This window comes from Centroberyx gerrardi, chromosome 4 (assembly GCF_048128805.1).
Source record: "Centroberyx gerrardi isolate f3 chromosome 4, fCenGer3.hap1.cur.20231027, whole genome shotgun sequence".
NCBI classification, from domain to species: Eukaryota; Metazoa; Chordata; class Actinopteri; order Beryciformes; family Berycidae; genus Centroberyx; species Centroberyx gerrardi.
Genome location: NC_136000.1, coordinates 20396594 through 20449770, shown reverse-complemented (window position 1 = coordinate 20449770; position 53177 = coordinate 20396594). Strand labels below are relative to the sequence as shown.

The 53177-nt window shown below is 41.4% G+C and overlaps 1 protein-coding gene across 1 annotated transcript; it reads right to left on the bottom strand.

Moving 5' to 3' along the window:
• Positions 1-7681: 7681 nt before the first annotated feature.
• Positions 7682-50046, bottom strand: pdhx (pyruvate dehydrogenase complex component X). The gene is made up of 11 exons (XM_071895110.2): positions 49906-50046; positions 45268-45351; positions 42465-42565; positions 32602-32810; positions 31743-31841; positions 21761-21926; positions 17201-17348; positions 14793-14851; positions 12642-12800; positions 9689-9753; positions 7682-8726 (listed from the first exon to the last, which is right to left on the bottom strand). Exons 1-11 carry the CDS (start codon positions 50039-50041, stop codon positions 8471-8473), a joined length of 1482 nt encoding a protein of 493 aa, XP_071751211.2. The 5' UTR covers positions 50042-50046; the 3' UTR covers positions 7682-8470.
• Positions 50047-53177: the final 3131 nt, after the last annotated feature.

Sequence of the window (53177 nt, the reverse complement as noted above, 5' to 3'; positions counted from 1 at the left end):
CTGGTCTTTTGTTCAGTCCTCACTCCATTTTCAATTCATCTGATGTTCTTGTCTCCGCTCTCTCGCTCTCTCCCTCGCTCTCTCTCTTTCTCTCTCGCTGTATGTCTCAGTGTGATACTATGCCACCAATTGAAAGAGGTCACTTCCATTTCACAGAAACACACTTCGTCTTCAAGGTTCTACCCCAAAATCCGAGACATTGTTCGTAAGATGTGAAATGTTGTGATCAGTTCTCGGTGTTTCACTTCTGTTTTGCACCTGCTTTGATTTTCTCATTGCCCTGATGGTCAACATACTGTATATTCACAGGGAAAATATGCTGAAGATAGAAAAGCCAATGCCAGTAAATGTGACTTATTCACACCTCTCTCTCCATGTCTACTGTACAGGCATGACATAATGATGGCCATGACAATTTGTCCCAGCTCCCAAATATAGCAGCATGCTCGATGGTATCTGCAGGATGTGACACAACTGCAGTGGTTTGTTGTCCATTTTCATCATGAGAAATCTGCCCTTTCTCTCTAAACCTCAGGTGGAACATTTCACTAAAGTAGGTGGAGGGACAGAGTCATCTCAGGTTTCTGAAATCCCCCTGACTAGCTACATATCTTATGCTGCCTGCATGTGATTGCAAAATATCTGAAATAAATATGTGTGATGGAAAACCATGACTGTTAGTCTGCAGTGCTTTGGCTACCCTAACAAACATCCATAAAGAATGCTCTAATGGCTCAGCATGAAAACAACACTCTGGCCAGCAGCTCCATAGTCATGGGAAAAGCGCTCAAGGACACACATAGGAAACAAGCTGATGCAATCTGGACCCTCCGGCTGAATACAGTGATTATTACAATCGAAACCGCACAGCAGCTCATACGCAGCATTTTCAGCTATTTTATATCTGGATGGCACAAAAAGGGAGGGAGACACATTGGGGGGTAATGGGTGCTCTAAACACAGTTGTACAACAGAATAGAAAGCCAGCAGGGCGCTGTGTGTAACTCTGAGGGAATCGAGTGAAAAAAAGAATGCGGGCAGTGTTATGCCATACAGATAAATGATTACAGCTCAGATAATAGCTGCGATTTTCACCTCTGTTGGTGGAGATCTGCTTTGATTTTAACCATATTCATGACAAATCTTGAGGGATAGCCTTGAGTCATGCATGCAAAGTGAAAATCCATAGAAAATACTGTAAAATGAGTAACTAACCACAATCAATAGGCACATTAACTGGCTGTGATATTCTTGTTATTCTCAGACTCTCACTGGCAGACCTGTTGCTGCACCTGAAGCTCCTGCTGCTCGCTCCAGCAGTGAAACACAGCTAGCATAAATGGCAGAAATAACAGTATAGAGCTAAAGACAAAAGACTCACATCATATCCCCAGCTGTACAGCAATTTAATGACCTATAAATAAACATGCAGTAATAGGAATAAGTCGTAAACAGTGCTGAAGACAATGTAGTCCCAATGGATCACTATACAGTAGGAGAACCCCTCGACTTCCCTCTCCTCTGCCCTCTGCTAACTTCCGGTGCGGGACATATAGCTGATTACAAGGTCAAGTGGTTTCTCAAGTGGTTGTGAAAGCTAGAGAGACAGAAGGCCTTTGGACAAGTGTGAACTGCGACAAAAAGCGAGAAGAGAATACATGTTAAATCAAGAATGGCTTTGATTTGACGTTTAGATTAGAATCAGAGAGAGTATAAATCAGCTGGTCCTGAATTTAGGCAAATTTATTGTTGAGATGGTTTCAGTTATGTACACTCTCATTCTAGAAAGCTCTGTGAAACACATCCGTCTTTTCTGATGACAGCATTCACACTGACACACAATGAAAGTCACAGGGAGGAAGATGAAGAAGTAACCATGAAGAAAAAAAAAACCCCACTGCAAAATAATCACACCTTGTTTCATTTGCTTACTTCCTGTTTTAGCTGTTGCCATGGCAACATTTGTTTGTTTTGCCTCTGAGGTGATAAGAAGAGATGAAGCAAATGCAAATGCAGACTCCAAAACAAACACATTCACACTCCGACTTCGGCTGAAAAAACACATATAAGGTTAATTTGTTATTTCGGTGTGTTTGAAAAGTATTCAGAGATAGAGAGACTAATGCAAACAATGGTTAAAATTACAGTGATTTATAGGTCAATCTAAAAATTGAATAAAGTAGAAATGAAAGAAAACAAAAAGACAGCAACATCAAGACTGAAAGATGATGAAATGGAGAGAGAGAGAGAGAGAGAGAGAGAGACTCTGAAGACAAGTGATTATCCAGCCTGAGTTCAGTTTCCATCACTGAACAATGCCTGTCCTAGTTTCTCTCTCTGAGGAAACAACTGACACAAAACGCAAAGACGATCCATTCCTTTATTGAATAGCTGGGTCAGTGTGTAATATTTGCTGTGATTGATAAATGTCCTTTTAAACACTTGAACCACACACATGGTCACATGCAGGCCGGGCCGCATCAAGAAGGCCAACTTAGTCAACACTGCAGTACAATGCAATGCACATACTTCTCAATCACTGTCATTCTACACAAGTAAAATAAACGTGTTTACCTTAGTTGAACTCAAGTATTCATGCTTAAACTTGTGTGAATGTAACCTACGAATGAGTGGGCCATATTCTTCCAAAAGGGGTCAGTTTGACTTCATTTAGGTGTGGGGAGAAGGGATCAAATTTCCATTCTTAGGATTCAAACTTTTAAAGCAGATGGAAAAAAACTTCTGTTTAGCCTGATTTTTTTTTTTTTTTTAAAGAATGACAAACGAAAGTAAAAGGGAAGAGAAAGTCTGTGCGGCCGGACCAGCCTGAGCATCGGTTTGAAAAATAACCAAACAGTTAACCGAGGCTCAGTATATTCTGGCTATCTGTGCCGTATGACGTTAGCGTAGCACAGAGGAACACCAGAGACGAACAGCTGTATACCGGGCATGACTGAACCCCCAAATTACACATTAGACTGCTGAGTCAGCCGATACGCATCCAGTAAAAATTTCCACGACTCTTACTCAGTGAGGACACACACATACACTCCCATCAGACGTCCTTGCGGTCGGGAATCCTTGTGGTAATGGCCTGGCTCGACTAATGGCACTTCCCCCAGCATTCCTGTTAAGCGACGTGCCTTTTTCCCCTCTGACCAGCACAGCGACTGGAATGTGACCAGACGCAATCTCAAGATGTCCATATACGCACAGAGCAGCGAGAAAGACCCAATCCACCAGTCACTGTCAAAACATCCAGTGAAAGGCGAGAGATGTGAGCACAGATGTTTCATTCAAAAATGTAGACCAATGCACACTGTTTATACGACGCTGTCAAAATGCTGTGAGAAAGCGTACTGACGAGAACTACATGCTGCTGTAGGCCAGTGATTCTCAACCTTTTTCATATCAAGGACCCCTGATGTAGTCCACATTAGGGCCACGGACCCCCAGTCGATGAGATTTTGTCTCTCGGACCCAAATCTGAGAATATTTTTATTGCTAGATATGATTTTGTCCAGAATTCCATGACTATCTGGATCGTAGGTAGAGAGATAGCAGTGAAACTATGATCAAAATAATCATTCTTCTACATTCTCTAACTGTGTTCTTGTAAATGAAATAATGGTGAAGTTTAATAATTCATGAATTTGCTGGGGACCCCCTGGAACCCCCTCAAGGACCCCTGGTGGTCCCCGGACCCCACGTTGAGAACCACTGCTGTAGGCTTTCTTAAAAAAGAAAAACAGTGTGTAATGTCTATGTATAGATATAATTTGCAGATATTATAGCATGGAATCTGCATATGTTCTGATTTCAGTCACTTAGGTAGAAGCTGTGAACTATGGGAGTTACTGGAAGGATATTGATTTGCTTCTGCATGCATCAATTCGGCTTCCTGTTGTGTTTCTTTGGTTAACCTATCTACGACAACCGAAACTACCGAGGGCGTTCAGATGGTCTGATATATCTGTGTTGATGCTTCTGCTGGAGGCCGGGGAGAGGAGAGGGGGGCTTTGACAGGACTGCGTGCTTGTTGTGTATTTACGGCTGACAGTTCAGCCGTGCCTCACCCCGCACTCTAGTTGATGCAGCAGCGTCTCAGGCAGAATGAGCTACGTCGGCATCATGGGAGCATGACTGGGCCGCTTCAAAAGGCCGGGCTTTGTGCAACGACAACAAGGCGAGGGCCTCGCTTGTGTTTGGGTGCTGGGACGGCAGAGCGGGCGTGTTTGGACAGTGAGTGTCACAGACTACTGTATAGCCAACTGGAATGTCCTGTGTCATCCCCCATCTGGGTCGTACTCACAGTCAGCGTGGCAGCGATAAGCCTCAGTAATCTCGCAGGTGAAGCGTTTGCAGATGCCCCCTGGTTCCTGGCACCTTGACTAATTCAAATGTGCTTCCTTCCGGTAGAACTGAAAATGGGTGAAGCAAGGTGAGTCGCAAAGGAGGCTTTTGAAAGAAGCGATTTTACGGTGGGCTTTGTAAACAAACTCGGTGCATCCCCTTTTAAAAGGGATGATTCAATAGAGAAGCGCTGGTAGTAAGGGAAAATGGGGAGAGCAGAGGAAATCCTGTCAACAATGGTTGAACAAACTTGAGCGTGAGACAGTGTGGATGAGAACAAGCCTCTCACCAAGCCTGGTGATCATTCACAAAGCCTGTTCACACAGGGAAATATGCGTCTATGTGTGTATGTGTGTGGGATCAGAGAAAGAGAGAGACAGAGAGAGGGAGAGATTCCTGAGCAGCAAGCAGACTAAGCAGACTAAAATGGCCAATTATTGAATGATAAAACCATGAACTTTTTTTTATGTAAAAAATGATTCATCACTGATCCACATTTTAGACTCCAAAAGACCCGTGTCCTTCAAACGTCTGAGAAATCCATTTCAAAATATGTATAAATCCAGCTGGGGCTTCCTTTGAAAGCCTTAGGCCTGTTAATACATGTATGGTGCTGAGCTTTGATGAAGCCCAGGAGGAGGTGGAGTGTTGGTTGGAGGTTCAGGGAAAGGGTGGGGTGCAGGGTGCCCACCCCCCAACCCCCCACCCCCGCCCTCCCCATGTCAGGAGGTGCTGCCTGCCCCTCATTGGTTGTGTAGTCAAAACTCCCGAGAAACACAACTCAGCCACTTAGATCTCTCACTGTACGAGGAAAACCAAGGCTGCAGCCTGCGTTTTGACCAACACATTCATCAGATGATGTATCTGAAGGACATCCAAAAATCGGCACAACAGAAACGCACACTCGCCCACTTTGGTCTCCATGGCAACTGCCTCCATCACGCCGCACCACGCTGCGTGTCCATGAGTCTGACCTACACGCCTGCCCGAGCCCCCGCGCTATCTTCAAGACCCTGCACTCAGTTCATCAAAACCTCCGCAGGAACAAATCTGATTCCCTCTCCCCGGCGGCTCTCTTATCCAGCTGTTACGCATAACAAGATTGCTGGGCGTAGATTGGCAGGCAGCAGTCAGAGGAGTAAATGTCAGCCCGTGACAGAAAAGCCAAGGAAATGTCAGAATCTGTTTTGCTGCATTTGCAGAGCTGATATTTGGAAGGGCATTGTTCAACTCCTCTGTTACACAGTTCCAGCGGCTGTCAGGTTGATAGCAAGCTGTGATATGGGAAGGTCTTAAACGACTGAATACAGGAACATGATGATTTTCACTATCATGACACACCAAAACTTGAGGTAAACCAAACACCGCAAATAAGATAATGTGAATATTTGCCACAACAACTAATATTCTGCTCCTGTAAACATTAAGTCTATAGTGTAGGATATTGTACATTGATGAGATGAGTAGGCTTTGTCCCAACCTAAGGTAAAACATCTCATAAGACTTGGAGGTATGGTTGTACAAGAACAGGAGAAACCTAATGTACATTTACAAGAAGGCCATTTACATGCAGTTACCACTGTCTGAGCATGTTCAACACTGCTTTCTTCTTCTGTCAGTTGCCAGGGTTTCATGGTCTTTAGCCACACATCCGGCATCTAAACTATGGGTGCTAAAAGGGTATATATACTGTATATTCACACGCATACACACACACATCCACACCCTATCCTCTTTTGCCATGTGAGTCAACATCCCATCCGTTTCTGTTCCTCATGTGGTTGTGTTGATCTGTGCATTTGACTAGATCTAAGGTTTATTCTCCGACCCGCTGTATCTCCTCCCAGCAGCCGGTATAAGTCCTGTACACAGATAAATACCCATGCAATACACTGGTTGGATTATGGGGATGGCACACCGAGCAGTAACACAGACTGGATTCAATTTTCGATAAATGGGAGATAACTAGAGATGAAGAAAGAGATTAGTTTGGCTGAGGCTGATAGGAGGGTGTGGAGTGATAGAATATGGCCTCCCATATAACAACCCAGGTATAAGTTAATACACTGAATGATTCACTTCAGGTACTGGTCACACAAAAAATGGGGATGAATGACAGAAAAGGTGGCATTTAATGCTTATTGTGACATAAACATTGAGAAGGACATAATTGGAACAGAAAAACTGCAAGTGAACATCAATGACACAAAGCTTTTTCTCCACATTGTTCTACGGTGGTTATGACTCAAGCTTAAATGTCATGGGACACAGTATTTGTCCCTTTCTCTTGCTTTTTATTTGTTGAGTTGTACCTTCCATCGCCGTGGTAACTCGGAGACAGTGGAAGGTGTATGTGTGTGTGTGTGTGTAAATGGGTAGCAGAACAGTGGGCATACTGTAGAAAGCAGCTGTGCCGTGCCAATTGCCTGCATGCCCCCTGCCCCTGCCTATCCCCCCCCCCGCCCCCCCCAAACACAGAATGCACACATCTCTATCTGCTGCCACAGCAACCGCTCCAACCTTCTAAAGAACAAAATGTTCTCTCAGCACAGTGATTGAAATGTGGTTGTCTAGTGTGTACAGGGTCGAACTAAGAAGTTGAATAGCAGCGGGAAAAAAAGCTTATAAAAGGCAGTTATCAGAGATGCTATGAGGCAATGATCGTCACTTTGGCCCTGGCCAGCTGCGCAAAAAAAAGGTTAATGTACTTCCTGTTCTTTGTATGTATGTTTTGTGCCACCGCTCACCTTAGGCAATTCATATTTCTATCTAAAAACGCAGACAAGCTACTCTTAAGCTGTCTTGTAAAGCCATGGATTCATAAGATTCTTCAGAGTAGGGTTTTCACCTTGTCAAACTGCATTAGCTGCAACCATTTCCTGATTGTAAAAGATGGGACCTTCGTTGCAATAGAAGTGCAGTACAGACATTTCAGTTGGAGACCGGAGAAATTGTGAGATTTCTCTTGATCCCCCTTTTAAAGAAATCACACCCTCCCCCGCTTCAGTATCTTCTTTCTATGCCATCTCTAAAAGAAACAATACCAAATATACATAATATAAAAATACATAACGCTTATGTAGGATTTGGTTTCCCGACTAGTGCTGACACACATGTAAACAGCTGTTCTGCACATGCTTAGAGCGCTGATACACATCTGTCAGCAGGGGCTGACCTGTACAATCTGCCCAGCAAATTAACCTAATTGGTTTCAATGAAATAAACATTATGTAATCTCTTTAGATTCTAATTAAATACAAACAGGCACAGACACATCTGTGTTTTCACTGGTAGTGGGGAGATTTCAATAAGGCACACAGACATTGAACAGAGAGGATGTGTTTTATTGGCATCTAAAGACACCAAAAACTCATTTATTGTATTTCTTTTTTTGTACACATGAACTTGCGAGATTAGCTTTGAAGGATGTCACAATGTTTCCATTTTAAATAAGTTAGGACACATTAACGTGTACAATGAATTAGTTCTTGAGTTCTGTTGGACTTTTTGTAACGTAGCAGATGGACTCTACAGTCACAAGGCATTACAGTGTCAGTGCAGGTATACCCTGATTGGATGTGTTGATGTCCGGCTGACGTCCAGTAATAAATATCTCAGACAAATGTACAAAAACAAAAGGTCTTTACAGCATCATTTGTTACATGAGGTGACATGAACTCATTGTGACAGAGCAGATGCGCTGGGACTGGAATAACTACTTTGTATATACAAACATTGGTGTGGTAGAACAGCCGCCACTGCAAATAGACATCTCCCACTATGTGGGATGCACCCTGCTATGCCACTTCTCTCTTAGTAATATTTGGCACCGCTGCCAGAAGCCTCTCCCACTCTAGCAGCAGCCCGGTTTAACTCTTCCATCACAAAGCCTGGTGATTATCTGTCAAAAGCAAGCCACAGCAGAGGAAATAGACCTAGAGAGTATACATTATGTACAAGATACCACTAGCTCGCAAGCTTTGATCCAAGCAATGGTAAGGGTGATAGTTACATGAACTGGAATCAACTGTCTAAGACCTCTGCTTGTGTATGCATGAAATAGGCTTTATCATGCAGGAGTTTCTCACTCTCTCTCTCCACTTTCTCTATTCATCTTTCAGGCCAGGGCCATGCGTTGCGGTTGTTCCAGATTGGCGCGGAATTTATCGAGGAAGCGTGAGGCCAATTCGTCATCCACTAGCCGTCCGTCGCTGGACAGGGTGACGGTCATTAGCTGCTGGGTGCGCAGGGTCTGGTTATCCTCAGACAGTCGCAGCTCGGCCCTGGAGGTCCCCACGGCGAGGATACACGCCTGAGGAGGGTTGATCACCGCGCTGAAGCCGCTGATGCCAAACATCCCCAGGTTAGATATACTGCCACCCGGAGAAATGGTAGAGGAGGGAGGGAGGACGAGAGAGTATGGGAAGAGAGAAGAGACAGTACACATCACGTCATTAGTCAAGCTCAGCGGGGAGGAAAATGCATAAAATTAACCAAGGGGAAATAATGGTGGTGCTATAACCAGCTCCCTGATACAGATTCATGGACAAAGAACATTACCAATTACAGAGAGTGAATAAAGTATAAAAAGGTGAATTAAGTGTATAAATATAATGAGCTACAGACATCTTCCCCATTTTATACAGTATATAGAAGATAATGGAGCGCTGATGACTGAGGATTAACACAGCTTCAACAGCTTCCAAATCTCTGTGTATTGTGAGTAATACTGACCTGGGGGCAGTTTGCTGTTTGCCTTAATGAGAATTTTAGCTCGGGGGGATGGAAAAACGGATGGAGGAAGGGCGTACACATATATCCTCAAGAGGACAAAGAGAGAGCTGCGTCTCCATAGGAATTCATCGTCCCTACCTGACACAGAAACCCCATTTATGTCTAAATGACACCATTAATTCTAATGAGTTAAAAAGCCTCCCTTCCACTCTTTTGCAATTGATGGCACAGTAATTGATGGTCCTTGTCGCCCAAGAACACATTCAGTTCATGTCTGCATGAAATGTAGAATATGCATAATATACTGACTATCTGCGAAACCGGATTTATAACACATAATAGCGGAAATTTATGACTGCTATCTTATCAGGAGGCCGCTGAGCCACAAAGGAAATTACATGCTTAGCGTGTGATACAGAATTTAAAACGTTACAGATAAAGAGCCGACAATTCTCCCACATACGGAAATGTGTTTATTTAATGGAGCAAATTGACAATTTTGAAGATGAAATATTGGCAAGCAACATTAAGTTTTATATTTACATGACCTCCCATTCTCTTCCTCCTTTCCCCCCAGAGAAGATGTGTGTCTGAAGTTTACCTGAATGAGCCTCCCTGGTACTCCTCAGGTAGAAGCTTCCCATCTCGAGCCTTCTGGGCCAATGTCTGTGGAGGAGAGATTACATTGGTAAGTTCATTAGTTCATTACCACACATGAAGAAAGGATCCAACCAGATCTTTGGACAGGCTACCGACATGGAACATGAACAAAATAGTGTAAATGCAATCTGATGGAATATATCATAAAGTTTTTAGTGAACACAAAACAAATCCCCAAGTCAATAGAAAGACACCTGAGATATTGCTCCTGGCGGTTCCATTTAAATGCAGGTGTAACCACACACAGTACTAAAGTGCTGCTCAATACCACTCGCTGAACCTTATCGGGGGAACACTGTGCTTTTTTATTTACTCCATAAAAGTTTAATAACCCAACCAAGGAGTAAAACACTGTGAGCTATTGTTTTTAATGAAAAATCACTACTAGTGAGAATCTACAATAACCACAGAGAAATACTATCCTATATCAAGAATGTGATAAAAAAAAAAACTATCTTGTCAACAACAAATGGGCATGTGCTGTACAAACAATACCAAATCTGGTATATCCAAACCAGCAGGAATTACATTTTAGACCATTGCTCTTATCCAGAGCAACTTGGACGGCTGTCAGTCAGTTTGACGGTTCAGATTGTTGCATAGAGAAAGAGGCAAGAGGAGTCTGTTTTCAAATAGCATGTTCAAGAAGATAATTACACGTCAAATACCAAGTACTGACATAAATGGAAACAATCGGACTGTGCATTGCTTAAATGACGAAAGGGAACTGACGCGACGCAGAGGGGAAGATGAGTTTTCTGATGTAATGGTTCTTTAAGGAGGAAAACTAACACCACTAGACTCGATCAGTCAGTTTATGTGAATCAATACTGCTGCTACTGGAGCATGGATGGAAAAAACAAGCTTGGAGGCAATGCAACTTGGTTATCTGTGGAAATCGGAAGAAAGTGTGTGTTGTTGGTGTTGTGTCTTGTGTAAGTGTGTGTGCATACATGTCTGTGTATGTGTTCCATTTAACTGACCACTCTAGCTATGCTGTGAGTTATTCCTATGATTGCCTAAACATACAAACACACCTGCAGCACAGACAGATCCAATATTAACTTTTCAATCAAACTGACAGACCCTACTGAAAATAAAGCCTAGGCTATATCAAATGTCTAGATTCCATATAATGCACCTTTCAACTTATCTTTCTTCTTTCTCTCTCTCATATACAAAAGCCTCAATTGATTTGAAATTGCTGGATGTACCACCACGGCCCTAGTCTGTGGTTCAGCATGACATTTATTTGAATGGTTAATGCAGGGATACAACCATTATAGATAACAGAGTATGTCAAAAGAACAGGAGGCAACAGCTAGGCACATTTGAGATAAGGGCACCGAGTAGAAAACCAATCAGCGAGCGTTCCATGCTTCATTCATACCACGTTGATTTCAATTTGAGGCTGATATGGGCTTGGAAATTTAGCTTTAACTCAAGGCAGCAGCATAACTACATCATGGCAGTGGGCGGCAAGGCACTTTTTGAAGGCTCAAGTGGGTAGAAATGTCCGCGCAGGGTTACAGCCAAAGTCTCGGTGTTGTTGTTGAGTTGTGCATGTGTGTGCATGTGCGCACGTCCTTCAAGACATCATATCTTGACAGAGGAGCAATGGACAGAAATCTGGGCCCTGAACATTTCTGTAATATTACACAGGGTCACTGCTGGTGACAGACATTAGGCTAATTACTCTTCTCCTGAGACACTAGTCTATTTGATGTGTGTGTGTGTGTGTGTGTGTGTGTGTGTGTTTAACGAGGAAGAGAGTGAGACCTTAATCACCAAGTGTGTGTCTGTACATGCTCATCAGGTTGTGAGTACGTGTGCATGCGTTTGCGTATGAATGCGTGTCCCCAGCTGCTGACAGTGACCAGGGAAAAGGGCTGACTACTGCTGCTTTGCACTCCATCTGCGGCCTGTGGCAGCTGAGACCTGCACCAGCCCTAAACCCAACTAGCCCAAATCCACTCTGATCTATCAGGTTGATCTGAAACTGCCATATCCACTCTACCTGCTCGGATGGGATGAGAAAAGAAGCACAGATCCTGTACAGACCCACGGCGCGTGTGTACATTAGCAGCATTACGACACGGTTATCGGTTAAATAATTCCACTAACGTCACTTAAATACCACAGGTAATAATGTTACCTGACGTTAAAGTTTATAGGGCAATGAAAGACGTGGATGTATGTAAATTAATGGCACAGAGTGGGAGTCAGTGGGTGAGCAGCAATGCTCGGCTAGCGCGACACATTCATCGGGTAAATTACCTATTGCACCAACATCATAATGTGACCTACCGTTAAGGTTTGCAGGACAGCAGAAGATGTGGATGTCTGTAAATTGACGGCGAAGAGTGTGGCTCAATTCAGAGTGTGATTCAATATGGCATTATCAGTATGGGAGTCAATGTGGCTCTTAGTCAAAGACGCCCTCTAGAGGCCATCTCTCGAAGCGACATCTCACTAAGCGTTACTTGACTGACTGACTGACTGACTGACTGACCTGAATTTGCCTCGTGATGCCCTTGGCTGCGCCGTGGGAAAAAGACTCCACAGTTGCCTAGAGATTGTTTGTTTTACAATACAGTTAGGCTGCAGTCAACTGCCTTTCCTGTTCTCTCATACAAATCTTTCCCCATGCAAATCTCCATGTGTTTACCTTCAGCGATTCACTGCACACCCCCACAACTAGTAATTCTAATCTACCAACTGCAAAGAAACCATTAGAAGACTGCACTTTCAGCATGACTGAGAAGACTCCAGGAGACTACTTTCACAATGGGAGTTCACTGATATACAATACACTATATCATAATGTCATGTTGTCATGTGTTTGTCATTCCTCTCACCCTTGTAATTACATAATACTACTGTCTATTTCCTACCTTAGCATTAGCTGAGATCTCCTGGACTCCTTTGTTTGCAGCATCCTTGATGATGGGGGTGATGAGGCCTTTCTCGGTTGCCACAGCGATGGAGATGTGGATGGAATCGAGTGCTTGGGGGCCGTTCCCAGCCCAGGTTACGTTCACTTCTGGCATCTCCTAGGGTAAAAAAAATCAGAGGTCAGCCCAGCTCCTGTCAGATAGGATCAGAAACAGAAGGGGGAACGTAACCGTAGAAAGAGAGATAAACTGAAAAGCATAAAATATTATGAGCCTCTCTACTGTGGTTACATAATGCTACAATACAGTTCATGAGTGGGGAATAATAATATAGTCTGTCATTTTCCACAATACAACCTGCAGCATGCACAGGAGGAAATCACGGAAATAAGTCAATATAGTATATGTGCTAGGTTAAATTGTAAATACCGGGGTGGTAAATGTACACATTTCCCACAGTAAATCTTATAAATGTGTAATAAATTTCCTGGTTAATGACTGGAAAACGCTAATCACAATAGTGCAAGACTCTCTCACTGAGTGCTCTGCTGACTGCATAACTGTAGCACAATGATTGTGCATTGTGCTTTTTAGGCTACAGTACTGCACCTGAGTCTTTTGGTGAATTAATCAGATTAGGATATCGACTGAAAAATATTTGTTGTAGTAGAATCTTATTAACAGGTTATTGGTCTCACAGAATTATATTATTCTAGATTCTTTAAAATTACATTTAAAGAATTTAATGGAGAGGCGAGCATATTTTGTGCAGCCACATCTTTTTACACATGTATGGAAGTGAGTTGTGTAGACTAGTTCATCCACATTTGGCCTAAACCATAAAAACAATCAGGCCTCAATGTCTTAAAACTGCATCTACGTTGAATACATGGGCTGTCAACACAGCAACGTCTTACCTGCCTATCAAAAGTGAGGTGCACCTGCTAATGTGCACCAGTATGGCAAAAAAACAAACAAAAAAACAAACTCAGATGCGCTCATCCTCACTGTGATGTGGGTCAGCTGGGAGGGCATGCATAAAAACTTAGGGCAAGGTCTACCTTTGCCAGTTTCTGATGTTGCAGTGTTACATGAATGAATCTCCCGCACCTCACTGATCTCAGTTTACGACAGAAGCCAATATGAAGAGGTATTGGTCATGTGGTACATCGTACCCACAACAAAATGTAGTGACTGTACTGTGAGAGAGCCTCATGGTATTGTAACTGGCGTTTTGCCACTCGCATTAACCGGGCAATGTACACATTTACGAGATTTGGCTTCCCATATTTACTGTAACATATTATGCACCACACAGCCAGATTTCTCAACAACTGCTTGATCTTCATGGGGCAATGTTTCATTCATATGTCTTGCCAATACTACAATATACAGTATATAGGAGCAATATCAGGTTCCCATGGTTTGGGGGAACATACAATGGGTTATGGCTGACATGTATTCACTGGAGTAGACACAATATTCCATGACAAGTGAGGGACAGAAGCATGAGCTGGGCACAACGCTGCGCCTAACAGATGCTGCTGAGGCTTCCCTGGCCAGAACAATCAGAGGAATCGAATCTATACCTCCGTTTCCCCCCACACATCCCTAAAAACAAACACAAGACTATATTTCTTGACAGCAATTAGTTTGAACAAAAAATTGATAAAAGCTGTGAGTGAGTGTCTCATATTGTCATTCCTTTCCTGTTGCCTTACTAAAATAAATAATAATTTCCTCAGAATTCCCATCAACCAGCGTAAAAAAACAAGGATGAAATTAACTGAGAATTTGACTCTATTTTTAGCATGCCTTCTGCTATCAGTTGATTCACCATCTGAATGAATCTGAAAAGAGGATGACAGAGAATACCGGCTGCAGGTGTTATGCAATTTAGTGACCAAATCATGTTGCCTAGGAAACCATATCTGAACAATGTCCGTGCCTCCACAGGTCCCCTTAAGCACAGAAAAACATAAGACTAGAGACACGTGGCTAGATAAGGCAATGTATCATATACATACATATACAGTACATATACATATACACAAGGTTATAAAATGAATAAATAAATAGCCTGGATTGAAAGATATATAGGTTTACTGAATGAATGAATGATCAAAAGGAATTATTCAGGACAATACTTACTTTAAGTGTAACAGCAGCTGCCTTGATAATGAAGTCATTGACAGACACTTTGATCTGTTCTGAAAAGACAAAGGAAACAAAGTCTGTGAGACCCTTATATATGCAGTATATATACAGTATATATATGATTGAAGAGCTAATGAAGACCAAGACCAGAGCAAAGTCCATTTTGCATGGCAGTGTGATTAAAACTTTTAGATGGCTGGAGAGGGAATAGTCTTCACTGCATGGGCAAGGCTATGGAACAGCTATGGGAGAACTTCAAAAGTTCCTAAAGATGTTTTTTCCTTCTCCACCCTCAGTTGGAATGCACATCTATCAGAGACCTGTGAAGGGTTATATAGCACAAAGCAGCCTGTTTGTTGCAAAAGGTAAAATTCTAAATGAACAAATATCACTAGCACATTGCTTGGCCTAAACCTCAATCACAAACCCTCCTTTGCAAATGAGCTGCCCACAGTACCCAGTCATTCAGAATAAACCATAACAATCTTATATTCTGGGCTCTTTGTAGAATCCTTCACTCTACTCCAGCTGGCCAGATTTAGTCCAACTCTCCAACACGACCCAGTCCCAAACTTTTGCTACACTTCCCTCTCCATGTGTGACCGGGGTGGGCCAGGCGGGATCGGCCTGGCACCGCTGCCAGCCTTTTACGAGTGTCCATTAGTGCCAGACAGTTATGAATGCTGTAAGCAGGATGATTAACGAGCTAACCGTGAAATCGCTCTGCTCCTGAACAAAGAGAGTCCGCAAAAACAACCGGAGAGAGAATCCCTCAACACACACACAACCTCGCTAATAGGTCTGGAATGGCCGTCCCATTTCCTCCATCACAGAGATAGGGACTGGGGAGCTTTATGTGTGACAGCTAGGCTAAGTCAAGCTAAAAAAAAAAAAAAAGCCAATTATGTGCTACAGGGTGTTTAACCAGAACTTTTAAAAGTTATCTTAAAGAGGAAATTGATAAGTAAATAAAGTACTCTTGCTATCTTGGTGTGAAAAATAGCCCCAGGTAACCATGGATTATTTTGTAGGAATGTTTATATGAACGGTAACTCTTATGCATACATATTTTCTGTGTCCCAAATACTAGAAAGCACACGCCAAACTGATTGTTGTGATACATGAACAATGTTTTATTTCTCTACTTCTGTTCTGTTAGCTTGACAACAGTCAGTTGCTAGGCAAGGCAAGGTGAGGCTGAGAAAGTAGTAGAGCAGCCAGCCACAGGTGGGGAAGAAGACACTGCTGGTGCCTGCTCACATCGACAAGGAATTCTTTATCACCCATGCTCTACCAGGCTCACTCCCTCCCTTCCTTCCTCCCTCATTCATTTCTTTCCCCTCTCACATTCTCCTTACACACCTCTTTCTCTCCAACCCTTTCATACTCTCTTTACTTCTACTCATATCGCTACCACCCACTTTCAGGCAAGGTGTTTTAATTGCACTCTCTGCTTTCCTTTAACTGGTCATTGTCATTTTGCAGACAGCATTCAACAGTGTGCTGGTGAAATCAAAGCATCAACGCTCCAAAGACAGGGGCATGCATTTGACATGCTTTGAACCAGAGAGAAATGATTACCCCGGCTGTGCAGATATGACTGAACAGAGGAACTAAAGTATGAATGAAAATAGATTCCCTTTTGTTTGTAGAATGAGTAGTCATGTGAAAACTCAGACATCCACAACTTCCCTGGGAATTTCCTATCAAACACTGTCATGAGACCTTCAGCAAAGTGTATTGTTTGCTGATATAATTTGGTTTCTGAACCGTTTCAAGCCAGCAGAGTCAGCCATCCCATTAGTCAACTGATCATGTGTTCCAGGCTATGTGTACACGTACCCTGATATGACACCTACATATATGTGTAGGTGTCACATCAGGGTCTTATCTGATGTATGTTGTGATGTGTAGTGTGGCTTGAGTATAGATCTGATTCAACTAAACATCCGTAACGGGAGACGCCCATTTGATAACACACACGACATAACCACTCTCACCTTTCCTTAAACATCCTAGATGGGTTTCTATAGGTGCTCACGCTAAATAACACAGGGTAAAAAAAAAGGGGGTGGTGGGGGGCATCCATTTGACACACTTTGAACCAGAGAGAAATGATTACCCTGGCTGAGCAGATATGTACAGAGAACCCATGAATGCAAAGAATTTCCTCTTTGTGGAAGGAGCAGTCATGTGAAAACCCTGAAATCCACACTTTCACAGAAAAGTTTCCCTCCAAATCTTGCTGTTAGATACTGAATGAAGGAACAAGTTAATAATAATAATAATGTGTGTGTGTGTGTGTTTAATGCATAGTGCCAATGTGTATGCACACATATGCACACACACTGCATATTTAATATGCACATAAAATGGAATCCTGCCAAGTCATGAACCTTTACCTTGGGCCAGGTTTTTGCGGAGCTGCATGACAGCAGCCATGTCACAGTCAACAGTAGCATAAGCATGGGGGATGGTGGTCTTGGACTGAGTCAGTCTTTGAGCAATCACACGGCGGACATTAGAGGCTGGGATCTCTGTGAAAGTGCCCTGAGGTAGAAAAGAAGAGGAAGGGAGAGGTAAAAAATGAGAATGGGGAGAAAAGGACATGATAGAAAGAGAGGACAGGGAAAGGACAGGGGACAAGAAAGGAGAGACGGTCAGTTTATCAGTGTCCACATTAACATTGCTGGACATATTAGGGCTCAGTTGCCATCAATAACTCCATTACTGGAATATCTGCTATCACCAAGGCTTAGTAGTAGTATGTAGTATGAAGAGGCTGAATTTGTCAAATAACCCCCCCCCAAAAAAAAACAAGGAACAGAGTGGACATGCTATTAACAAGCTTATTACAATGAATTAATGATTGATTAGGATTGATTTTGTTAAAACAAAAGACAGGATAATTGTAAGGTGTGTATTTGGTTAGCACTCGGTCAGCCTTGGAAATCAATAGGCCTTATTTTACAACTTGCACATCCACCAATCTATAAAGAGTAAAAATGGTGCAAAAAAGAATGTTAACTAGAATCAATATGGAAATCTAAACAACATCTTGTCTTCTGACCTCTATCTATGTTTCTGCAGCACTTGAGGGACAAGATGATTTTGGTGTAGTGTCTCTTATCTTTGGTGGTTAAGAAGCTTTTGGTGTTCCACAAGCATACCAAAGGAAATGGAGCTATCAGAAGGTATTGATCGCACAACTGGAAGACTATGACACAAGAGGATGTCAATAGGAACAACCTAAATGACCTTTACATGAAGTGTGTGGCTATTTTCAGAGCACTTTCTATTAATGGAAGAGAATTTTGCACATGACCATGCAATTCCTCTACACAAAAAATTACATTACTTAGGATAGACAGAGGTTGAAACATGCGCAGGCAAATCAGTCATGCTTGAATTTCCTCAGTCAACCAGTCTTCACCTTTCATGTAAATGCACAGAGAGAAATATATATCTAAAATTTAGTGAAATTAACTAAATAAAAGTGTGATTTATTTTCAAATAATAAAAAAAAAAATAGAACAGTCAGTTGGTAGGGCGAAGTGAAAATAAGAGAGCAAGAACGAAAGTGAGAAAAAGAGCGAGAGAGAGAGTGACAGAGGGAGAGAGAGAGAGAGAGAGAGAGAGAGAGAGAGAGAGAACGAGAGAGCATGGTGGTTTCGTTCCAACATGTAAGAGAAAGAGATACTGCATACAGGTCAGGAGTGGGCAGCCCTTTGGGAGCATGGTGAGTCACAACCTTTAGGAGGCCCTGTCTCATATTATAAGGAAGGACAGGAACAGAAGAGGAGGAGGTGTTGCCCTATATATTCAAGAGCATCTGCTGTTCAAAGTGCGGGATGATCTATGTGTGAATGGACTAGAGATCCTGTGGATTCAAATTCACCTCCCTTTCCAACAACCAACGTTAATTGGATGTGTTTATAGGCCCCCAAAATCAAACACATTATACCTGGATAAAATATGTGAAAGTATTGATCTTGCTCTGGATGAAAGGAAGGAATTATTTATGCTTGGGGACTATAATATTGACTGGAAAAGTAGTCACTCTGATGGGAACAAGACTAAGTTTACTCAATATATAGAGAGTCGTAATTTATTTCAAATGGTACAGGATATCACAAGGTCCTCAAGAAACAAATTTGGGCACAGAACTGAAAGTATTATTGATCTGATATTCTGTAATGCTCCGAATAAATGCTCAAATGTTAAATCTGTCCCGTTATCGTGGACAGATCATAATATTGTGTGCATTACTAAATACACCAAAGTGCCAAAAAGACCTCCTAGAGTGACTATAAGACGGAGTTTTAAAAATTTTAACTTAGAAGACTACCAGACAGATTTGGCCGCTGTTCCATGGGACCTTGTGTATCTTGAGGATGATTTGGATTGTGCTGTTGATTGTTTTACGAAATTGTTTACTGATGTTGTTGAGTACCATGCTCCTATAAGGAAAAGTACAATTAAAGCCAAATCATCCCCCTGGATTGACCAACAACTAAGAAAAGCAATATCTCAGAGGGATGAAGCAAAAACTGTAGCATCTAGGTCAAGATTAGATTCACATATTATGCTATATAGAAAATGCAGAAATGTTGTTGTAAAATTGAATTGTCAGAAAAAGACCCTATATTATAAAACAGCTTTTGAGGGATGCAGAAACAATTCAAAACAGATATGGCATACAGTGAATGGTTTGCTTGGTAGGTCAAATAGTACAAGTCCTGTTAGTGTGGAGGTTGATGGAAAGATTAGAACAAAACCAGTAGACATTGCCAATTACTTTGCTGACTATTTTGAATCAAAGATAAATGATCTCAGGTCCAATATGAATAACAATGCCTCAAATGAATTACTGGTAGGTGAAGTAGACAAAAAGATTATGAAGGGGAAAAATTGCAGTTTTATATTACCAGATATATCATTAGATGACATTGAGAAAATCTTGATTTCACTTCCTGATAATAAATCCCCAGGGTACGATCTTATTGACAACAAATTGTTGAAATCTGCAGCCCCATATATTGCTAGACCTGTAAAGTATCTATTTGATCTTTCTTTGCAACAAGGAAAGTTTCCCACAGAATGGAAACATGCAAAAATCTGCCCCATTCCTAAGGATGCTAAAATAGCTTTTACTGCACCCAACAGTCGCCCAATTAGCTTACTCTCCTCCTTAAGCAAAATTTTGGAAAGAGTAGTAAGTGATCACATTTGGAAATATATGGAAACTAATAACCTTCTAACCCATGCTCAACATGCATATCGTAAAAATCATTCTACTGAAACCGCTCTGTTACATATGACGGATGAGTGGCTAAGTGCCCTGGATCAAGGTAAACTTGTGTCGTTACTTCTTCTTGATTTCACTGCAGCGTTCGATTTGATAGATCACACAATTCTACTTAAAAAATTAATTCATTATGGCTTCAGTAAGAATGCTATTAATTGGATGAAATCTTATTTAAACGGTAGAAAGCAATCTATTTATGTTAATGGCTCCTTTTCTTCTCCACGTATGATTACCTGTGGCATCCCACAAGGGAGTTGCCTCGGACCATTGTTATTTATTATATACACAAATGATCTTCCCTTAGTGTTAGCCAACTCAAATGCACATATGTTTGCAGATGATACAACCATCACTGCAGTGGCAGATTCACAAACTCAGTTGCATGAATATTTATCAAATGATTTTAAATGTGTCATCAAATGGGTGGAAAACAATAAATTGGCATTAAATGTAAATAAAACGAAAAATATGATTATATGTACTACAAGAAAGAGGAAGAAATTGAAGCCATGGTATTTAACATATGGCAGTGTTCAAATTAAAGAGGTTACAGAAGTCAAATTATTGGGAGTTAAAATACAAAACAATCTCTCATGGACGGCTCATATTACAGATCTTTCTAAAAGAGTGATGAAAATGGCAGGAATGGTTGGACGAATTGCAAAGTTTTTATCTAAAGACATTCTAAAGGTAATATCTCATAGTCTAATCTATAGTCACATTAATTATTGCTGTGCAGTGTGGGGCAATGCAGCTCAGAGAGATATGAGGAGACTGCAGATCACACTTAACAAGGCAGCAAGAATGGTCTTAAGGTGTGGGTTTGAAAAAGGAGTGAGTGAACTACATATTACAATGGGATGGCCCACAGTAGTAGAGCATGTGAGACAACATTCTATAGTACTAATTTCAAAAATTCAAAAGTTTAAAAAGCCAGTTAGTATTAAGGACAAACTGCTATTAGTACGTGATAAACATCAAGTTAACATAAGAATAAGAGATAAAAATCATTATGTACTACCAAAAATAAAAACTGAAATGGGAAGACGGACTTTTATTTTCAGAACTGTTAAATTATGGAATTCATTACAATAACTCACTCAAGAACAGTACGGCGGTTGGATTGTTGATTGCAAGATTTCAAGATTTAAATGTAGTTATCATCACACTATTGTATTGCACTGTCAGTAGGTTTGTAGAGTGAACACATGTAGATTAATATGTGTATATATGTAGGTCCATACGGGATAAGTGTCAATGTATGTAGGTTATATGTGTCATGCATGTATGTATATGATATATGTGTGTCAATAATTATGTGTTGTATAATATGAATTATTGTATGCTTAAATGTTTTTAATGTGGACTCTTGGAAGATTAGCCAATAGGCTAAAAGAGATCCAAATAAAATAAAATCAATCTCTATCCATCTCCTCACAAACCAATGAGGCTTGAAGAGTTAAAACCACTCAACCCTACCGCTGGCCCTGACATTATTCTTCGAGATGATGATGAATTTGACTGTATCTATGGATCCATCTATGAATTTGACTGTATCTATAATGTCTGCTCTGACAGCAGACATTATGTCAAACCCAGCACTTGACTTCAAGATGGACAACGTGTTATATGTGTGTCTGTGTTGTTTGCTCACCGGTGCTCCTGGCTTCCCTGGTACAGAGAGTGGCGGTATGTTGGGTCTGCTGCCTGGGGGTGGTGGGACAGCTGCCGGGGTGGGGACAGGACTTGGGGCAGCTGGGGCAGCCATAGCTGGGGCTGCTTTGGGTGCAGGGGATATCTTCATAAGGTTCAGCGCATCTCTGCAAAAGTGAAAAAACATATATATATATATATATTAGTAGGGGGAGGGGACATTAGTAGGGGACATTAAGGAGGTAACAATAATGTTTAATGTGAGACTAAATCTCCAGCAGCACCATACTCATGACTATGGGGCTATATGACTATGACTCAAAGAGGGTTGACTTGAGGAGTGTACATGCCCCTTTGAAGCCGTAACACCAAGCCACTCCCTTGACACCTGTGCCTACCACAATCTCAGATGCATACACCCATTTCCGCAGGCACATGTCCTTATCTACATAAGACAAAAATCGAACTGCCCTCTTTGTGTTAACACAGCTGCATGAGTGATGACAGTGAGAACAGAAATGACTGTGTATAGGCTTCACTTGTAGTCTGTGTTGTTGTAAGTCTAAGGAAAGCATACATAATGTACTTTTTATCCTAGAGTAAACAGGACTAACTCTGGACTTCAGCTTGTGACTGGGCCCATTGATATGTACCATGCTATTTTTTTTTCTCTAAATATACCTAAACCACTATGGCATTCGGTACTACCGAACATGCTTCAAAAGTAAACACACAGGAACATTGGCCGCAGAACTCAAGCAAATATTACACATGGATAAGCTGCTGCTGTTCGATTTATCAGATCTAATGTTCCATCACAAACATTTGAGTTGAATTTTTAACCTCTTCCGGAGAGAGCAACCTAATTCAAGCTGAAATCTTTTCAGGAAAAACAATATATAATTCAGAATAAAGCTTTTGATGGTTTGGGATATTTGAGCTCCTGAGTCAAACCAGGAGACGCTCTGGTGAGGTCACAAATTCCTCTGGAGAGCCTCCAACCTCTGGAGAGTGGAGACAGGCTGGATGGTTTTGCATGCTGTTGAATTATGTAAGTGTGAGCATGTATGTGCTTGTATGTTTTTTAAAGGAATAGGTTTTGTGGTTTGGAGTCACCCTTTTTCTGTCCATTTCGTTGGGGCCCATGTTGAACTGCACATGTGTAAACTGGCTGGACGAGTCACTGGCAATTTTTCAGCACCATTGTTTGTAAAGCTATTTCCATTTTCAATTTCTGATGACACACAATGCATCCATCCCTGTCCCATCACAGGCTCAATATTTCCGCCACGTTAAATAACCCAGCAAAAACAGCAGCAAAATGAGCAGCATCAAAACCAGTGAACCCAGCAATTGGGCCATTCATATACTTTAACCCAGCAACTCTCGGTGTGTTGACTTAACTTACTACTGTTATAGCTAACACTTCTCTTCACATCATGAAATGCTGTCACACTATGCAAATAAACATGATTTTTTACACTCACTTTGGTACAATTTATATTGTTTTCTCTATGTGTTTACATTCTGCTGATGCAAATTGTTAATAAAGGGTAAGTGTATAAAATAAGTGGCATACATCAAACTGTTCATTAGAAGTCTGTCTGGGGAAAGTTGGAATACAGCCTATATGTGAATATACTCTCAGCTACACCACTATTCTCTTACGTGAGCAGAGTGGCACTGCTGAGTGGAAAGCTGGAATCACATTAACGTCTCTTTTTTGGCTAACGAGGGGTCTGACACCGTGTAGTACGTCAAATTTTTCTGATCTGTGTGTCACGGCATAACACTTTTATTCAGCAGCAATCATCAGGCTTGGACAGGTGTGTGTGTGTGTGTCTAAGAGTGTGTGAGTGTGTGTGTGTGTGTGTGTGTGTGTGTGTGTGTGTGTATCTATATGACTAGGAGACAGAGGTAACTCTCGGTTATCCTCTGTGCCCCAGTGGAGGAGTGTCATGAGAATCACTTGCCACTTGTCACAAACAAATACCCCCCACAAGGAGACCAGGATCAGGATAAATGGTGAGCTGGGTGTTCACATTGATGGGCAGGAATCAAATGAACACAGGGCCAGACTTACACTGTTAAGATCCACACGTTTGAGCTGTTCCTATTCAGACTTGCACGATTTAATGTAATGTAATGCAATGAGGATTTGGGACATGCCTTCCCTTGCACACAAGTTTATTCAAAACCTTGGCTTCATTGTCCTTCCAAATTGGTATGGTGGAAACATTGGCCCATGGAATTCTTTCCTTTTCATATCTTTCTCCTGAGGCACTGCCTTTAAATAAGGTTCACCTTTAATTAGTTTTTTGTTCGGACGACAGAGCACAAAGATTGAATTGGCAACGTGCCCTTGGGACATAAATTGGATAAAAACAAAATAAAAGATACGTTACAAAATGTGAAATTATTTTCACTAGTTTCAATTTTTTTGCCTATAAGAAATCAAGAAGAAAGATTTTTTTTTCTATGTCAAAAGTAAGTTTTACATAATGAGTTTCTCTATGATAACTGCTTTCTACTCAATTCACCAACAAGCCACTCTCCAATTGCAGTATTTGTTGCATTTCAACTTTGTGTAAACATTTCATGTCTGCATCACATCAAATAGCAATTAAATGCTCATGGAATGTTGTTTTCCTATTGCTATAAATCTGTTCTTATGCACTCGGTGACCTGATGATCACATGTGTACAGTATATAGATATAAATATTCTTTGGTTCATCATTACGATGAAGAGTTGTGCCAGGCAGCAGGAGACAGAGGCCTGAGATTTCCCATAACATCCCTGGACACTCTGTCTGGCTGACACAGCAGCACCTGACGCCAGGATGGAAAGAGTGCATGTTACTTGGAGTGATACGGGAGGGATTCAGCCATGTGATCTGGCTCTGCAAATCATCGCTCAAAAGACAGCACACATCAGTGATCCAAGCCCTATCCATGCGCAAACACTGGATGCACAGGGCATCTGTTAATCTCAGCACATTTAAAGTATTTCTTTGCTCCAGGAGTGCTGTATCTTGATGCTTCCTTAAAAATTCAACCAACTTGTGTGTGAGATGAACAGTCTATGTGTAAAAGCACATTCCAAGCATTCAATTAAACATTTAGTGTACTGAGATTGTTATGGTTATTTTCTTAAACATTTATTTCATTTTAATGTTACTTCAAATGTTGTGACTCAACAGTTCAAATCATATGTGATGTCTTTGGTGTTTTTTCATACCCGGATTTTGTTTTACATCAGGACCCATGGGAGCACTAGACATACTGCAGGGTTTTGGTTGCGTAAGGAAAAGCAAACACCAATGGACTTAGGTCAGAGTCAGAACGATTATTATAATGTGAAGGTGGAGATGCCGTGATTTACATGTTCCTCAAGTGTGCATCTTGCAGGAGGTTGTGTATGCTCATGTGCAACTCCAGGGTTACAGCTGCACATGTGGTCCACGGGACTAAGTGGTCCATGGACTAAGACTGACTTGGGGTGCATTCACACTATTCTGCTTTTTTCAAACTGCCTGCGACTGGTGTCTTTTTAGAGATAGAGTGGTCTCTGTATTTGAGAACAGCTCAACTTTTTAGAGGAGACCACAATGACATGACCGCTTTTTTGTGAGCTGACCAATCACAACAAAGAAGAGGTGGGGAAGGAAGCTGAGAGTTTATGACAACAACCACATGGAAATGGAGACAGTCCCGATAGAAAAGTTAGTAATTGTAGTAATTGTTACTCTAATCATAAAGAGTCTCCTGACTAGATCCTTGCTTGTGTTGTATTAAAATCTCATGTGTACGTCGCTGGATAAAAGCACCTGCCAAATGGGAAATTGTAATTGTAATTGAGTCAGCATGGAGCACATTGGCTGCGTTGCAGGAGTTGTTTTGAGTGTTTGAGATTTGGACATAAGTACCGTTTGCACATTTTGGCAGCTGGTTATAATAGAAAAAAAATACGCATTGCATGACTCACTTTTTCAAATTATCAGCACAAAATGTGGATGAGGCAGCACCTTTTCTACCACAAAAAAAGAAAAAAAAAAAGCCAAAAGCAAAATAATGTGTATGTGCCCTTAAGCAAATCTGCACGGCACTTAAGTCAAGATCTGGATCGGGCCCACAGTCAGGAGATGCAGAGTAAGTAAAAAGTGCAACCTAGGAGTCAGAAATAACATCAACAAGACCCATACATGAACCTCAAAATCATTATCTTGATCAGTCTGAGGACCAGCCATCACAGACGGATGGAAAACGAAAATAAAAACCTGAATGCAATCATTAGTTTCACCAAATGTCCCTTGATCGTAGTTCAGGTGGTTTGTCAGACACCTGGCGTAGCGCTTCTGTTCAAAGGCACGCTGACGTCGTTGATGTGGGTGAATTCCCCACTTATCAAACAGATCATTCCATAGATCACTCGAGGAATCTGCTCCACCTCAAGTTTACAGAAAGAAATGATGATCATTACACTCCCACTGGAATGACATCGATTGGTGCATTACCCTGTTGTTAGCCATGATAGGACACATTTCTCTATATTAGGTCTATTCCATGCCACAATTAATAGTTTACTACTTTTCCCCACATATCATTTTGCTACAACGTCTGCTGCTGTTAACTCTGAAGGCAACAGAGGAAGTGATGATATCATTTGGGGCAGGATACCGCAGAGTGCAGTACTGAGTATTGATAGAGAGGGATAATAGAACGGCGATGGGGGAGGGGAATCATGACAGACTGAGGGGTCTGCCCTAGTTTTTTTGCAGCCGTTAATTTTGTGCTTTGCAGGGAAAGTGGTGGTGGTGGGGGTGGGGGGGGCAGGTATCAGGTGTGCCTCCTCTGAGCTCTCTGGTTCCAGTTCAGTGCACTGGGGCCCTCCTACCCACATGCATCGAGTCTTTTGTCTGGACCAGCTGCCCCTGACCTCACCATGCAGACGGGAGAAGTCTGGGCCCCACGGCTCTTTTCTCCTTGTCCCTTTGCGAGCTGTATTTTTTTTTTTCCTCTCGCACACTTGTTTCCTCCCTTTCTCTCTTTGTTAGGAGTAATTGTTTGTGGAGGGATTGCGGCCATTTGGAATTCCCCCAGCTAACATGAGAGAAAACATTGAATATTTAATCATTATAGATCACCATAGGTCATAGGTAGGCACCATGGGGCTGTTGCACCAGGTAAAACAAACACAGGATGGTACATGTCCCTGCATAGGCCTTGTCCACTTTGCATGGGTAGCCAAATTAACAATGAAAAGAAAAACAGTGACAGTGAGTGTACCTGCCATGGCTCCTCAACCCTTGTTTTCTGTTTTCAACTGAGAGGTTAGTTGTGAATGTTAATTTGCATGCCTGTTGCTCCTACTCCAGCAAAAAGAGGGCAGGGCAAGCAATCCAAATGAACAAAAAGAGAATATGAGATTAGACAAGATTTCAATTGATTCACTGACAATCTCATAACTGAATGTAGCTCTATAGAAAATGAGAGAGAGGGAGATTTGAAAAGGGAATTCAAAATGCTTGGTCATTCAATCAAAATTTGTCATATTCTTTAGTAACAATGTGTAAGGAATAGCATCCCCAATAAATTCCCTTTAAACATACAAAGTGTTTCTGACATCAAATGAGAGGGAGATCAGCGAGTTAAGTCAGCAGCAGTCTAGAGCAGCCACTTGGCGATGACACCATAGATAGCTTTTGTGCAGCTGGCTGGCTGATCTATTCTCACAGGAGGCATGTGCTTTTCACACCGACCATTTACACTCCTACTGACAGCCAAGGCAAAGGAGCCTCTGAAAGACTGGGAGGTGGTGACTGGAATATTAAAAAGGGAGTGAGGCGCTGTGTGCACACACACATTGCCTCATGCACACACTCACACAATAAAACCAAGTACCAAACGCACACAGACACACATGAATACACTCTCGGTCTGCTATCCCAGACTCTACACTGCCATCTAGGACAGGCTAGGATGGGAGAGAGGGAGCTGTAGTTATGAAAAGTGCTCCAGTGCATTGGTCTGCATTAAGCTTTCTTTTACTCACATGGAAAAAAAAGATACGATTGAACTTCATCAAGTTCAAAGTTCAGATTATATATTATATGCAATCTGCTTGAAGAATAACATGCACATGATTTGGTATTTTATTTTTACTTTACATAATACAACCCTAAAAGAGAACACTCTACAATGTTAACGTGGTGTGGGTCTCTTGCATATTTACACCTGTCTTTTTTTTTGCAAATGACAGGTTCAATCAACCAATTATGGCTTTAAATAAGAACAGTAGAAAGGTACACTGTGTTGTATGTTTGTTGATTTTATAATACCATTTAGTTGAATTGAATTAATTAACGTTTAAGTACATCTAAAATAAACCACATAATACCTCTTTAATCTAGGATTTACCACAAGACTTCCTTCCATACGTGAAAATGTTTTCATTTCTAGCCCACCCATTACCATAAAAACAATATGGGTCCAAATCACTGCTCTGCCCTCCAGCTAGCTGGCACATAGTACAGCATCTCAGTGAAACCCTTGCAGCAAGGAGATGTGGTTTTGAAAGGCTCTTGATGTTAACAACAGAAGAGTTAACAGAGTCTAATAACCCTATTGTAGGGAGACAATATGGCAATATGGTTGGCTTAAACACATGTCCCTCCAGGGCAGACTTACTTTGTTTCTGTTCTGTAACAGTTCCTTTCTTCCCTATCCTTTAAACATCTAAATCTCATGTAAACTTATATAGCAACATGTTGTGACATGATAACTGATGTAAGGCAATGATGTTGCCAAGGACAATATTGACACATTCCTCTAGCCTGTGGCATACATATGGCCTTACTCTAGGTTCTTTGTTCACTCTGATTAAGTGATTAAGTTGAAGTTTGTGATACAGCACTGCCCTCATGCTGCATGTACACAGGTATGGGTTTCTGCACATGCCATGCTTGTTTCAGAGGAGGGTAGAAGAAGAAAAGCCAGGCATTGAGCATACCTGTCATTGTTAATGAATACCTGTGTTTGTCAAACATGTCATGGAAAATAACCTCTAGCCTCTAACCTCTACTCTTTTGGGCCAACCCCCACACATAAACTCACAAAAAGAGGAGAAGAGAGCTTCCTCGCCTCTTTTTGTGAGTTTATGTGAGTCACACACAATGTTTTTACTAAATTGCTATACAGTGGGACAAAATAATGGAGAGAGGAGCTTTTGATGTCAAAACTGTCACCCAGCACCAAAGAGCATCTCTTCATATTAGTCAAGATGCCTCGACACCAAGAAACAGACATATTGATGAGGGGTAACTATAGGCCATATGATATGCCATGTTTCAATAAGTTAGTGTCCTTCATACATATCATAAATTCCTTACATATGAATCACCTTGCCTGTAGGAAAATAAAGACAGACAGACCCTAGAGGCGTGACCCACAGCGAGGTACACTCATCAAAACACTCAGTCATCACTGTGTTAGCTTTGCCTGTTAGCTATCCTTGCTATTTATATGTGTGATACTGATGGGGAGAAAAAGAGACGGGTAGAGAGGGAGAAAATGATAGGAATGCATCTCCCTGTACCCACTTCCTTTCAATCCTTTCTGTGTATTATGCAACATCCTGTGATCTCATGGGTTACGCGACCACAGTGTTATCCATGCCCTCTATGTAGGGCCTCAGAAGGGCACAGGGTGGAATGGGAGGGGTACCACTTCCCTAGTCTCAGTCTTATCTGATGTGCTAGAGGACAAAGGCAGGGAAATTCTGGTTATTCTGGTCTCCCTTGAAGACGCTAAGGATATGTTAACAAATTCTCTCAAGGGGCTTAGTTTCCAAAAACATCCCAACATGTCACTTATTAGTGAGGCTGGGTCATTAGAACAAGGTTCAGATGATAAAGATTGGATATTTATTTTAATATTATGTTGGACATTATATTTTATACAATTGTTTTATCGGAAGGCTTTGACGGCATCATGCATACTTGTGATCGTCCGTTATTGTTCCTGCAGTTTCGCATTCAGGGCACTGAGCTGCTCCGAAGAGAATAGCCAAGTCACAAAACCAGAAGAGCCAAGTCACACAACCAGCTTTCATCCTCAAGCTTGGTAACGTCTGTCCCCTTTCTGGCCATAAAATTGGAAATTTCTTTGCACGTCTCACAGAATCTGCATAGTGCTTTTTCCACGGCTTGGCCAGCACACTGTACGGAATGGCACATCTTTGAATTTAGAAAGGTCTCTTGGCAAGTGAGACACATGGGTTTTTCTTTGTCCTCTGTAAGTCCTTAGTCTCACACCTCTTGAAAGTACCTGTTTTCAGTATTAACCTTCCTGTTTTAAACCTTTTGAGCTAATAGCTAGGTTGCTTGCTAAGTGGCAGTGAGCAGTTAGAATGTGATTGAAAGTATGCTGGTGGGCATCAAGTTTAGAACCCTGTCAGGGTTCATACACTTTTTCACCAATGGTTTTCAATGACTTTTCCACAACATCTCCATAACTTTGAAACTAATTTCCATGACCAAAAGTAGTACTTCATAAGTGCCACTGATAAACATGACTGCAAATATAGTTTGAAAACCCAGTATTTCAAATAGATGTGTGTTGGGACAAACAAATGCCTGAGACACACATGCATAAGATTGATTCCCTGTATCTTTACATTTCCAAATGAAACTACATTTATTGAATTTACATTCACTACATAAATGTATCAGTAAAATTTTAAACAAATGCTTTCACCTTATGTATGACTTTTCAAATTGACACTTTCACAAAGAGAGACAGATAGGGAGAGATGAAGAGAACAAACAGAATGTAGAGATGAGATGAACAATGACTGATAACCAAGGTGCAACAAAACTGTAGTGTCCTTGCATTCATTTTTCACAACCACTTACATGAACAGTCACATGGCAGCTTAGCATTTTATTTCTGCAAGGTTATCATCTGTCTGCTTTTCAAGCTCTTGAAGTGATGCATTCTTTTCTATGGCAGTGCTGGAGTGTTGGATTTGGCATTGAAGGTCAGTTTACCAGTGGATTCAGTTTTGTTAGCATAGCTGACATCTGCAGTGCACTGATATCACTCTGTATTCTGGCCCTTTTCCTTTTCCGTTCATTAAGCATCATCTGTGATGACCTTTCTATTGAGGTCAATGCTTTCCTTCTCCTTAACCCTCTTCTCGTCATCTAGGTAGCTGAGGTACTTTTGCCTTGCTCCTGCAGCTACGATCAAATCGAAAGCTCTTTGGTGATCTGCACCTTGGTTGAACCCCCCGCAGACCTGACATGGTCAACAATGAGTCTCTGGGCCACCAGCGAAGTCTCCCTCTGATTTTCCACAATCAGCTACTTTTTGATAAAAAAAACTTCTCTTTAAACATAAGCCTGCTCATGAGAGAGAAGTAGCACCTTCACCATCTGTCTGTGAATTTCTGTAATTTTTGGGTGTGTTTTCTTAACAAGGTTTGGTTTATATCTCCTCATATACTTTCCTTTTCACTCTCTCACACATCGACAACATATGGTCTTCGTTTCTATGGTCACCAGTGGGTCCTGGAGACTGGGTTGTCATGGCGACAGCAGTGGCTTAATGAGATTCCCCAGCAGGGTGTGAGATGAGTAACAAGAGCGTTCCATCAGGTCCCTGCTGACAGCAGGTAGCCATTAGAGCTGTGTCTGTGTGTGTGTGTGTGTGTGTGTGTGTGTGGCTTCACAGGTTTTTGTGGTGTGAATGCACCCATATAACAGGATTAAAGCACCTGAAATCTTAACCACTTCTCAGTCACACTCTTTCACATACCTACTCTCTCCCACATTTCAATTTTCATTCACACTGCCTACTCCATGTTTCTGCCCTGCCTTGTCCCGATTTTCATCTCTTTCTCTCAGAGATACTGTGATACTAGGGTGACCACAGTGGGACCCTTCAAATAGCCCCTAAAGCCAACCCATCCATCTATACTCACTCCTTGGTGATAAGTCCCCTTGGCCCAGTGGGTGTGGCCAATTTGGGGTCCAGACCATGGGTGTCCAGGATGTGTCTTGCTGCTGGGCTGAGACGTAACCTGGACAAGCAAGAGGCAGTGAGAAAAAAGATTTTATGGCAGTTCCAGTTTGAATTCAATGTACTCATATGTTCAAATGGGCCACCACAAAAGTATCTTTCTGACCTCATATGTAAATCAGACAGCCATCAAAGTGTTATGATGACTACACCAAGTCTGCCTCAGGACTATTACATTATCTATAACTGTGAACTCTTATTGATCATTGCTCTTGCTTTTTCAATTTAGACTGAATAAAGTGACTACAAGTGGCACTTGCCCATTAGTGGTGTTGAGGCTGAGTGCCTTATTACAGTCCATTCCCGCACTATCTCTGTCTCATAATAATCACCCTTGCTGCGCAACACACCTTTCGCCCCTGTTAATTTCATCTAGCCATTGTTTAAATCTGAACATGTGGATGGGCTCAGCGTAAAATGTGTTGGCATATCAAATAGGCCCTGCTTTGTTTTGTGGCTGCTTCTTTGCTTTCGACAAGAGTGTTTATTGTGTCAACAGGGCTAGACAGGATCTTACATGTTTTGAAATGTGCACAGTGGAAGAGCATCTTACTCAGCATATTGTGTGGGATGGTGGTGGCTAAGCCCTGACTGGACAATTAGAAAGCAGCGTGGTTGCTGTAGTTACCTCATCTGAAAACCCTCTTGTCACTCCAGAGGTTCTAGCAAAGGCTGCTGTTAATTGTTGATTACCCTAGAGCTAGTTATAATTTTAATGACTGAAAATGAGGGGGGAAGAAAAGAAGAGAGGCAACACTTACGGTCCTGAGGTGGCTGGTTTTGGTGGAAGTGGTGGAGGAGGAGCGGCAGGGGCCTCAATTGGGACAGTTGCTGCATGGGCAGCAGGTGAGGCTGGGGAGGGAGCTACTGCTTCTGGAGGGGGGATCTCCACCTGCTTCCAGTCCTGCCCTTCCTCCACCATGAGGGCAATGAGAGTGCCCAGTCGCACGCTGCGACTGCCCTCCTCCATCTGTAGAGAGAATGAGAGAGGCACATATACAGTGAGAGGGGACATCAGCAAACCTGGTTCATTCACAAGAGCAAGTGAAACTAGAAAAAAGGAAATATCTTTTCCTTTGTTGTGTGCCTGTGAAGCACTTTGCAAGAAAACAGGAAAAATCAAATGAAGGGCCAAGGGAAGAAAGAACCGAAGATAAAAAGAGGGAAATGGTGAAAGTGATGTTTGAGTGAATCAACAGTGTTCATTCTTCTTCTTCTTCTCCTTCTTTGTTTGGGAATTTCGGCGGCTTCGATGCTTCAAGGCATGAACAGTGTTCTTTGAAATGATGAACACCTTTTGAAAGTCAATTCATTAAGGCTACTTCCATTGGGACCTCTTGGACAGTCACAGTGCCTCCTCCATTCACTTCATTTGCTCCCTCTGCTGATTTGACCAACCACACAACATAACATACAGTCTTTAATGGAGTGCAACGGATGTGTTACTACTCTCCACAGCTGTCAACCATTGATTCATTCTCTCGTTCTGTAGCGATCCAAAGCCATTGCAAGTCTTCCTCTACCCACTTCAAGCTATGCTAGGTGTTGTTCCTCAGTCAATATTGATTAGTTCTAAATGAAAGGCCAGGCACAATAGACAGGGCAGGGCTGCTGCACTTCATCTATTTTCAAAAGGTGTCCACTTAGTGAGCTGTCAAAGGTGAAGCTCTATCCAAGGAGAGAGAGGTAGAAGGAAAGGAAGAAAAAAACCCATCAGATTCTTGCTGAGCTGTTGAGTTCAATCATCAGCTCCAATGTTTTAATGATCAGCCAAATCAAAGAACAAGGTATAATGCCAAAATACAATGGTCCAGTTTGAATGTACTGTTTTAAGGCAGTAGTTTGGATACAGACCTATCAGTAGGAATGTGGGGTTGCCACCGACCCCCACTCCAGCGGGCTTGCAAATCAAAGCATCGCTCCAATAAATGTATCATCTCCACCTAACCAGAAAGAACAGCAGCATATATGAACACCTGCGCTCACTGGTAGAAAGAGCAGCAACTCCACACTTAGTCTGTTTCACTGCAGCTCACTGTAGGACTAAATAGTCCTGTAGCAGGGATGCAGAGACAAAGGAACAAAGGTGAGATCCAAAAAGAGCAGGGAAGTCTCCATGGACTATAGCAAATATAGGAAATCAATTTTATAGCTTCACTGGGCCTTTTGGGCAGTTTGGACACAGACAAAAAGTAGATACGTATATGCCTTAACCAGCAAATCTGACGTGACCAACATGGACTCAATCTCTACCAGACATGTTTGTTGTGTGACTACCTAACCTTTTCTCCAAAGGCTAGAGTCTGGAGGTTGTGTGTGTGTGTGTGTAGCCTATGTCTCCCTTCTTGTCCTCCATGGTTATTGTCTCTATGGCACCTCTCCTGCCCAGTGGGAGGTGATGGATGCGAGTGGAGCCTAAGGGCCGCTCAGGGAAATCAGGACTTCTGGAAATTTCCATAGAGAGTCACTCCCTCTAGTCCCCAAGGGATTTTTCCACATGGTAGAGAGACTGAAAAGAGAAACGGGGAGTACTCTGCTCCCACTGCAGATGAAATTACACACACATCAGATTTACACACACAGGGTAAGATACATATCTAGGAAGAAAGGGTAGAGGACATAATATAAACCAATCCATCAATTCTGCTTATACAAACAACCCTGTCTAGATACATATGTCTTTGCTCATTCTGATGTGATGCAGTAGCAATAGCAATTAGGCTTATCCTAAATATAAACAAACATATATAAATCATGATGATTACTAACAGCCATAGGAAACGACACTTCACAAGGAAGTAGTAACAGTTGATTAGTCTAGTTGTGGGCAGATTTAGAAAATGGCAGAGGGTGGTGACATGGCAGTGAACCATACCCTCTGGTCACCCTGATTTAATTCTGTTGTCCCAAGGACAAGGCAGATCATACAGTCATTTTCATACCCTATCAACTAAGCCAAAGGCCATACAAGATTACTGCTGCATACTAGATCGATGTGAATTTAGACAACCACATGAGGATGTAGGTCTAATAAAAAGATGGGCCAAGACAAATTTACAAAATGGGTCAACCAGTGATAGAGGCTGAACTCTAAATTTACGATGCAAAGTAGATTTCCACCTCCTTCAACCCTCAAAGAACTGAAGGCTTTTCTTCTTGAAGAATGGTATCCCATTACACAAAAAGGTGCATTTTGTGCCCATGACAAAAACCTGTTGTGCCCGCGAAAGCTATTCAAAAATATGAATATGTAGATAAAATGCAAATTTAAATAATAAGTGGAGATAACTAAAGTGGGCTATTAGAATTTACAATTAACACAACGGCTACTGACAAAATCCCCACTGCCAAGCGCATGTCAACTAATTATGTATGGCTATTGTTTGATGGCAAATATGGCCTTTTTTCATTTATTCTACACCACTGTTCTCATTCACTCTGAGCGAGACACGTATGTTTACACTAACTTTTAAAAGAGAAGGAACAGAGGCAACTAGACTAAAGGGCAAGTTATTGCTCAAAAAGAAACCCAGTGGCCACGAAAATCCTAAACTATCTCCACTGGATAAGCCAACAGCACCAGAGACTAACTCGATGGAATCAGCAGAAGAGGAGAAGGCAAGCATCATGATCACTGCAGCTGACATGAGGCTTGCCCTGCCATTAGCTACCTCACTAATTGCTAAAAAGTCTAAGACAGCATATAGTAAATATTGTTATCCGAGTAAATCGGAGGAGGAATATTTCACTGTAAACAATGCTGATGGGGTAAGTCGAATAAATCAAAGAAGCACCACAGTCCCGTGCATCCTGAATATGAAGATGCATAAGAGGGCACAAAAACAATTATTGGAACGTGAAAGTGCTTGGGTGCACAGCACACAACTAAAACAAAAAGCACCAAAACAGCAGAGATATTCACAGAGGCATCTTTCAGAATAGCTTGTGCCCTAGCTATGCATAAGAATCCCTTTGCTAAAGGATAGATTATAAAAGGAGAGTTTTTTGCAGGCTGCAGGTGTAATGTTTGAAGGTTCACTCAACAAATCTGACATTGTAAAACGCATCAAAGCCTTGCAACTGTCCAGTGATTCAATTGAACATGGATGCTGTGGCACATACTACAAATTTAATTCATTCACACACACTCAACGATTGCCAGTTTTGTGCTATACTGCAGGAATACAACACCCAATACAAGGTTCTTGTTCTGCACAACACTGCTCAATGACTTTTAAGAGGGAGAGTACTTGAGCACTTGCTGGATCTTTTGGACTGCGTTCAGGGCTTTTTGGAAAACAGGAGCAGATCAAGAAGGGCACACAAAAAGGATGAATTCCTTGTTATTCAAAGGACATTACAAAATAGGGATAAGAATATTGTCCTTGTTGATGTCTTTAAAGGTAAAGCTGGCATTTTTCAGAGGTGGTAACCTCAAAGAAGACAAATTCCCATTTCCCATATCCCATGCCATGTGACAAACAAGAGCCCACAAATGCCAGAACTAGCAGGCACATGCACTGACAGGTGCGTCACATTAGTCAGTGAATTTAATGAAAATTCTGACTGTCAGTTCAGAACATTTTTGCTTTCAAGACAGTGTTTTTGTCTCTGAACAACCCTTTCCAGTCGATCAAAGAGAACATCAGTGATGCGGCCTCCGGCCTGAAAGCTTTCTGCCCTGACCAGGCTTCTTTGGAAATGGAGCCACTGGAATTTCAGAATGACTTCAACAGCACATCAAACCAGGCAAGAGGACCGACTTTTGACTGGAATTGTCTACTGACAAATACAAATGTCTGGCGTTAGCATCAAACAGGATTCTGCGTGTTATGAGCATATATGTGTCATAAACTTTGTCCACAGAGTCGTTAAGGAGACAACAGACTAGACCACTGCATTCGCACTGAAAGTACATCAATTGAGTTTACAGATTACAGTGTCCTGGCGAGGGCTTTCACCAAGCCATACATCTCATGGTAATGGTAAAGGACTGCATTTATATAGCGCTTTTATCCAAAGCGCTTTACAATATGCCTACATTCACCCATTCACACACCGATGGCGGCAAGCTACCATGCAGGGTAGCGCAACCATCGGGAGCAATTTGGGGTTCAGTATCTTGCCCAAGGACACTTCGACATGCCGGGATCGAACCACCGACCTTCTGATTAGTGGACGACCCGCTCTACCTCCTGAGCCACAGCCACCCCTCATCACAACATCTCATCTCATCGCAACATTTAGGCACAAATTAGGCAACTGTTAAGTTGTTTAGCTGGTGAAATTATATTTAGGCAATGGCACACCAAACATGTAATTACTAGTTTCAGAATGCATTTTTTTTTATTTATTTTTTTTTAAATCAACCAAACCATGTATTTTTCACCAGCAGCTGAAAGGTAATAGTACATGCAAGTTAAATTGTTATTTCCATTCAAAACAAAATTGATCAGCAAATTGGCAGTGCCAGTCTAATAAAATATTTAAAACAAGATTTTAAGGGGAAACTAATAAATAGACAACTAATAACAATATCAAATGACAATAACTTCCTTTGACTGCCACAGCTGGGTGAGGTTGAAGTTGTGCACACAGAAAAATGATCTTTCAAACTACTGCTCTACAGACAATCCAGGATTTGTATGACAGCAATCCAGGACTGCAGCTGTTCTGAAGGCAAAAGGTGGGCAAATTCCATGTTACATTGTTGATTTTCATCAATTGTTATGCGTTTTGTCCAGCCCCTGGATTCATTACATCTTCTTTTTACTTGGAAAAAAATAGGAATAGCTGATATGATATTCAATTATATGTTTCTCCTGCATAAGAAAAAGCCAAGCCTACAGTTTACTCTCCTTCCTGACGATTGCATTTCCATTCTTCGAAGTTACTATTTGCAGCATGCAAATCATGCAAATTGCTTGTTAAAAGTTTGAGTGGTGAACGAGAAAATTAACACTGGATATTTTTCTGACTCACCATCTAACTCACTGAGATGTCAGAGAGAGAAGCAGCACTGTAATGTTCCCAACTGCAAGCTAGAATCTCAATAAATACCAATTAGAGGCCAGTGTATTTATAGGCTCATTTAATAAAGCCCTCTCTCTCTCTGTCATCCTTAGCCATGAGCTGACACAAGTTATTGTCTTCAAATTGTCACGTTTTTATCCACTTTCTAGACTATGTGCCACTGTGCATGGATGTCTCCATTAAACAATGTCCATGAATGTGTGCATGCCTTGTTACATACACAGACATAATATATACAAGGTGTGCAGGCGCATATACACATATGTTAACCGTAGTGGTGCGGGGCTCAATACTGCCATCAACTGGTTATAGAACAACATTAACTAAAACCTATAGAAAGTGTAAATGATCTCCACAGCTTGGCATTTGCAATGGTTCAGATATGAGGTTATCCTCTAGGTGTGAGTTAAATTGAAACCAGCTTTGCCACACATTTAAAGAGCTCTTAGTGGTCAGAGAAAAACCTGATTAAGTCAGAGGAACCTCTTAAGAGGTCCTCCCTCCCCACAGTGAACAAGTCAAATGATCCTGTTCTTCCGATTTCAAAAGGAGGAAACATTTCATATTCACAAGCCAATTCACTCATCTCTGGACTGATACACACCTGGGACTTCCAAAATGCTCCAAATTAGTCCCTGCAGGTCGAACAGAGCAGTGCTCTGTATGGACACTAAACCACACAATATTGATTCAAGGATATAGGAGGTTGGTGTGGAAGTGATACTGAAACCTGGCCCATTTGAGTATGGTTTTAAATAAAAACGGCTTAATGAGCACTTAATTTACTTTCCAAACAGTAAAGCAGCCTCAAAAGTATATACGCCTGTTGCAAGAATCTCTTGCAAATAAATCAAGAATATTCAAATGTATTAAGCTAGCCTAATAACCTTTTTAAGTTTTTGGCCAGGACTAGACTGAATCTGACATCCTAATAATTGCAAAAAGGCAAGTGGAGTTATTAACCATTACAAAAATCTGTTATTTGGCAGCATTCTCACTGTGGCAAAGTCTGAAAGATCTGAGTGGGCTCCTAAGGGACCTATCCAGAGCCCATCAGCTAGGCTAATGATATTACAAAGTCAGACTAAACCATTTATGAGGTTTACCCTACTTATCACCAAACTGTTAGCTATCATACAGCCATAAGTGCCCCCTGAGAGTCTAAACAGCTCAGTTACTGTACGCTTAGCCTTGACAGTTATCAGCATTAGTTTTAAGTTGAACAGATTGCCGGGTGCTGTAGCCGTAAAGATTGTGATTTAGATCCAATAAACCTTGATCATTTCAGGCTCATCTGTCAGTCAGCTATTACAGGGGGGCATCAGCTCATGGCCAAACAGGATGCAATGAGGGGTAAAAATAGAGCACAGATCCAGTCAAACGAACCAAAGATGGCCCAATATGGTAAATGGGTTTATTCTGAATAAACACTCACCAAGCCTAGACATGTGCATGTGCAGACAACTGTGTGTAACCCACCCAGTATGCTGAGACAGTAAACAGTGATGGATTTGTTAGTTTGAGAGGCACCATATAATGATGATAAAAAAAATATTTTCACTAGCAAGAATAAGGAAGCACTGAACCGACTATGAATCTGACAGTTAACAGCATACATCTTCTCTCTTATTACACAGCCAATCCAACGGCCTAAACACATTGGTTACATATGCTTTTTAAACAAAAAATAAAATATATTTTTTTTGTAGACTGCAATTTACTGTCCCTTTAAACAAATACTGAACTCTGAAGCTCTAGCATTGTTTTTGTTTTTTTTACTCGGATCCATTCCTTAGTACATAGAGGGGGAATTGGGCAGTTTGATTTATTGAGTGGACAGGGGAACAGGAGGCCATGTGAAGGTTAGTCAGCCATACAACTCCCTCCTCTGGGGAGAATGGATGCTCCTGGCTGACAAGGGTAGACCGCTCTGCAAAATACGTAGTTGAGGGATCAATGACAAAGAAATGATGATGCCAGAGGAAAAGGAGCGGGTGGGTGGGTTTAAGGGCAATAAAACTTAAAAAAAGAGAGAGATATTGTTTAGGGAGTAAGACAAGATTTGTCTCCCATCATCAGAGCGAGACAGATACAGCACTGCCACGATTGTAGCCACATCCTCTGTCTAAGCAGCAGAAGTCTGCCAGTCCAATGTAATCTCACACATAGAAACGCAGACAATGGGAGCAGCAACTCAAGAGTCACCTCACTCCCAACTACTTTTCCTAAGGACTGTAAACTAATTGATTTCAGCCTTTTTAGCCAATAGCCTGTGGGCTGTGTACTCTACAGTCTTGGAATTCATTTGGCAAGAAGTTCTGGAACAAAACGCACAGCCTTTTGCCCACTTTGGCAAGAGCATCCCACAAGGGTAGAAAGTGATTTATAATAGAGATTGGTTTAGAAGGCACATTGCTGTTAGTGCTTAAATTGATCCCCTGGATGAGAGTGTGTGAAGATGAAGAGAGGCGTGGAATGATAAATGGGAAACTGGCTGTCAGGTTAGCACTGTGGAACATGTTCGATATCTTCATCCATTCATCGAACCATCAATCCATCCATCCATCCATCTATCCATCCCTTCTGCCATCTTGGCCATTGTATCAAACACCAGTTCATTCACATTCACCCACCTTCTGACCAACCCATCAATTGATTTCTTGAAGCTTTTCCATCCCTGCTCGGTAGTATTCATCTTCATATTGATCACAACATGGAGGAGCTATGTGCGTATGTGTATGTATGTATGTATGTATGTATGCATCTATCTGGACGCACGTGAGTGTGTGTTGTTTCCTACAGGCTGTGATTGATTGTACCTAGGGCAGATTTTCAGATTGAAGTTCTGGGGTCAGGGTAGAGCGGTGCAGTAAGGTTGTGATGAGATGGGGTAATCTGTGTGTTGATGGTGCTGGTAGCCCCCAACCTACCCCACCCCCTACTAGGAGCAGGATCTATCCCTTGTTCTCTAACCCCCAGGCGCCGAGGCTGAAGACTGTTAGAGGGCCATAGCAGTAGTTGACCCCCATAAATAACCCCTGTGGAGCACAGGAAGTTCCCTGTCTACTGCAGCCTGTCCGGGCGTTTGGCCACAGGCAGGTAATTATACTAGCCTCTAAATTAGAAACCTACTGGCCACTTGGAGAGAGCCACAATTACAGCACTGTGGGGTAATATGCTGTGACCCAGAAAGAAGGAATGCCATATTGTCCATGCCACATATGGGGAGGGAAGACATCTCTCAAATATTGCTACTAGCTGCTGTTTTTCTTATTAACTACACACATACTCTCCAACACACACACACATGCAGAGGCTGTTGGGTCTGAGTGCTGGGGGGCTTATCTAATATACCCCATCTTTCTCTGCCAGCTTCAGCTCCAAAGCCCCTACCCCCCAACTCCTGGGTGGTTGCTATGGAAACTACCTCATCCCCATGGCAGCTAAGACAAGGATGGAGTAAGGGAATGTGGAAGAGAGGAAGCAAGTGAAGCGAAAGGAGAGGCGTAAGAAAGATAGATAAGCCTGTGTTTGATGGTACAAGATCATCCCTATTTGACAATAACGAGAATATTGTTGTTGATCTGTATGTGTTAATGTGTGTGCATGTGTATGTGGTTGCAGAGTGTTATTTATGGACAATGAAGCTGCGTGCACATGTGCAATGTGCATCTGCTAGAGTTGACTGGTTGCGTATCTGGCTTTTATTTAGGTTGCACTAACAGACGCATCACCTGAACCCTGCTCCATTGAGCCTTCACCAGAATCTGAGCATGTCCAGAACTACAGAGAAGTCTAACTCTCAGACGAGGCACTCTCTGTGACATGGAGCAAGTGTATGCATGTTTTTGTATGTGTATGTACACACACACAGCATCGGCTCATTGTCATCCCTCACACTGCTGTACTGTTTTTGGAATAGGGGGTTTGATGGGAAAATTCTCTCCAGGAAATAATGATCAGCATTTCTTCCTGCCTCATATATTCAGATCTCTGGCAGATCGATCCGACAGTGAAAGAGGATAAAACACTTTTATCCGTCTGTTCCAGAGGACAAACATGTGGTGGAGCACTGATGAAAGACAACTGATCGCTCTGTCTTTGGCAGCCTACTAAATATTCAAACATCAAACAGCACAATGGGGGGATGGAAGAAGAGAAAAATTTGTCACTGAAGGCATTTCATCAATGCTTTTCTGTCACTGTATAAGGAAGCCGGATTTAACAAGCATAACCAATTACCGTAGGCAGTGAGGGAAACCTGGCACATGTTGTGAACAAACATGCATGGGACTATACATGCATACAAATTCAGTTCCAAACATCATCATAACTACTGTAAATTGCTCAGTTTACATTGTTGGAAAGTATGGCGCATCACATCTGGCTTTGAAGAACTCCCTTGCTGAAAAGAGAGAATTAAAATAGGGCCAACTGGCATTAGCATTTAAATATACCTTTAACCCACCATTTCCATAGGTCACAGGCTAAAGCCATATTCAACGCTTAAGTCTGCCTGTTTACAAATAAATAATCTTATTTCATCGTCTCCAGCAGTAGAGCAGCATGTGTGTGTGTTGTGCTTACTCACCAAGATCTTTGCCATGATTCCGTCGTCACTGGATTCCATGGTAACGACGGCCTTATCAGTCTCAATCTCACAGAGGGCATCGCCTGCTGCCACTGCCTCACCTGCAAAATTAAAGAAACACATCCATAAACTCTCAATTTAAAATAAAAATTCAATGATCTAATTCCCAAACTATCTTTTCATATAAGCGCAGCGCTCTGGCCTTAGAGCTTAAGTGCAAAAGATCCCTTTTAACTGTGATTGCAAATACATGAACCATAATGGTCAGCAGAATGCTCAGACCGATTGCTCTTTCACTGGGGCTGTGCACACAGAGTGAACAAATCAGTTGCCATCGGAATTAAAGAATTCAAGTGAATGTACAAAACAGGTTATAGGGGGAAAAAAAAGATCTTCCAGGCTCCGGCCTACATATCAAAGGAAGAGTCTAATCAATCTTTCATGGGAAAGAATGTGAGATACAGGAACCTGGCATGTCTGATAGAAACCAAGATCCTCTCCTATCCTCAGAATCCCAGCAGAATCCCAATGGTCCACCACATGTGAGAGTTGGAATATATTAGCATATGCTTAACAATGAAAAAGGATGCCAATTAGGAACCACTGGTTCTCTCTTGCATGTTCATACATCCACATGGAGCTCCAAGTATTTGCATGAACAACAACTCAGATAGGCTTCCAACAGACGAACACACAGACAAAAAGGACAGTAATATGGTTTCCTTGGACAAAAGGAGAGTAGACGAAAGACTAGAGAAGAACAAGGCAGAAGAAGAGGAAAAGCTTGATAGACACTGATACTTTAATGTTTAATTTAAAGACTTTAGGCTAGGCTAGCCTAGGCATAATACTGTAAGTCCACCATAAATGAGTGCCATATACTTTCGTTGGGCAATCTAACAGGGGATAGAAAGATGCTCATCTAGTCATCAAGTCAATGTCATTCAAAAAGTATAATTTCTAACTATCCCTTAGGATTCGCAGAGTCAGTCCATATCATATAAACAGTCAAGACTGGAAGGGATTGAAGGCACTGTGCGATTGAATCGTCTTTATGACACGTGTCCATGTGTTATGAAGAGAGGAGGAGGTAAGGTAGATGAGATAAAGGTCAAGGGTCATCCCGACCTGGTCACATTTCTGTCTTCAGCAGAGAAAGCTGGGACAGGAGGGAGGGGGTGACCTGGGGTCATCTCGACGCATAATATCGTCAAGGACAGAACCGTGACACTGGCAAAAACAAACACCTTGTAAAACCTCATTAACACCTCTGCTTAAAAAAGATGCAGGCGTTTATGAGCCATGTATAAAAATAAGAAAAATGTGTGGGGAGGGATGTGGTGGAGGCAAGAGGAGTGTGGATGGGGATGGGTGAGGGGGGGGTGTATTGACATCGGAAGCCCCAGAGAGCCAGGAGTAGCGGAGTCAAGATTGGATTTGTGTATGAGGCTTTAACACCATATGACCCCAGGGGTTAGGTGTGATGTGCAATATTAAAGTTTAAACAGGCGACCCCAGGCCCTTTCACCTCTGCTCTACTGGAATGACAATAGGCTGATATTATAACAAAAAGGATACTTAGACTACACACGCCTGGTTGGTGGGTAAAAGAAATAGAAGTCGAAATAGAAATCACCGGCACAAAAAAAGACTAAACCTACCCTCTCAAGATGCTGACTATTGCTTCAATGTACAGAGGGAAATTGAAAACAGGGAGCTGAGTGGAGTAACCATTCCTGAAAGATGGCCTTGTTTATAGGTTGAGTCATAATTCGAGGAGCTGGAAAATAGGTGGTTTACTACACTTGAAACACTTCCTCACAATGAAAAAAAAAAATACTTTAAACATGCTTGTTCCATCTCAAAAGGTCAGCTGACAGTTTTTTTTTGTTTGTGGTCAAGTCTTTACATTATTCCCACAGAATAAGTGGTTATTTTAAGATCACCTCAAAACCCATGATGAATTTAGAGGACCCTCAAATGTCTTGCAACTGTTCTTTGAAAGCGGCATACCAGATGTTTTCCACAGAAAAAAACCAAGACCATTTGTCTTGTATGAATGTGATAACTGTGCAGGCTACCATTAATACAGCTCTTTTCTTTTTTTTCTTTTTCTTTCTTCCTTCCTCTCTCTCTCACTCACTCATACACACATCCCACCCCAAGTCACAGAAGCACATGGCAACACAGCGAATGCAAGCAGCCAATCGGAATGCAGTATATGCTGCCTCCTGATGAATGAGAGTGTGGCTGTGGCGACTGGCTGAGCAGCGTTGCTAAGCGGTGATGAATAGTAACTGCCATGTTTCCTTGAGCCAATTAGCCACCAGAAGCCCTCAGGTGCTCTGATGCTCTGGCCCCCACAGAACAGGGCTCAGTCTTACAGAAAGATGATGTCATCAAGTCAATAATTAGTGCTACGTCCGTCCATCACCACGGGGAGAAGAAATGCTGAGCTTGTTGGTAATGGAGAGAGAGAAAGACAAATAGAGGGTATTGCAAATGGCTGGCTAATCTGATGAACACAGACAGGTGGCTTAACTAGGTGTAGTGGGTGTTGTTGTGAGTATAATCTACATTTGGACAGGGAAGAAGCATTCATGAAGTTAAATTTGGTTTGTCACTATGAGGAGGGAAAGCTTATGTCTAAATATCAGAGTAATGTAATGCATTAGCCTTGGATAACACAACAGAACATATAACAGATTGCATACACATTGCAGGTTATGTAGGGAAAAAAGCCAAGCGGCAGGGCATAATTATGAGCAGCAAACGGAGTCTTGTAGCCCTGTCTTTCTCTTACCTTCCTTCTTTAGCCATTTGACTATGTTTCCCTCCTCCATGGTGGGGGAGAGAGCCGGCATTTGCACTTTGAGAGGGGCGACATCTAGAGGATACAAAGAGAATAACACACAATTTACCAAGGCGCATTAACAATGTGAGAGGTCATCTGTCCCAAAACTAGAAGGGAAATCATTCTATACAATTACAGAAATTTCTTACAGTCAAGCCTTCCACTACCTAGACTATGCAAGACTGTAAAATGAATGACAAAAGTTGGTGAAAAATAAGAAAAAACAAGTTACTACGCTAACATTTTAGAATGTAAGACTACCAGACTGTTTGGCTACAATAAGGCCTGGGGGGTTCCCAGTGTATCAAAGTCAGCAGCAGGAAGAAACAGCTCCACTACGAAAGAACAACACAGTGCTGGCAGGTCAATAATGTAATATTGACCTGATGCTGGCTGACATTGCACCAGGGGCTGCTACTGCACCAGTGCTCCTACTGGCCACTGAGCCACATCATGGCCTCCCACCATCTCCAACTGCGCCAACTCAGAGGGGCAGAGTTCAGCTGGCTCAGAGCGCCATGTTGGACACAGGGTCTCCAGGCTGACAGAGGAGAACACAAACCAAACCTGCAGTGGCATTACTTGTGTATTAAAACTAGCCTGCAGCACTGTAGACCAAATCATGGTCAGGCGTATTGCTCAGACATGGCACAGCTCCAAAAGGAAAAACCTTATGCTGTATGCACTAGTGCTCAGATGCTGAGGCCAATATAAGAGGGGCATAGAGCAAGAGAGACTGAGAATGAAAGTGACATATTAGATGGATGGATAGAGACAGAGAAAGCAAAAGTGAGGAAGTGGCAGAGGAAAAGGGAGAAGGAATGAGGTTCACTTCTATCTTCAGACAATTCTTCCCAAATTAATGTAACAAAAGCAGAGATAAAATGAAAGATTAATATTTCATTTGAGTTTTGATGCACTGATTTACACTAAGATTTAATGTAAAAAAAAATATATATATATAACCTAAAAAGTCTGGCATAGGCTTATAAATTGCATGACATACCCCACTTCAATTCATTCATTCAAAAAACGTATGATCCTCCACAAAAAGTTGCGGTATAAGTTGATGCCCATATCTAATCCAATGTACTTATTAGTAGAAAATAAACAGGCCACCACCGTCTACCCCTATGTGTTAGTGCTTAGGGCTGAACGATTTTGAAAAAATATCTAATTGCGATTATTTTGACTGATATTGCAATTGCGATATGATTTGCGCTATTAGAGGGAATGATAATTTTTACATCATTATTCTCATTTTCATTGAAAAACGTATTAAAATGATTATGGTGTGATTTTTGCGGGGATCTGTACCAAACAAAGATGTTTTCTTAAGTCTGTAGAATATGATGTGCAGGCCAGGACATCTCTGCAGCACGACAATATTTCATTTAAAATGGTATTTTGACACACATTTCGCCTTCAACAAATATTGCGCCTCCTGCAATTTGAAAATTGCAGTAGGCCATATTGCGATTTCGATAAAATTTTGATTAATTGTTCAGCCCTATTAGTGCTGTGACACTAAAAGCTGCTTAACTCTCCCTTCTCTGCAGCACACACATATCATCTCATCACAGGTCATCTCTCCACCCAGTCAACTCTTCTCCCCTCTGGCTCCCCAATGGGACGGTCCCAGTCCACTCCAGTACAGTCACACCATATCTTCCATCGTACGCTGAAAACTCATCTCTTCAAGAAGTACCACACATCACCCTCTCTCTAATGAATCATATCCCCTCTCCAATATCGTCCTTTTCTATTTGCTCTAATATACTCTTTATACTGAAATAGAAAAAAAAATAATTCTACCACTCACCTTAGCTCTTATTTTTCTTTTTTCTTGTTCTAGTACTTCTCTTTTACATGATCATTTAAGCCTTGACCCCTGCAGTCCCTACTACTGGTTTCTTATTGTTTTGATTGATAGAAATTGAAGCTTATTCTTACTGTCGTACTCATTGTGAGTCTCTCTAGATAAAAGTCAGCTAAAAGCCTAAAATGTAGAAAAAAAAAGTGAACTGGGTTTTCCTTTTGAAAAGCCGACATGTCATATCCATTAATGCTTTTAGAATTTTTTTTTGGAAACCATTAGGCTAACCCTAATTTCTATTAGCTTTTATATTCACAGCTAACTTTCATCTTGACACTGATGGGCAAGGAATGATTTTCATTTTCTTACCATCAGTATCTTTTTTGCCATTAACTTCTTCACTAAGCTAAAACTCAATTCTGCAAAACACATTCACAAACTGGCCAAGACATCAAACAACAAGCACTTTAATTTTTCATTTTGAATCAGCATCAAAGTCACTAGGGACTGCAGGATCCATTGTGGGGTCCATATATGGTACACTTTTCCTATCCAATCAACTCCACTTTCCATGAAGAAGTACAATTTCATAATAGGCTTCAGCCTGTGTTGTGTGTTGCTGCCATCTGCTGGATATCTTGCAAAGTCACACAACTTATGATGAGGAAGATTCCATTCCTGGGATACCAAACATTTAGTGTTTTCCCATTTGGCTTGTAGTATCTCCACAAGCTGATATGTGTGTGCATGTGCATGTGTGTGTGTGTTTTGTGGATATTCCCATCCATTTCAAACTGAAGACAATTAGGTAGTTACCAACTGAAAGCACAAACAACACTTTTCAGTCCAAAAATTATGAATAAATTCCAAATTACAGAGAAAGTCAACGTTGTTGATACTGTTGATGTTCGCATCACTGTTCTGTTCCCAAAATTAATCTTGAATTCTTCTCATTCCCTTCTCATTATCATTTCTTCCAAACACTAATCAGGTATCCATGCCCTGAATACTCTAATTCCAACTATCTGTTCTGAAGTGTTGTCTGCGTTGAGGACTGGTCATCTGCCAAGTAGGAATCGCTTGCTCATGATGACTGATCACTGAAAACTGAGTAATCATTAATTAGCAGGTGAATGATTTCTATGTTTTCAGTGATCAGTCATCAAATTATATGTCTATAAAATTATTTCCGGATCCATAAACCACTCTCTCTGTTGACATTTTGTGGTGTCACAGTTTTCTGTGGAAATGTCTGATTAGGCTACTACCTAAAATTGATTGCGGCCAAGCCACCTAAATGTCACTCACACCACTTTGCATGAAGTAATGGTGCTCTTCAGAGACACCCTCATAATACAACACAGAACACAAAAAAGAGCTGCACCTTTCTCTTGGTGTAACTAGCTCTAAGAAAAGTTAATGAAGCTGCAGAAGGCAACAGGTAAATTGACTGCTTTTGTTTAAATTCAGCATGTAAGCCTAAAAAAAAGAGTACGTCTGCTTATGTAGGCAGATATGTTGTTGTTTTTTTCAGTAGCTATAACTTTCAAACAGTAGGCCTACATTAAATAATTTCTCATAAGATTACTGTACACTTAGAAGCATACTGGTCTGATTATGGGCGTCTGTAGTCTGTAGAAATAATACAGTGTTTTTTCCTTAGAGACTCTTCCTTGTACAAAGCTTATGTCTGATTCAGAGATTCTTAATCAGGAGTCATGGGAACATTTAAGAGGAAATCTAAATCTGTTTCAAATCCCATAACACATGCCAATACACACATTTTTTCACTTCAGCTATGTAGAACAACATATTGTAACATCATACAGTTGAATTGTGTTAGCCTATATGTCAACAACTGTGACATAGGTGGCCACTGGCCAGCATTATCAATGCTTTCAGATCAGATTTTTATGGGTAAAATTATTTGGGGCCACTGCTACTACTGATTGATTACAATCTTATGTATTTTCAAATCAAATTGTTTTTAGCCTGGCCAAAAAGGGATCCTGACCTAGAAATAGTGGTCCAATATGTGAAATATTTCCACCTCTACCATTCTGAAGGCAGTTTGTCATGTTGAACTACAATAAAATGTTGCACCTTCAGGTGCAAATTTGCCATGGACAACCATATCCAGGATTAAATCGTTTTGTGCCACCTGTATGACAGATGTCATATAAAGGGAGATTCAAGCACTGCAGCCTGGTGGTTTTCTTTCTCATATAAGGGGCCAAGGCTTTTCAAGGGGTAAATGTTCGGGGCGCAGAAAAACTACTCTTTTTTTTTTTTTTGGACAAAAAGGGTGTGTACTCTCGAAGGGGCTGGCCCAGTACAGATGTGTTGCTGTTCTGGACAGCTGACAGTTGTATTTTCACTGGCCCAAAAACATTTAACCTTCAAAGCTCTTTTGAAATAACTGACAGGACAATTTTGACCCCCTATTTCATGCTGTTCTGCACAGCGGTTTGGCCCAACACGGTTGGGGTTTGCCTGGTCCAAAAACATTTAAACCATCATTTTTTAGCTCTTGATTTGAGATAGAAAACCTTTACGGGACAGGCTGGAGCCAATGTTATTAATCAGTGCCTCAGCCCCCCTCAATTTAATAACCTTGGGATTACTTAGCTAGTGATATACAAGCTAAGAAATGTCAAGGTTGGTAGAGGTAAACTACGCTAGCCAGTTTGACAGCGGCTGCAGCAGACCTGTCTCGCGCAAACAAAATGACAACTAACGTTAACTTTAGGTTATAAAACGACAACACTCACCGAGGAAAGATGGGGACTGAAAGAAGTGTCTGACATGCTCCTGCCATGAATGTGTTGTCCCTAAACATGTTTTAAAATGTGATAATCTGAGGCCAAATAGAATTCCTTGACGACCCAGACGCAAGGAGGCCGCCATGTTGTCGTCCTCCGTCTGTGAAACGTGTCCATGCACGCGCCTGACGGCAAAACAACGCCCAGTCAAAGAGAGGAAATTACTTTCAATACAAATGTATCTTCTAAGCAATATCGAATCTCAATAACATCTAGGAACAATTTGCTGAATTGTTAAATATTTTACCCGCACTGAATTGTATTATTGAGTTCTAAAAAATATAAACGAGCAGGCTGAAAATAAGTAAACCTTTTGGGTCCTTAGAGGGCCTTCTGTCTCTTACTCGGCTGTGTTGCTGAAATCCTCAGAGCTCAGTACTGCTCTCTGCTGAGGGGAATGTCACACAAATTATTTCTCAAAATTATATATGGGGAGTAATGGTTAAATTGTATATGGGAAGTAATGCTTATATTTTTTAGTTTTTTTTACACAATAACCCCATGCTGAAACTGCATATGTATTGGTGTAGAAATGTAAATGTTAAAGTTAACATGTCATTACAATAAGGATTTATTTTTATGTATAGGCTATGTAGTTATATTCTACATGTTTAGGCTATATGGGTACTGATGTTTATTTACTGTCTTTCAAATTGTGTTTCAGAGCTTGGATCAGCTCTTTCTCATTTTCTTAGGAGTCCCTAAGATTAGGACTATTTAGGTAAATGTAATCTGTTGTGCTATTGCTGGATGCAATTTTTATATCTACAAAAAGTCTATTTTACCAGCCCTATTTTATCATTAAAAACTGAATTTTTCAAATATAATGAATTGTACATCTTTTTAATAAAGGACCATGCAAAATTCCAATTTGATTTAAGTATGAAAAAACAAAAAAGCGGGTGGAGATGTTTATATTTTCATGCAAGAGTAATAAAAGAAAGGGCAGAGAAGAGATGTCACCTTGGCCAGAAAAAGGACCCGGATTGTATCCAGTGGTAATAGATCACATGTGATTGTCTTTGATTCACATCCGTTTGACTGAACGTGTGAACAACAAGGAGTTTACTGGTTAAAAATAGTGAAAAGTCTATGAAACAGGCATGCAGGGAAACCCCCAAAAAGTGAGCAGGAAACTGGTTCTGCCACAGGCTGGCACAGCAAGGCATCCTTGCATTGTTCTCATTACTTCCTCATTTTTCATCTCACCAAAAATGTGCTATGGAAAGACACTGCCGTATTAATTATAGTTCATTATCAACTATTTATGGGTGCACAATGATTTAGCATTATACACACGAGGCTGATCCCATGGGAGGAGCACTGCAGAATCAATTGCTGACTCATTATTGTCCCGTCTTTCCTCCTCAGTCTTGACTATCATCATTGATGCATTTTAACATCGGGACGTCAATACTTTCACTTACACTGTTTTTATGTTTTTTTTCCTAAGAAATTAGTGTGTCTCACTTCCAGCTGTGCGGTGGGCCGTGACACAGTTCCCCCCCTCCCCAAAAAAAAAAAAAAAAGTAAAGTGAAAGCTGCATCGGTGACTGCATTTCTAATCTATCTCACTCACAGTTTGGGCCGAATGCCTTAGAGCTCCATTTGAGTGTGAAGAGAGAGTGATAAGGGGTCCTGATAAGCTGTGATTGTGTATCTGCTGCGAGAACACAATAGCCCCACTGAGCCAGGAATGGGACACAGACACACAATGCCAGCTGCTTGTCTTCATGCCCACGCTCAGGCTATCTCTCATCACTTCCTTGTTCGTCCTCCAACGTCTATCTGATTGCATTAATGCTCTCCCTTTTAAATAATAAAATGGCCCTCGTGTGGCCCATTCAAATTTGAAAAATAATTTTGTGACAATGAGAGATAGAGATGGTTCTGAACAGATATTGCATGTTGTTTTTTTTTTTTTTTTTTTTTTTGGCAAAACAAAGGCAGTTATTGTTTCATTTGTGCCGTCTATTGCGGCACACAATGCAGAAGGTCAGTAGCTATTTTTTACCTGTAAACACATTTTGTCCTCATCTTCCGTGACAATTGTCTGTGCTATTCTTGTTATAATGTCCTTTTTGTGTTCTGAAGCCACTGTCAAAGTGAGACACAGAGATTAAATATCACTACACAGACAGACATAAACTCTCTTTCTGTTTCTCTCTCTCTCTCTCTCTCTCTCTCTCTCTCTCTCTCTCTCTCTCTCTCAGGTGTGTGTCTGTGTGTGTTTGTATCCTCTTTACAGGATCTATTACAACCGGTTTGGGTGCATGTTTGCCTAGGTGCCGTTGGTGCCTTATGCCAGTGTCCCAGAGCCAAGTACTCGTTTTGCTGGTTTACCAGTCCTTTCCCCAAATCCAGAGAATGATTTATTATTCCTCTCTGTCGCTGACTTTTGATTCTCAGAGAATCACATCAATCACAGACCTCCGTGAGCAGACAGAGGCACGCACACACACACACACACACACACACACAGACAGACATGAATCTTCACATATTGAGGGTATGTAAAGTCTGGCTATCACATTCAGGTCTGTTAGGGAAATCAAGCTCCCGTCCCTTTGTGCTGCAGAGGTTATGTCAGTCTAGACAATTTGCCTAACTGCTCAGTTATCTCTTTGTGAGTCACATCTTCAAACATTTCCCTATATCAGAACGCACAGCAACATCCACGTTATTTAAAAGTGAAAAGAAGGCCAGATTTCAGATGTTCATGCCGCCCTCTGCCTCTGCCGATTAGATGGATACTATCATTAATATCTCCCTTGATCTCTCTGTGTGCCGTAATAATGTTCATGTAGAATGACTTGTGTCTTATCGGTATGGTATGCAAATACAATGAGGCGTTTTAATCTGCACTGCTTGGGAAGTCACAGCTGAATGATACATGAGTCCTATCCTTAATGACCGACTTCCACTGCTTTTGGTTAACAATAGCACTTGCAATTCGATACACACACACACACAGCACACTGAAGGTAGTGTGATCATTCATGACTTCCTTGTTTTTTTTATGATCATAACTTTTATCGTAGTGTAATATTCATCACAGTTCTGGTTGATTTAGTATGCATTTTAATTCATAAAATGCATACAAGTGATATTCAAGAGAAACTACAAAGTGTTATTGCTCCCTGTGAATAATTTCATCCAGACAATGGAATATGATGGAGATGCACTTCAATTTACATTGTTTGTTGCTTGTAATAAAACAA

Excerpts from the sequence above, each read along its gene's own strand:
- pdhx (XM_071895110.2), bottom strand. The coding sequence starts at position 50,041 with ATGGCGGCCTCCTTGCGTCTGGGTCGTCAAGGAATTCTATTTGGCCTC. Across the intron at positions 17,349-21,760 it reads CAGGGAAGCCAGGAGCACCG|GGCACTTTCACAGAGATCCC; the intron begins GTGAGCAAACAA and ends TTTCTACCTCAG. Across the intron at positions 12,801-14,792 it reads CAGCTGCTGTTACACTTAAA|GAGATGCCAGAAGTGAACGT; the intron begins GTAAGTATTGTC and ends TTTTTACCCTAG.